This window comes from Diadema setosum, chromosome 3 (genome assembly GCF_964275005.1).
Source record: "Diadema setosum chromosome 3, eeDiaSeto1, whole genome shotgun sequence".
Classification (NCBI taxonomy): Eukaryota; Metazoa; Echinodermata; class Echinoidea; order Diadematoida; family Diadematidae; genus Diadema; species Diadema setosum.
Window position 1 is genome coordinate 11,292,205 of NC_092687.1, and position 72,089 is coordinate 11,364,293.

The window sequence follows — 72,089 nt, forward strand, 5'->3', positions numbered from 1 at the left end:
ACGTAATATAACATAATAAGCATATCATGAAAGTCCTTATTCGTCTTGTCCAAACACATCGATATGAAATGTATTCAAACAGCCCTTCAGCGGTTGTTTATAGACTTTTTTTCTCAGAGTGAACGCTCAAGTTGATTTTTTTTTTCAAATGTTTGATCAGCGTTCTTTCCCTATGAACTTTAAGTCGGTGAAGTCGAAATCAGTTTAAGTTCATCAAACTTTTGTCGATAATAGATCCTGTTGTTAGTGTATATGAGGGTCAGAATTCAAAGGAATATACAAACTGTTCTACAATATCAATATCAGCGTGAATAATGTGCATATTATTGGACTATTCAAAAACACCTGTTGTACACAGTTGTCAGGGTACAGGAATTTCATCGTATAGGTTAATTCCCAATTTTTCCATAAAGAAACATTGGAACATTATGATATTTCATTATATTTATATCTTTTGCATTTCATCTAGGCTTGATTTTGGGATTCAAGGGGACAATCAAATGGAAATACGTAAATGGAACTTGAATTGTGCAAACAACGATGACACACCAAGATAAGTGATTGGATTGAGCTAATATTTATATTGTTTATCAGGTCAACCGTCGCTCGTCTGAAAATATAGGTAACATGTAAGCATCAGGACCAATGACTAATGGTACATTTCATAGGAAAGTGAGGCATATTCCTTATTGTATTGTTTTATCTTGGTTTCTTGCAGTGTAAACCTTTAGCTGAGGGAAACCTGAAATTTCACTCTGCTTTCGGAGATTCAACCGTTGAGCGTACGGTAGCAAAAATTGAGATGACATGAATCAATTTCACATTAACTCTTTAAATGTCACGTCCGCACGCCGCATATTCTGCTCAAACGCAAAAAAGCAGCCCAAACCGATCTATAAATCACCAAATGCCACAGTGCAATGAAAGCGTTTCTAGCGATTCTATTCCTGTCACATATAGCTTTTATTTATGTGGTGATTGGCTATCAATCGGTGTTCCCTACTGAGATTGCTAGTAAATTCTATGTTTCTGGCACTGTTTTGCGCGCAAAAGTAAAGCCTCTATACAATAATGTTGCTACTATGTTCATTCGAAAGAAAAACGGTCATAGATTTGTCATCCGATTTACATCAAGGCAAAGCTTGGCATTTTCTTTACATCTTTGCTCATTACCTGTCCAGGGTAATCAAAATCAATTTAAGTAACATATATCTGAAAAGCAAAATATTTTCCTAAAGCATGACTACTACGTTGCTGTCTCAGAATAATGTGGCATACGGGGATTTACATCATGGCACGTAATGAGTTAAAAACTTATTTACACCGAAGGTAGTCTCATTTCAGTGATATTTCTCTTTTTTTTTCTTGTTTTTATCCCGAAAAGCCGACTACCCCCGGGGACGATTTGGTTATGTAATGAGACAATACGGGAGGGGGGGGGGGGGGACGTGTTAATTTTATTCACATTTCGAAACATGTTTCAGGACAGCGTTCGTACAAATTAGGATCTGTCCTATGAAGTAACGTTGAATTTTTTCAAAGCTGTACATGCTTTTTCCCCCTCAGTTATCTGGATTTCATGTGGGTTTTTTTTTTTTTTTACTATTTTTTTTTGGGGGGGGGGGGGGGTTAAAGTTTATTTATCAGCTTCAGTTTCCATCATCTCATGCAATCATTTATTTGTCCTCTTTTTTATTTCTATTGATTATATTTTCTTCCGTTACCAACTTTACATTGCTTCATTAATTCTTTGTCCTTTAAATCATTCCTGTGCTTTCTGTTATTTTCCTTGCATTTTTTTCTGCGTCCAGTGAGTATTATTTTGTCCTGGGGGAGTTCCTCTTTGCTATGAATCTCTTCAAATTTCAATTCGTCTTAAACGGTTGTATATCGAAGGGTCTTTCCACAAGGCTCTCATAATTTCTTCAATTTGACTCCAATCTATATATTGTCTTGACATGTTGTAAATTATAACGGGTACTTTATGACTCCTTTTCTTTCTCTGTAATCATAACTTACTCCAAATCGAGAGTTGAACTTTGGATGATGAACACATAGGCTCAATGACTTTGCATATTCAAGTTTCTGGAGAGATATACATATGAAGTGTTTGTTCGCAAAAACCGATAAGTCCATTTTTGAAGATTTTGAAGTACGGTATCTGTCATACAGTACAAAATAATACCTTTTAAGCGATATATTGGTCACTACATTTAAAGGTACATTTTTTGAAGTTATGGTCAAAAGAATCAAAAATTTTCTTATTATTCTCTTTATCTTTCTTGAATTTTAATCGCAAATATCTCCATTTGGCAAATATGGACTTATCGGTTTTTGCAAACAAACTCTTCATATTCTATGCCAGAAGTTATTGTGAATTGACTGGCGGGGACAAGTCTGGACCGGGGAGATGAGCGATGGAAGTTCCAGATTGACGAATGAGCTGGTTTGCGTTGATCACGTAGACTGTTTGACCCTGATGAGGCATGCCGCCGTTTCCGGGAATAGACTGGATGGGAGTCGCCTCACCGTTAGCTGTTCCCTGCTGGCCGACCATGTACACCTGAGGTATGCCCTGTGTGTATAACCCAACTAGGGAAAGGATGAGGACAAAGAAAGAAACAATAAAACAATGAGACATACATATCGAAGTTCCTGTTCATAAAAGCTTATTATTTCACAAGTACTATACACCTGGTACATTTAATATTTCCAATGAAAGCAACAAGTAAAGATTTGTATAAGAATATGTAGAGTGTGACTTAATGGGCTACGTTTTAAAGTTAGTCCACCTTCAGATAAATAAAAAAAAAATGTATGAAAAAGAAATGGTCTCGAAATTATGTTTGAAATTATCTCACGTATTATTATTAATTGTATTGTTTACCATTTTTTTCAACTTAAAATAGTGGGGTAAACTCGTTTGGTGATAAAACTCTTCATGTATAAGCACCTACTCGTTCGTGCATGCAATACATATGGAAACATATCTATCATAAATGAAACCGGATGTCTGCATTGGTGTTCGTGTGTTAACCAAATATTCTAACGTGCAAGCTGAATGCATCTACCCCCTACGATCCACACACCTTCAAGAAGAGCAACACAGTCACTTAATTTATGATTGCGTTTTTTTTTTGTCACTGTAATTGAATGTTATAATGGAATCCATGATGACAGTTGTTTTTGTCTCTTAGTGCATGTGTCTTGATAAATAGTCTTTATGCATAATGATTTCTATTGAATTTATTTATCACTGCAGTAGAGAAAAGGAATTTTTTTCCTACATTTCAAATATGGAAATGTTACTTAAAAATAACAGCATGTCCTTTCTTCTTCAAGAGGAAATTCGTGCACTACGTTTCGTAAAATATTTGAAGAAAAAATGTTTTTTAAGATATTTCATCATGGAAGCCTGCAAAATCGTTGGAGTTTTAAGTTCTGAATAATACCGTGTATTACGTTTCCCTTTGAATTAGAAGAAGACAAGTACACTTCTATGAAAAGATATTTTCGAAACTTCCATTGCTTGAGTACCATAATCATGACATATGTAATGATACCAAAGAGGTACTAGGCGACCTTAGTAGGCCTTTATCCTTGATCATACCTTGTGGGAAATCTTGTCCGTTGGTTGCAAACATTGCCTACAGAGTATAACAACATGGAAAATATGGAAGTAATGAAATGTTAACAACGTTTAGGTGACAATTAGCATGATTTACAATTAATATTCTTTGAAGTTTTTCAAGAATCCTCTTACGAAGTTAGACATACATGTATTAAAGTTAGATGCCGTTATCACATCGTCTCCTCTTATTTCCCAATCCACCTTCTGGGTATTTGTTGCCAAAGGTCGATATGACTTGAATAGAGAAACTCTAATAAAGATTAAACCAAGAATGATTTTTAGTATGATAAATATGGTGTAACTCAGGCTCCCATCGCGTAATTATGTATTGCTCTTTGATAACGGTGTAAATGGGAGATATAATTGATTATACCCCAAAAAAAAAAAAAAAACACACACACACAGAACAAAACAACATAAGTTATTGTTACACTTGGTGACTATATGTATTAGTGACTGTTTATTCTCTTATTTCAATTTTGAGCATTCTCATTTTACGTTTTATTAATAAGCCTAATGATTTGATATTGCTGATAATCTACGAGTGTCTCATCCCTGACATTCACCGTATCACGTGTAACACATAAAGTCGTATTCATATTAAGATGTTACATAAATCTCGGGCGGAGAGGTGCAAGTAATTTTGAAGTGTTCTTAAATCTGCAGCAGTGGTATGAGAAATCGCCTTACCGCGGTTGGAGGAGGGGGCGAGCAGGCGCAACAGATACAGCAGCAACTCGCACACCGCTTGCTGGTTGCATCATGTGTTGACTTGTGTGCATGTATGCCGCCGATGACAATAGATGCAATATCCACCACGACAAGGAAGAAAGCCGTTGCGAGAATGATCGAGTCGACTGCTCGCCTAGCCGCCTGTCAAGGAGCGGAAATTATCAATTTATTGAACTTCTTGATTCAGCTATCAAAATTTAGTGAAGTAGCCCTAGTGGGTGATGTGAAAAAGCCCGTAGTATCAAGTTTGGAAATACTTTGATAGACCTCTTTTCAAGTAGTAGTACTCGTACATAATCACTTTGCGTGTGCGTGTATGTCTGTATATTTTTAGTTTGACAAGATTTGTAACTCATTGTTTTTTGTGTTTTTTTTTGAAATCATTTTTAATTCATTGCTTCTTTCTTTCTCTTCCAATAGGATGTGCAACAAATGAAGCATTTAAGATTAACGTTTATATTGCAAAACATGAAACGGTTTGATGGGACTGTACAGTATACTGGTTGAGGTGAGGTTTCAGGTTTATAACTTTTTTTTTCCGTGAGATAATGGGAAACCTCTTATAAAATGTGAAAGAGCATATAATAACAAGAAGGATTCGATGTTTATTTGATAAAAATTGGTCTTGAATGGCTGAGATATAAAAAAAGCATTCCAAATAAAAGTGACAGGCCACGACTTTTATTAGGAGCTCTTTGTTTTATTTTGTTTTTAGATATCTCAGCAATTTCAAAACCGATTTTCATCAAATAAACGTTTGATTCCTCTGAGAATTATATGCTCTTTCACACTTCAGCTTAATCCTCACCTCAACCAGTACTGTATGGTCTCTTTATAACTCAGTAAAAATAACTTGTCATATTAGTATATTCATTATGTATACATATTTCAGTCTGCATTACAAAACCACAATGAATTTACAAGACATGAATTTATAGTTAGATTTTTCTGAAAGAGCAGACTCAAAGCTTTAAAATGATGTATTTAAGCCTTGATATGATATATAAAAGGACTTTCTTATCTAAATAAATCTAACATTGATATAGCAAAATCTGAAGAATGTACAAATTCGGTACATTTAATAGAACAAACACAAAATGCAAATTTCTGCATCAACAACGGATCAATTATAAGAATATTAAACTCTAAAATTTTCCACAGTTTACAAGCACAGCTCTATTCATGATTTGAAAACATTTTCAAAACAGTATCATTATATATATATATATATATATATATATATATATACAACACTTGAGAAAGGGCGGCGAGACGCTCGAAAATTTGTGTGCAGAAATAAACCGTTGGTGAATACAGCATGAACTTTGTTCCAGTTTTGTTATTGATAATATACATATATACTAGTATTCAAAATCAGAATGGAGAGAAAATAGTGTGAAACGTGCTTTAACAAGGGGGAAAGGGAAATATGTTAGAAAAAATAGAAACACCATCATTTGCAATTAATTCTATGATCATAAACTTCATACAATTGCAGAAGAAAATTTGTTTTTTTTTTTATAAACAAAAAGCACAAAAAACTAGACATTAAGAAAGAGCAATTGGAATTGAAAAAAAGGGAAATATATTTTTTTCATATATATATATATATATATATATATATATATATATATATATATACATATATATATATATATATATATATATATATATATATATAATTGTTTCGAAATTTAAGGAGCACTACATCACTCCAGCACTCCTCCTTGGCTCGTGTTCACTTTCAGGTCAAGTCTACACTGAGCAACTATAGCAATATAATGATTGGCTTACCATGGGATTCCTACAGCCGTACAGATGTTTGTATGCTGACGGTTGACATTTGTCTTTAAGATACTGATTGCCCTCCCCTTCGATGGCTAGAGAGTAGATGAATAACAGAGCAAGTGACATCGCTACTCCACCCGAAGAGAAGATGATAGAGGCTATGACCTTAAGAAGAACAAATGAAGGCATCATTCCAATTGATGGCTTCTCTGCGTCGAGTTGTTTTTATTAATTTATTTCATTTTTTCAATCCAAAGTTTATTTCATTATATATATATATATATATATATATATATATATATGAAGAGCTTGTTTGCAAAAACCGATAAGTCCTTTTTTGAAGATTTTGAAGTACGGTTTCTGTCAAAAAGTACAAAATGATACCTTTTAAATGATATATGTCACTACATATAAAGGTAAATTTTTTAAGTTATGGTCAAAAGAAGCAAACATTTTCTAATTATTCTCTTTATTTTTCTTGACCTTTATTCGCAAATATCTCTATTTGGCAAATATGGACTTATCGGTTTTTGCGAATAAACTCTTCATATATATATATATATATACATATATATATATATATATGAAGAGTTTGTTTGCAAAAACCGATAAGTCCATTTTTGAAGATTTTGAAGTACGGTCTCTGTCGTAAAGTACAAAATAATGCCTTTTAAATGATGTATTAGTCACTAAATATAAAGGTACATTTTTGAAGTTATGGTCAAAAGAAGCAAAAATTTTCTTATTATACTCTTTATTTTTCTCGACCTTTAATCGCAAATATCTCCATTTGGCAAATATGGACTTATCGGTTTTTGCAAACAAACTCTTCATATATATATATATATATATATATATATGCATTTTACATTGCAATTGCAACTGATTGATAAATTGCCTTGCATCGACGCCAAAAAAAGAAGAAGAAATACATGGGTCAATGTTTCAGTGGTAGCCATGACAAAGGGAATCAGAGGCTTATATATACGTTGCTTACCAGAGCAGACTTTGAACCTATGGCAACCATCTGATCACCGGATAAGTGTTTTATCAGCTATCTGAACCATCGAGCTCCCACCAGTGTTGGTTGAGACCTTAAATCATGCTGCTGGTACTTATGTACCAGCCGCATGGTAATAATTTGGATTGACTAGAATCATTTGCGTCGATGTAGGGTCAATTGTCAATCCGTAACAATAAATGAAGAGATCCTTTCAAAAGGGTGATAAAACCGCTTGGATTTTTATTTCAAAAGTATTTTCATGGAACGGCTTTTTGTTCCGTCTGAATACCTTATATGCGCCCCTGTACCACAAAACCAACCAAAAGTCGCCAGACATGAATTTTCGGTTAAGGGCAGATTCTGAAAGAGTAGAGTCGAAGCTTTAAAATGATATATACTCAATTCAAATGGACTTCCATAACATATGTAAATACAGGACAGAAAGCACACACTCTGGAAAAGTATGTACTGAGAAAAGAGGCTCTGAAGTACGGGTATATTCAAGCGCTTAATTTTTTACCAAGCCGTGCTAGCTGCAAGATGAAAGGAACAAAACATAGGATGTCAACCACTGGAGCAACAACAGTGAAGGGATTATCAGATTAAGCTGAAATTGAGCATGTTCTATCAACACATTCTGTCCATGATTAATGCCAGCTTAAAAAGCAGTAGCATTATCCTTTCAAAGGTTATTAGACTTGAAAGTGAAGAGTGCATAAAGGATTTCAAGAAATGAAAAGGGGCTTCTAATACATACCTGATCATTCTATACTCTCCCCAAGTAGAAAAACTGCTAAAAACACACTTTCTCATTCGTGTTACGATCCCAAACTAAAGAATAATGTACAAGAAAGATAGCTTTTTCAAAAAATATGAAAAACTCAAGATTGACATAGTACTCTCCCCAAAAGAGGGGTTGTAGAAAAACTGCTAAAAACACACTTTCCCATTCGTGTTACGATCCCAAACTATAGAATAATGTACAAGAAAGATAGCTTTTTCAAAAAATATGAAAAACTCAAGATTGACATAGTACTCTCCCCAAAAGAGGGGTTGTAGAAAAACTGCTAAAAACACACTTTCCCATTCGTGTTACGATCCCAAACTAAAGAATAATGTACAAGAAAGATAGCTTTTTCAAAAAATATGAAAAACTCAAGATTGACATAGTACTCTCCCCAAAAGAGGGGTTGTAGAAAAACTGCTAAAAACACACTTTCCTATTCGTGTTACGATCCCAAACTATAGAATAATGTACAAGAAAGATAGCTTTTTCAAAAAATATGAACAACTCAAGATTGACATAGTACCCTCCCCAAAAGAGGGGTTGTAGAAAAACTGCTAAAAACACACTTTCCCATTCGTGTTACGATCCCAAACTATAGAATAATGTACAAGAAAGATAGCTTTTTCAAAAAATATGAAAAACTCAAGATTGACATAGTACTCTCCCCAAAAGAGGGGTTGTAGAAAAACTGCTAAAAACACACTTTCCCATTCGTGTTACGATCCCAAACTAAAGAATAATGTACAAGAAAGATAGCTTTTTCAAAAAATATGAAAAACTCAAGATTGACATAGTACTCTCCCCAAAAGAGGGGTTGTAGAAAAACTGCTAAAAACACACTTTCCCATTCGTGTTACGATCCCAAACTATAGAATAATGTACAAGAAAGATAGCTCTTTCAAAAAATATGAAAAACTCAAGATTGACATAGTAGACCCATTTCACCTCACGTGCAATCAAGGGGTGTGACTTTTTGTTTGTTTTGTGATGCACGGTCACATATACAATGGGATCAACTTTCGTTGATGGTTTCGTAGATTAAATAATGGATGGAAACACACATTTCCACTGGCACATCATTTGCCTGGATTAAGACATTCAGAAAGATTTTTGGATTCAAAATGGTTAAATGTACGTTATATATTAAATACATATTATTCCCTGAGTCATACCGGAGATCGCGCCATACGATACGAAGAAACGACAGCTAGAATCCCGCCAGGTCCATAAACCTATTGCAGAGGAGATGAAAGTCAGAAATAAAAACAATAATTTTGCATTTTCCTCGGAATATGTATTCTCTTCTCTATTTTTGCAAGTATTAGTAGAATATCAGATTTATACATACAGGTTGAATGAAAGAAGAACATTTGTGGATGGGACGGTTCTGTTCACAAATCAAGTCCTGAGGTCATTTTGAGACAGAAATCAAATCAATTTTGTCCACATCAAATTGGCTATCCTGAATATCACCTCACTTTGAAGCAAATTAAATGACTTAAATGAATTCATCAAATATGATATCAAATGTGACAAACACAGAGCTTTTGGAAAAAAGACCTCCCGCTTTAGAAGAAACTAGGAGTGACAAATGAAATCAGATTGAACTGTATACAAAAACGACAAGAGTTCTTAGACCTGACATGTTAAGATGTTAACACATCTTTATTTTTTTCTCTCTCTCTTCTGACAAATATTTCATGTAATCTTTTCATATCATACTGGAGTTGCGTCTGAATGGGTCTCCCATTTTTAACTGAAGTGCATATTTCGTGAGAACGATGTATTAAAGGTGAAGGGGTACTCATCAAAACTTACCACAACTGCAGACCAGATTGGCGTGGCATAGTAGGAATAGTATGCTTGGATAACAATAGCTGCAATCCCACATGCAAGCAAAACCACAGTACCACAAAGCTGAAGAATTCCTGCAACCTATTAAGACAAAGATGATACCCTGGCGTCCAAAATGTGGTCAAACGGGCTATCATTAAAAAACACACACACACACTTTAAACAAAGAACAACCCAGACATGTAATACACAAACTGTATTCTATATATATATATATATATATATATATATACATGTATATATGTGACCGTGCACCTCAAAACGAACATAAAGTCGCACACACTGATTTTGCGTGAGGACTGAAAATAAGTGAAATGGGTTAACCTAGCCGAACTTGACTTTTTCATATTTTCTGAAAGAGCGGGTCTTCCATTACATTATGGTAAAATTTGGTATCATAAAACGGGCAGGAAAGTGTGTTTTTTTTTAGCAGTTTGTCTCGAACATTTTTGGTAGAATAGTGTGATTAGGTGTGTCTTTAGAATCCCTTTTTCATTTCTGAAAAACCTTGTCCACACTCTTCACTTTCAACTCTAATAACTTTGGAAAAAATAGTGCTACTGCTTTGAAAGTTGGCATTAATTATGGACAGAATGTGTTAATGAGGCATGCTTAATTTCAGTTTAATCTAATAATCCCTTCATTATTGTTACTCTAGGGGTTTACTTCCTGTTTTTGTCCCATTCATCGCACAGCCAGCATGCTTTGGTAAAGATTAAGCGCTGGAATAGACACTGTATACTTCAGAGCCTCTTTTCTCAGTTCACACTTTTCCTGAGTTTGTGCTTTCTTACCAATATTTAGATAGGTTAGGAGAGTCCATTTGGTTTGGGTTATACATCACTTTAAAGCTTAAAGTCTGCTCTTTCAGAATATGGTCTTAACTAAAAATTCATGTCTGGCGACTTTTTGTTTGTTTCGAGGTGCAGAGTCACATATATGAACAGTTTGTTTGCAAAAACCGATAAGTCCATATTTGTCAAATGGAGATATTTGCGATTAAAGGTCAAGAAAAATAAAGAGAATAATAAGAAAATTTTTGCTTCTTTTGACCATAACTTCAAAAATTTACCTTTTCGTGTAGTGACCAATGTATCATTTAAAAGGTATTATTTTGTACTTTATGACAGAGACCGTACTTCAAAATCTTCAAAAATGGACTTATCGGTTTTTGCAAACAAACTCTTCATATATATATCCATATTTCTTCACTATCTAACATCAACCAACCCCTGGGTCATTCTTCTTCAAATGAGATATTTGCGATTAGCGCAGACAAAACATGAATGTAAGAAACTTAGGAAAAAATAAGGGATATTTTTTAATCATAACTGTAGGGATTACGACTGAGTTATTACTGGAAAAGAATTTATTTTGCTTTATCAGGCGATGGATTTACCCTGAAATGTATATATGTGTATATAAGTAGTTTAATAATGCTATATGTGACCGTGCATCACAAAACACACAAAAAGTCGCACGCACTGATTTTATGTTTGGACTACAAGTAGATGAAATTGGTCAACCTAACCAATCTTGGGTTTTTTATATTTTCTGAAAGAGCAAGTCCTCTTCTACATTATACTAGAGTTTGGGATCATGAAACGAACAGGAATTTGTGTCTTTAGCAGTGTTTTTCTCGAACACTTTTTGGTAGAATAGTGTGATTAGGTGTTTCTCATAGAGCCCTCTTTTCATTTCTTAAAAAAAAAATCTGTCCATACTCTTCACATTTAACTCCAATAACTTTGGAAAGATAACTTTACTGCTTTGAAAGTTGGCATTAATCATCTTCAGAATGTGTTGATAAAGCATGCTTAATTTCAGCTTAACTTGATAATCCCTTCATTGTTGTTGCTCCGGTGGTTAACATCTTGTTTGTTTGTTTTTCTTTTATTCATCACACAGCTAGCTCGGTTTGGTAAAGATTAAGCGCTTGAATAGACCCTGTACTTCAAAGCCTCTTCCCTCAGTTCACACCTTCCAGAGTGTGTGCTTTCCTTCCAGTATTTTAGGAGAGGTTGGGAGAGTCCATTTGAATTGAGTTATATATCATTTTAAAGCTTAAAGTCTGCTCTTCCAGAATCTGCTCTTAACTAAAAGTCCATGTCTGGCGACTTTTTGTTGGTTTTGTGATGCAGGGTCACACATATGGTTTCCTTAATCTGAGCATATGTCATCTTTTCTTGGCTATCTCACTTCGTTCAAAGTGATGTTCCTTTGTAGCCTAAAACTGGAAAGCAAAATTAACCTCTATTTGTATGACTGAATGATTTTAAACGGTTCCCTACGGGAACCCGTAGGCGGGTGTATGCGATCTATGGGGATTTCAGAATTCATTGTGGGGCGAGTTATTAGCTTGAAGTAAAAGATAATTTTCTAATCATTATAACATTATACACATTACGCATTTTGTACAGAAAAACAAGGTATTGTGAGTTTGCGACCAAAATGTATAACTATACGCCGTTGAAATTTTCCCCTGGACAAAGAAGTTCGCCAGATTGAATGATATAAATATAATTTAAGAACAGCAAACTATGCGCTGATATTCACACAAGAATGAGTGGGTTATCAATGAGAATAAATGCACGGCATAAAAGCTTACGCACCCGCAGTCTTTTCATATTACGTCGAATCTTCTCTTCGTCTTGGCCGGTACGTGCGGCAGTCGGCGTTTGTTCCTGCTGATGGGTTGCCATGGTTTCTGGGACACCCTGTCATGTTAAAGAACAATGATAGTGTGGTCAAAGATTCAAAAAAGATAAATCAAAGGTAAAATTGTGTTTTAGGTCCTGCACAATAAGAGATGTGCATCTTATTTTGCGTATTCATCTCTTCTTTTGGAGGAGGCGCAGTGGATACTGCAAAATACGGAGAGGCGGGATTACTAAATGATAAATGCATGTTCACAAGTTCGTATAGTATGAATACGTAATACCACTGTATCAGTTTCTCATAGAATGTGACTAAAGATGCAATGATTTTATTCGCCAAAACAGTGTACCAATGCATTGAAAGAAGACCAGAACTTACCAAAAGTGATGTCGAGTTTGTGGTTTCAAGTTTCACTTGTCTGCTGAAACCAATTCTGCTGTAACGACATCGTTTTTAAATAACGAGGATAATCTAGTGTTTTGTATACACAAACGTGCAACGACGGAGGGTGTGGAAGCATATAATTAACATTGACGTCTGCTGATTATTTGTCATGAAGAATGTTCGCACTTTGCACCTGTGACGCGATCAACTCTAAAGGGTAACGAGGCTGTTCATTATCTTGGTCAAAGATAAAACACTTGGACGTGAAATATGCATACACACACCTCGTGTCCGAGGGCAACTCGGTATTAAAGGGTCAGTCAAGACAATTTCCATTATGTATAATTCACATCATGTGTAAATCGACAGCTCCATGTATAGACTTGTGGAATTCATTGTAGTCTTTGAGCAGAGAAACCAATATTTTAAAGAACCTTAAACAAATCAATAACACTAAGCAGTGTCGATGGCATAGAAGGGTATAACGTGTATAAATTTTGCTTTCCTTCTTCTTATGTTCTGCTTCCTCGATCCCCACGTCATGCATTCTTCTGGTGAGGCTTCCATATCATCGTCCTAGGCTTGTCCATTGCAATTACAAATTTTGAAAACATTCTTATTCTTCATCCCAATCACTATAAATTCAAAATCTCCGTACTCATTGTAACTAATGTATGATATGCTTGTTCAAATATAAGAGTCTGCAAATCATCCGGAGGTCTCCTTTAATGACGAATGGAAGTGTATGAAACTGGCATGTTAATTTCAGTGACGTTAGAGACTGTTTGTATTATCGTCCCTGTTGTGTGTTTAAAACAGTACTGCTTTTAAATGTGTATCAAATCTACTTTACATAAGAAGTAAACAATCACAGAAATAGGAAGGGGATATTGCAAGAATTCTCGGGTCAGAAATCGTAGGGAAGTTAAAACGTTTACACTCCGCCATTTTGCTCCATTCTGCGCGTAAGTATAAAAAGCAAAAATGACATATTGTCTGTGTGCCTGTGTGTGTGTGTGTGTGTGTGTGTGTGTGTGTGCGTGTGTGTGTATGTGTGTATTGAATCGATTTATGATGTGAAAATTGGGTTCATCAAAGGTCAATACAGTTCATCCGACTCATTAATGAAGTTATACGTGAACGGCAAAGGTGAAAAAATGAACACGCGTCAATCGCGATATACAGTGCAAATATACGATCAAACACACGTCTTTTATTCGTTATAGCTCGTTAGCGTGGACGGTGACCCCTTTTTTATCTTATGTATTCCGAATGCTGATGAGTTACTTAAGTGTTGTAATATGTTTCCGAATGTGAAAAGAAAAAAATATGATTAGAATGAAGGTTGATTTTTTTTTCCAAAGTGACGTATAAACAGATTCCAAATTAATCTGATTGTATTTATATTATCCTAGACCCATCTGCATCCAGATTTTAGTGTATTACAGCGCATATATCTTTCCATCAATAGTTACAACTTTCCATTTAAAGACGTCATCACTGTAAAGAAAGAATAGTAAAGTTTCACTGTTTAAACTCCGTGGCCGGACTTGTTTTTGCAAATTGACAATACATTTTAACTAGAAACTGTACCATGCTGTAACAGAAATTTAAAATCAATTCAAAATTTCTAGCCTCAGTAACCATTTATACCGTGATGGTCGTTCATTTAACTTATTAACATGCATCATCCTGTTCTTGGTACCAGGAGAAACCTTGCCCTACATGGCAGCAAAATCTACCAATTAAATGTAGTGATCAAGTGCGTACTTTTAGTAGTGTCTATCTTACCTTTTCCACCATCACCATGTTTATTTTTCATTATCGTCATTACTATCATCAACATTACCATCATCACCATCATTATTTTTGACACGGTTGATTTAGCAATTTCATAACACATCCTTACACAGAGTGTTCTACTCAGTTATATGGTTGTGTGTTGATTTCTGATTTGTCAGCATCCCAGATGGTGGCTTCGCTGTAGCCAGTCAGGATACTGGATAAATAAAATGTGGATATTAGTCCCCTTTGCAAGAAAAGTGTAACTTGAATTCCAAACCAATTTTCAACAAACTTCCTGGATTTGTTAAGATTATGATGATGATGATGATTAATATTGTTATAATTATTATTGTTATTATTATTATTATTATTATTATTATTATAATTATTATTATTATTATCATCATCATCATCATCATTAGTTGGACTATAGTCAGTTTGATGCACATTATGAATGTCTATTTGAGATACTCAGATATTCTTTCTTTCATTCTCTTTGCGGATGATTCAGATTTATTTTTTTCGCATAATAATCCTTTTACCCTTGTAAAAACATTAAATTTTGAATTAGAAAAAGTTGCTCAATGGATAAAAGCTAATAAATTATCTCTTAATCTTCAAAAAACAAAATATATACTTTTCAGCAACTCCATTGAGGCACTACCTGTTGATATTATCTTTGATGGCACACCACTGGAAAATGTTTCTTATGTCAAATTTCTGGGAATAACAGTTGATAATAAGCTTTCATGGAAATTTCATATTGATAGTATGTAAGATCATTTCACGAAATGTTGGTATAATCAACAAGATTAAATTTTGTCTTCCTTTGTCGTCACTGCGTATTATATGTCACACTGCATATTTGTCTCATACTGATCCTTTATTTTTTTTGAAAATGAAATATTTAAAATTAAAGATTTGTATTTGTTTAGTTTAGGACAATTTGTGTATAATTACAATAAAAATAATCTTCCATTTATATTTGAATCAATGTTTTCAAAAAAATCAATCCGTTCATAATTATCCTACAAGGCAATCAAATGAATTTCATTTGCCATTTTTTAGGACTTTACTGGCTCAGCAAACCTTCCAAAGTATTGGAACTCACTTCCCAACGACATAGTAACAGCACAAACTTTGAATTCTTTTAAGAACAAATTAAAATTCTTTCTATTGAAATCTTATGATATACAACCAAATTAGGTTCGGTTTTATTTTCTCAATCAAGTCATTTTTTTACAAGTATCAAGATATCACACAGAAATCATCTTTCAAAGAAATAATCTGCTTAACATAAGTTTTCCACAGATATTTCTTTTATTGTACCAGACAACAGGGAGTCTATTCTCTTTCTCTTTTTTATATCCGTTCCTATGCATTCATACCGGTATATGCACCCAAATCAATCGCAATATCAAACCAATGAGGGTTTTATCGTTTTATCATTGCATTTACATCATGAAGTACAGTATGCTTGTGTCCACGATGGCGTGTGTTGCACCATAGTCTCATTTCTCCTTTTTTTCTTCTTTCTCATTTTTTTTCTTTTTTTCCTTCCTAAGTTAATTTCATGTCAGTTGACATTAGTTTCTTTGATTTTTTTTGTACGTATTTCCGAGGGTCCCATACCCTACAAGCTTTGCTTTTTAGTGGGACACTCCGTTTTCATTCTAATCTTTGTATTATGTATATATATGTATATACCTTAGAAAGGAATTTCTGTTGTTACTCTTGACCACTTGTACGTTTTCTTTGCAATTGTTACAAATATGTTCTGTAAACGTATTGTAAATGATTTTTCCTGTTTATTCAATGGAAATGGAAATAAAATTGAAATTGAAATTGAACATGTGAAAGCTACCAAAATACGATAGAAATGGGTTTAGGCCCTTTGCAAGTGAACTCTTCATATATTAAATATATACATGTATGGATATATATATATATATATATATATATATATATATTCAATGTATGAAGAGCTTACTTAATATTCCTGTCTTCCATTCCATATTATATAATTAGTAGATATATATATATATATATATATATATATATATATATATTTATTCATATATACTTACATTCATACCTATTAACAATATGAAAGAGAATGTAAGGCAGATACAATCTTACAGTATTAGATAAACGCGCACACAATAATGAATGAATACACCACATTATGAAACTTTCATATTTCATAATTCCCCTTTTACAGGTAAATTTTAATGAATTGATAACCGTCACTCTTAACCTTTCATCTTACAACATGATTTCTACTTCCACTTCGATAGTGTATCTCTATCAAACAATATATTCCTACTTCTTTCCTGTCACCTAAATTTCTTCAGTTATTATGATGGATTAAGTTTAGATATCCACTCCCAAATTATCAATCGTGGAAGTGGTCGAACAGTCATGTGCAGTGCATTACTAAGTATCAACGTAGGACTCGTTTCCATGTTTTTTTTTTTTCTCATTGAACGATTGTTATTCCAGACTAACTGGTAGCAACCTACAGAAGCAGCGACGTCAAATGCATCACCATGGACTTGACTAATTCCATTTACATCGTATTAGTATTGCTATGATTATAACAGTTTTATTCTGTAGAGAAAAACATAGGTCTTGATTGAGAATATAATTACATATCAAATAAAACTTTGTAATGCGCTTGAAACTGCTATTTCAGGCACACTACATCCTGATCTCTTCAGTTTGCAATGTGGTTATATTTTGTGAAATTAAAGGACTACAACCGGTAGGATATTTGAAACTAATGGAAGGTGCAGACAGGTGAAGTGACAATAGACAACAATATTTTACAAACAAAGTCGAAAGCATCATACTACGCGGTAGTTCCAGTTATTTAGCATTCTTCGCGTGTGCATATCGACAACAAATCCACTCTTATGTTTATTTACGACTAACTCATAGGTAGAATGTACATAACATACAGATTAAATCTTGAAATTCGACTGGTAAAAACAAGTCAATCTTGCAAAAAGATCCTTATTATTTCCTGATGTACAGTTTGCATATTGCAATACTTGGCTTCATTTTATCTAGACTAATATCTCTTCATTGTTGATCATGTATGATTAGCACTTTCCTTCTTCGTGTGATATGAAGTACTGGACTAAAATTTTCTAAACTAATAACTTTTTATCGTTGATCAAGTATGATAAACACTTTCCTCTTTCGTGTAACATGATGTACTGGACTAAACTTGTCTGGACTAATATATCTTTATCGTTGATCATTTATGATTAGCACTTTCCTCCTTCGTGTGATATGAAGTACTAAACTAAACTTTTCTAGACTAATATCTCTTTTTCGTTGATCATGGATTGTATGATTAGTACTCTCCTTCTTCGTGTGATATGAAGTACTGGACTAAACTTGTCTGGACTAATATCTCTGTATCGTTGTCACGAAGGATTAACACTCTCCTTCTTGTGACAAAACATCACGTACTTTTTTTATTCTTCAGGCGTTGACATTCTGAACCATGCTACCTGGCTACTATACCCTCACCGTCAACGTCATCGTTACCGTCTGCCTGTGGAGGACAAGATGATTGTAATCAGTCACATATAATACACCATGGTTTAAAAATGAAACGTGGTTTGTAAGTTAATATCTAAACATCAATTCAGGGGAGAAATGATGGTAAAGGGCGCCCTACACCTTACAGATGGTGTTACATCACACACACACACACACAAGCACATACACGATGCTTTATTTGACACAACCTCATGTTTGCTTTATAGCAGACGACACTCATCGCACACCGACGGGTAAACACACTTAACCATGTGACTTTAATAAATGACGACACTTCATTCAGTGTTTCACAGCAGTGGAGGCAGTGGAAGCAAGTTCGAAAAAAAAAGAGTGGGAATGGAGAAGACTTTCCCTTTTCCAATCTTCTCGTGTCACACAGAAAAGAGATAACATACTGATGAAAACTATTTGCGTCTACTCGCTATATCTTTGAGATGCCTGCTGACATACTACTCTCTATCTCTTTCGAATCAAACATACAGTGCATTCCCGTTATAACGAACATGTAGTAAAAACCTGGCCCACTTATGACTGCATAGTGTATTGTCTTCTCTGTCGCAAGGTGGTCCTGGTTGTACAGCATGTACTGTGTGGCATGGCATAATTCATCAACTTCAGGCACTAGATCTTTTTAACATATTATTTTCATCATCTTGTTATGTCGATTGACGAGTACGTACTGGTATCCAGTAGCCTATCCTTTTCCACGTGATGACGGTGACGCAGGTGACGATGGAGAGGATGAAGATGACGACGAGAAGAACGTACGTGGTTGACCACTGTTGCAGGGCGATGTGGAGAAGAGTTACTCTTCCTCCTCCTACTGACGAAATATTGACATGATAAATTTCATTTCATTTCATTTCATTTCATTTCATTTCATTTATTTGTTCCCATATTCACATAATACAAAACAATTGTAAAATAGCATACTGTAATCCATTGGTACAAGGAGGTGAAGTGTCATGAACCACTGATACAAATGCAAACAATAATAAAAAAAAAAGTATATATATATATAGTACATGACGTATTGTGCAGCTGCACCTACATGTACAGATACATATAAGTACACGTGATTTGCATAATTGATCACTATGAATCGACAGTAAGCTTTAATAGCCCTCAATAGTAAGGAAAATGGGGGATATAGAACTCGCACAAAAAGCAGAGCTTGTACAATTGGCAAGTTCCCTGACAAAAAACAAAAACAAAAACACGAAAAGAAAACCCCGAAAAATATCAAACATAGCATTATGATTTCAAACACAAATACAATAATTATTTCAATGTGTGCTCAGAGAGACGTTGAACAAAAAGATGCCACAAAACTATAAAAATTATGAGGGTGACCGTTTTAATACCTTTGTTTCCCAGAACGCTATTCTGAAGTGTACGGGATGGTTTTCCTGTATGAATTTATTAGTACCTTATTTTGTGCATAACGAACGCAATATTTATCCCCTACACCGCAAAACAATGATCAGCTTAGTCATGTCGTGTTTGTTTTTTTGTTTTTTTGTTTTTTTTTTTTTAATCTGATGCATACCTTTTCCATAGATTTTTGTTCTTCGACAACCAAGAGTTTCAAATATGATAGTCCAACTTGAGAAAAATCTAATTAATGCTGATACAGGTGGGCTGAAGTTCTCATCACCACGTAAATGGAGGCTATATCATAATTATTTTCAGCATTGGAAACAGATCTATTTGAGCGGTCTACTGAAGTAAAGGAAGTTGAAATAAACTGGTGATGTAGAATAGATCGCAGATATCCCTTGTTCATTTTGATGTTATCAATGTTTAATTTGCTGCGCTCTATGTTCCAAGTTTTATCTATCAAAATAGTTTATAACTAGTATTGTTATCATTGTAATAATAATTATCATTATTATCATTGTCATTAGTTCAATTGATATTTTTACTTTTATTTAGGTATTGCTGTCATTATCGTTTTTTTTTTTTCAGAAGTAGCAAGCGCATTTGCATGTACATTATAAATGCCGACTATCTGGAAATATTATGTAATCGTGTTTTATCTGATACTTTGAAAGAAGGTGTGGGTCATCGGTATATAGTTAACTCTAACATTGTTAATCAAACACAAAAAACATCTATGCCGATTCTACTTAACGCAGCGTTGTAAGCAACTGTAAAATTAATCGTACAAGTAATCGTATTATATACCGCATTAATGCATTTCCATCGTAATAACGATTGTTAAACGGATAGTATAGAATTGGAGGAGATGAGATTTGGCATTTAACTTTCTACGAGATACCAAGAAACCATTACATATGAAATAGTACAGAGCATACAATTCTAAGAGGAATTCAAATTTTATTAGATGAAAATTGATTTTGGAATGGCTGAGACATCGAAGAAACTATTAAAACAAAGTCACCACGAGAAAAGTGGGTCTCACCTTTTATTACGATCTCTCTGTTTTGGATGTCTCAGCCATTTCAAAACCAGTTTTCATCAAATAAACCTTAATTCCTCTTGGAATTACATGCTACTTTATATTTCAGAGAATTGCTGAGGCGCAGCTCGAAGTCGACAGCGTACGGTTGTCGACCGCGATATCGTAAGTGTGGAGATGGGGGAAAGGCTGATCGGCGAGATCGACTTGTCAGGTAATAACAAGGGTCACAGTGTTCCCCTCCCCCTCGCTCTCTCTGGTTCGAATTTTGAGGATATTACTCTATGCTATTTGGGGATCCACTTCTGTATTAGAAACACGTTAGCAAAACATAAATAAATAAATAGATGTGGGAGTATACGACTGCAGAGTGCCATGATATTATACAAGTTTGAATGAAATATCTGAAATAATACATACGCATGTGAACAAACCCTCAAATGTAATTTCCGCACATTTTTCAGTGGGACGAAAATTTAATCTATAGATAAGATATAGTCAAGTCAACCGTGTTTGTTTTGTTTTTGTTTTTGTTTGTTTTATGTACGTTCCTTTTTTCTTTTGTTTTCAACAACTTATTTATTCAGACTGTCTTCACCCCAAGAACAGATGAAGTGGCATTGGACCTAAACAGTCTTAAGAATTAGGGAGAGGGGAGTGGAGATATCTTACCTAATAGTCCAGGACAATATCTCTCGTTCTTCATCGTTTCTCCGAAATCATTCAAACCAGTACAGACAACATCGATACATGTCGTCGGTGGTGGGTCAAGTGTCACATTTGAAGAAGCTGAGAACGATACCAGGCTATCTTCGACTACGATCTTGTACGTATGTATCGGAGGGAAGGGTTGGTCGTCCGGATCAATGTGACATGTTACAATAAGACTTTGTTCCCCGTTGTCCGTCTCGTCAGGCTTAAATGTCACTGATATGATGTGATTTAGAGGAGGATCTGTAAAGGCCGAGCACAAGAAACGAGGAAAAAAAAATAAATACATTATTCTAAACATGGGGAACTGTCTTAAAACCATTCAAAATTATGGATCTTTCTTTTTGTGATTGTAACAATTTGGAGTTCTTTCCCTAGAGTATAGTTAAGGTGAGAACTGTTTTTGAAGATAACCTTGCCATAGTCATTATTCCAACACTGTCAAACATCCGTATCAATGCCTTGCTCAATTGGATGAAAGTGATGGAGAAAACAGTTTATCAAGTGATTAGTGTGCAAAGTGAGATTCGATCTCAGATTGTTTTGTTGTATAGGCAAGAGTTTTATCTACTATACCATAGTACTCCTTCCTTCTCTCCATGTTACTATTTGAATAACATTGGTAAAGAGGATCCTTCGGCAGTCCTCACTAACTACCTTTCGGACAGTACCAGAGCGAGGCCATAATGGAATCACCACCGTTTGTCGCAGAGCACGTCAGGTTGATGCACTCATTAGGTCTTGGCGAAAGTGTTGTTGAAGTGAGGTTTGATAACGAAAGAGTGGCATTCCCAGCCTCGATAGTGTAGGTGTGGAGGTACAGGAACGGCTGATCGGTGTAGTTCACGTGACAGGAAATAACGAGATTCACTACATTATCATTTCCTCTCAGCTCCACGGCTTCGATGGATAAGGTGTCCGGCAAGGGAATCTGACCTGTTGTAGGGGTGATGACCTTGATACCAGGATCAAGATGATCAAGTACTTGAGAGACAAGAAACACGGGGAAGAAATTGAGGTGACATTTTAAACTTCTCTGTATTATTTCAATAAAAAAATACTGGTCATGATTAGGTAACGAATCAGATAGCACACTTTATTACAACTTTCGCAATTGCGTATCACACATGAAACTATTGAAGAAGATTCAGAGTGTCAGATTTTTAGGAGAGAGAAAAAAGGTTACATCTCAGGAAGACGTGAAAAGTCTTACCTGCGGGGCAAAAGCTCTCTTTCTTCATCGTTTGCCCGTAGTCATTCAAACCAGAGCAGACAACATTGATGCATGTCGCAGGTGGCGTCTCGAGGGTCACGCTTGGAGAAGCTGATGTCGATACCAGCTTATCGTCAATTACGACCCTGTACGTGTGTATCGGCTGAAAGGGTTGGTCATCTGGATCTACATGGCACGTAACAATAAAGCCAGCCTCGCCGTCTTTCTCCTTGTGAGATTCAAATGTAACTGATATGATGCCATCTTCAGGCGGATCTGTGAAAGTCGGGTGTGACGAAGCAAAAAGTGAGTACTTTTAATATGTGAAATCAGCAAACTCTCTGAGAAGAGGCCGCTTTATACAAATGGGTCTAATAAGGGGTGTTGATGTTTATGTCTCGTTCAAGATAAGGGCAATGAAACGGAATGGGAAATCAATGACATGTAAATTTGATGGAAGTTTCAAATACCGTTGGGGAAGGTACAGTTTATTTGAAGATAATAACCTTTGCCACGTTTTCCATGTGAATCTTTCACTTTTAAAGGGTGTCAAACCTTATTCGAATTTGTCCTTGACTATTGCCTAAATGAGCGGTATTACTTACCTTCCACGCTAAACTTGTTCTTGATTCCCGGGTTATTTACTTTTGAGGAAGCAAGAAAAGCCATCATGCTTTTTGTGTTACCTACAGCATTGTCATGTACACAATTTACTTTACAGATATTTCTTGAAAGAACAAATATAGTCGTTTACCCTTTGATTCCAGAATGTTATCCAACTGGTTACATAAGATTCAAGGTAAAGTCCGTTGTTCAAGAGTAAATAATGTCCGGATAGATATATAATGTTATTCTTAACTATAGTATGTTTCACGAAGCGTCCGCTTCTGATCACCTCTTGGGCAGTGCCAGAGTGAGGCCGAGGTCGAACCAACTCCGTTCGTCGCGGAGCATGTAAGGTTAAAACAGTTGTTCGGGCGTGGCGAGAGGATGGCTGAGCCGGAGCTTGAAGAGGAGAGAGTAGTATTACCAGTGCCGATGGTGTAGGTGTGGAGGTACGGGAACGGCTGATCGGTGTAGTTCACGTGACACGAGATGACGAGATTTACTACGTTATCTTTTCCTTTCAGCTCCACTGCATCGATGGATAAGATGTTCGGAAGTGGAGCCTGATTTGGTTTAGGGGTAGGTACTGCGATGTTATGATTAGGTTTATCCGCCGCGAAGTGTCAAGAGGAGAAATAAATGGAGGTAGAGTTTTGAGCTCCGATGTAACATTTGAAAAAAAAAAAATATGGGTTGTAGTTCCGTCACGGATTAATAGAGGGCATTTCTTCAAATACTCGGAAAAGTTGATGAAATGAAATCATAAAAGGAGATTCAGATTATATGAGTTTAGGAAGGAGAACAATTAGCAAATATCGGGAAGGCGTGAAAAGTTATACCTATTAGTCTGGGGCAGTAGCTCTCATTCCTCGTCGTTTCCCCGTAGTCATTCAAAGCAGTGCAGACAACAGCGATGCATGTCGCAGGTGGGGTGTCAAGGATCACATTTGGAAAAGCTGATGTTGACACTAGATTATCGTCGATTACGATCCTGTACGTGTGTATCGGTTGAAAGGGTTGATCTTCTGGGTCTACTTGACACGTGACAACAAAGCTATCCTCTCCGTCTTCCTCTTCGTGAGACTCAAATGTAACTGATATGATGTCATCTTGAGGCGGATCTGTGAGGTGCGGTTGTGACATTATAGTAATGAGTGAATACTCCTCTGTGAAATCAGTGACATTTCTGTGAAGAATCCGTTCTATTGGAATGGGTAAAATGAAAAATGAACTTGTCTCATTCAAGATTAATTCAATGATATAGAAGTGGGAAATCAATGAAAGGGAAATTTCATGCAGGCATCATGGTGAATTTATAGTTGTTGTTGGTTTTCTTTTTTATGCCATTAACCCGTGTCATGTTTTCCATGTGAAGCGTTCACTTTTGGAGGGAGTAACCCCTTTTACAACTTGTCCTTGAGTATGCCTAGAAGGGTGGCATTACTTAGATTCAATGCTAACCTTGTTCTTGAAACCCGAGATTTTTTACTTTTGTGTAATCAAGACAAACCAAGATGCACTTTGAAATTTTCAGTTAAGGGCAGATTCTGAAAGAGCAGACTTTAAGCTTTAAATGATGTATAACTCAGTTCAAATGTACTCCCCTAACCTACCTAAATACTGGAAAGAAAGCACACACTCTGGAAAAGTGTGAACTGAGAAAAAGAGGCTCTAAAGTACACGGTCTATTCAAGCACTTAACCTTTACCAAGCCGTGCTAGCTGTGCCATGAAAGGGACAAAACACAGGATGTAAACCACCGGAACAACAACAATGAAGGGATTATCAGATTAAGCTGAAATTAAGCATGTTCTATAAGCACATTGTGCCAATGATTAATGCTACCTTTCAAAGCAGTAGAGTCATCCTTTCAGGAGTTATTAGACTTGAAAGTGAAGAGAGTGCAAACGATTTCAAGACATGAAAAGCGGCCTCTAAGTCATACCTGATCATTCTACTCTTCACCCAAAAAGGGTTGTAGAAAAACTGCTAAAAACACATTTTCCCATTCATGTTAAGATACCAAGCTGAAGAATAATGTAGAAGGATAGCTCTTTCAGAAAATACGAAAAACTCAAGATTTACTTGGTTGAACCATTTCACCTTTTTTGATTCTTCACGTAAAATCAAGGGTTTTTTTGTTTTAGGCCATGGGGTGAAGCGGAAAAAGAGGCTTAGAAAATGGGTTTCGTTCCAGCAACACTGGCACTACTTTTTGAATGCGGAAATGTGATGTTTTGTACATCCTAAATATACAGTAAGAAGTTCTCCTCGAAATATCCTGCAGTTTTTGCGAAAATCCATATTTTATAAACTGCGACCAGCAGCCCAATACACATATCGAAATGGGGCTGCGGATTGTAGCATTTAGGATCATGACAGGCTAGTATTGCGGACAAACGTCAACCTTAAATCGAACAAAATTTTTTTCAATTTGAAGACTTACAAGTAAGGTTGAAGTATTGACAACAGGGTTCGTGCAAGGTTTGGTTCTACAAATAGTCATTTTCTGTTCAAATTGATGACTTAATATGACTAGGTCGAGAGGAATCTGGGAGAGCTACGCTGAATTGATGGTCAGCGCAGGCGCACACATCACTGCGCACAAATTTCGAATCCATTGACTGGATATGATGTCTGTGTGCGCATGCGCTGGCCGTCAATTCAGTGTAGCTCTCCCAGTTTCCTCTCGACCGAGTCACATTTAGTCATCAATATGAACAGAAAGGAACTATTTGCAGAAGCAAACCTTGCACAAACTCTGTTATCAATACTTCAAATTTATTAATAAGTCTTCAAATTGAAGATTTTTTCCCGATTTTAAGTTGATATTTGTCCGCAATAAAATATCCGTCATGATCCTGTATGCTACAGTTCACAGCCCCATGACGCTATGCGTATGGAGCTGCTGGCCGCAGTTATGCGTATGGGGCTGCTAGCCGCTGTACAGTTCCCATAGTGTTTCTAAGCAGTACACATTTGTAAAGCACTGCTTTTAGCCGTATAGTACCTAGAAAAAAAAAAGTGAAGTTTTGGTTTAATAGTTGCATTATATTTCATGTTTCAGCTTTTCCTGATGTGTATCAGAGGTCAAGGCAAATGCCTTATATTCTGTTCAAAGACATGTTATTAATCAAATGACTAATCATTCAAGGCAAAAAAAAAAAATCAGAGCGTTTGTTTGTGTGTGTGTCCGCGTGCATGTGGGAGAATCTTATTGTACACACACACACACTCACACCCTCACATGCACACACACATACGCACACACATAGTTATGAAGATACCCAAGTGTATTACAATATTATTCTACATGCCTTGGCCATTTATCACATCAGCATCATAAAAAAGATCATCATAAACATGAACACACACAATGATATAATACATGTATTGATCAGTGCATTATACATACACAGGTGCATAAAAACGCTGACATATTATATACACTCACACGCACACATACAAACTCATTTACACACAGGAGACATTACTATTAAACAGATCATATTGTTTATCAGTAAACATGTTTTTCTTTTCTTCTTCTTAAGAAGCTTTAATATATTTAGATCACATAGCAATCACATTGTTCATGAAATATTACAGTACTTTAGAAAATTTAATCTTCATAAGATTTCCTGAAGTTTTCATTGCTATCATTAGGTTGGTGGGACACTACCTCCTTTCATGTAAGATAGCTCATAATGATAACCAGTCAAATTTTCTAGTTTTAATAAATTTTCTGGAACATTCCATGGTCCAAATATCCTTGAAAGGGTGTAAAAGTTTTGAAAAATGCCAATATATAAAATAAAGGCAATATTATAGTTTACCCATTCATGAGTGAAAACTGTTGGATTCTGTATTGGAGGCAATGTGTACCTGAAAATCTTGGAGAGAGTAAAACAGGTTTGGCAATAAAAATTATGATAACATTGCAATTAACTTCCAATATCAGAGGATCTGTGCAAACCTGACTCAACTTATGCACAATTTTCATTTGGCTGGTATTAGTTTTAGCAAACTGATTTTGTACTCACACCTACATTGTACTGACCTTTCTACAAGAACATTCTGTTTCAGTATTAATAATAGTTACATATCTTTTTCCCCCAGAGTGGGAGAAACAAATTTTAATCGTAGTCATTCAGTTTTATGAAAAAAAAACACACTTAGGAAAACATCTTTGTTCTTAGAATAATTCAACCCTAATCAAATCATAATACATGTAGTGGGCAGAAATGTTTGCTAAAGGGCGAACAATCACATACTGAGGCAAGGAGTCAAAACATGTTGCATAAACATTGGCATTCAAAATACAGGAAGCAATCTGTATTACAAAGACATTTTATCATGCACAACTTTGGTAAGATGTCAATTTTTGAACATTAATCACATTGACCAAAGCATTGGTGCATATACAGTACATTCTGTTGTTTCTGAACTTTGCACTGAAGTTCTTTGTGTATGTGTGTGAATGATTCAGTGGTGTATATATATTGCTCCATTTTATCAAGGACAACTTATAGTAACATGACAATGTTTTCATGCTTCAATATTAATCATATTGACCTATTTCCCTTGGCAAGTAATGAGCAGGTTGACTCTGTTGCAAATGATGCATTTTACAGGCAACACAGCAGAACCTGAAGAGCTTCCAGAAGAAAATCTTGATCTTGATGTGAGCGTCTTAGGGGAGGAAACAGATGCTCCTGCTGACGGACCAGGCTCGTCCTTCAGCTTTCGTTTCCTAGCGAGATTCAGGCGTTTGCTATCTTTAAACCTCTTGTAGCACGTTTCATGGAATCCTATTTAATACAATGGAGAAATGAACAGCAATGATTAGCCGTTGGATTTTGTTAGGGGGAAAAAAAGGCTAAACGCTAGGGGGAGGGGTTGAACATTACACTCAATATATCATTAAATGTACGGTAGATTATTGACTGCCAATATTTGAATCTTGTAATTACCAATAGGCCCTAGTACTATGCCAGGTAATTTAACACCTCATGATCATTGTCATCATCAACTACTTCAACTTGTACTTGCAGTGCAATTACTGATTTTAAATGACATCTACAGCTTTCAGCACCTGATCACATGCAATATCAATTATCATAATTATGAATACAACTGCCTTATCATCAGTAATACTAGTAATCCTTGGCCTTTCACTATCACCGCCACCCAGTGCCACTGCTTTATAATTTGGCACAACATAATGGTAATCATATGTTTTAGGGAGTTTAATTGTTGAAATTATGTCATTATTGTCATTGTTGGTTTTTTAGACCTATTTATATCAAATATTAATAAGTTAATTTAATGAGATGCTAAGTTAGTAAATGTGTGTTTTGAGGGGGGATTCGCCGATTTCGGGGTGAGAGAGACAGGATGGATTTTTAATATTAATACTCCATGGCCATGATTATGAAAATATAAATTTACATGTAGTTTAGACCTTTTTCAATCCAGTCCTGTCCTGTGTGTCAAGATTTTTACAAAACAATATCACCGATCAGCTACATCATTCAACCTAACCTGGGCTGTACATAGAACAACATGTAAAATTCATCTAGGCTACATTATAACGGCGCTATGCCATGCCAAGGTGAAATTCAAGATAATTTATCTAAAATGTAACAGACACGCTAACGGCTAAGCTACAACATTAGAGCGTCCATTATAACATACACAAGCAACGTTCATAACATAGCTAACGTTGTACTTGTACCTGTACTCTGTAGTCATTACACATAAGTATGAGACTGCACTGCAGTGTCGACTGCTACGACTGTACGCACGTAAACTAACCTGTAAATTATCCTATATACATGTAGGTTGCAACAGTCCCCCTGAGCAGCTGAATCACTTCGTTCTGGTCTGCGATTTCACGGTCTCCCCCACTCAATTTGATCCACTCTTTGGCACACAAAATAGGTTTCGTCTATCTTAATTTTCGGCAGAGCAGACGACGTAGACGCGTCGACAGGCTCACAGGGGGCGGCCATTTTGACTCGTAAACAATAATTCTCGATTCGGATTGGATAACATACATCACATGATCGTTCGCGAATGAATATCGTACACGGCAGAGTGTACATATTCAGCTCCTCAGTGACAAAAAAGTTCACTGTTTCCCCCTAAATTACCAAAATACTGCAGGAGGGTTTGTGTCGAACTTTTTCCTGTAGCCGTTTTGGTTATTTGTTTACACGTAGCTGTGGAGAAATTTTAGTGCCGCAGTTGTCGGAACGAAACAAGCGAAAAAACCAGCTCACCCCATGGTCTATTTGTTTTGTGGTGCACGGTCACAAATAATCATTCAAGCTAAAATCTTTTGTTCAAGAGTAAATATGTGCTGAAAGTTACTTCTTTTTATTCTCGAATATATTCATGAAACGTTTGTTTCTGATCACCTCTTGGGCAATGCCAGAGTGAGGTCGAGGTCGAACCAACTCCGTTCGTTGCGGAGCACGTGAGGTTGATGCAGTCGTTGGGGCGTGGCGAGAGGATGGTGGAGGAGCAGCTTGATGAGGAGAGAGTGGTATTCCCAGTCCTGATGTTGTAGGTGTGGAGGTACGGGAACGGCTGGTCGGTGAAGTTTAGGTGACACGAGATGAGGAGACTTATTACGCTATCTTTTCCTCTCAGCTCCACAGCATCGAGGGATAGGATGTCTGGAAGTGGATCCTGAGTGGGCTTAGGGGTCGGCACTGTGATGCCAGGTTATGAATCATCAGTCGGGAAGAGTGAAAAAAAAAAACAGTTGAAGAGAACTACGGTAGAATTTAAACTACCAGATATCATTTTAAGGAATTGTGTTCATTTGACAAATCACGTATTTAATGGGGACATTTCTTCTTTTGAATCTCGTCAGGAAACACTGAAGACAATTTTATTCATCAGATATTCATGAAAGAGGACAGTAAAAACAAACAAAAAAACACACATCTGTAGTAGGAAATCAGACTTCATACCTATTGGTCTGGGGCAATAGCTCTCATTCTTCATCGTTTCCCCGTAGTCATTCAAAGCAGTGCAGACAACATTGACGCAAGTCACGGGCAGGGTGTCAAGGGTCACGTTTGGAAAAGCTGATGTCGATACCAGCCTATCGTCGATTGCGATCCTGTACGTGTGTATCGGTTGAAAGGGTTGATCTTCTGGGTTTACTTGACACGTGACAACAAAGCTATCCTCACCGTCTTCCTCCACGTGAGACTCAAATGTAACTGATATGATTCCATCTTGAGGCGGATCTTTGAGGTGCAGTTGTGACATAGTAATGAATGAATACTCCTCTGTGAAATCAGCGATCTCTCTGTAAAAAAGCCACTTTATACGAACGGGTCTAAAGAAAATTATCATTTTTTTTCTCGTATATTTTTTCTCATCTATTTGTCTCGTTCAAGATTAGTGCAATTCAATAAAAATCTAATGCAAGCAACAAACATCGCGGGTAAAGAAACAGTTTATCTGATAATCTTAACCTGTGTCATGCATTCCATGTGAAGCTTTCACTATTGCAGGGTGTCAAACCTCATTACAACTTGTCATTGAGTATCGCCCAGAAGGGTGGTGTGACTTAGATCAAATACTAACCTTGTTCTTGATACCCGGGTGTAAGCAAGAAAAACCTTAATGCATTTTCAATTACCCAAAACATTGTCATGTGGCATATTTACTTTACAGATAATTCTTGAAAGAAAGATAACATGTTCCCTTTGGTTCCAGAATGTTATCCAATTGGTTCCATAGAATTCAAACTAAATTCTGTCGTTCAATAGTAAATATGTGCTGAAAGTCATAATTTTATCATTGACAATAATACAAAGCGTCCGTTACTGATCACCTCTTGGGCAGTGCCAGAGTGAGGCCGAGGTCGAACCAACTCCGTTCGTCGCGGAGCACGTGAGGTTGATGCAGTCGTTTGGGCGTTGTGCGAGGATGGCTGAGCCGGAGCTTGATGAGGAGAGAGTAGTATTCCCAGCTTCAATGGTGTAGGTGTGGAGGTACGGAAACGGCTGATCGGTGAAGTTCACGTGACACGAGATGACGAGATTCACTACGTTATCTTTTCCTGTCAGCTCCACAGCATCGATGGATAGGATGTATGGTAGTGGAACGTGAGTTTGTTTACCGGTTGGTACTGGGATGCCAGGTTATGAACCATCAGTCGTAAAGAGTGAAAAAAAAAAACAGTAGATGAAAGGTAAGGTAGAATATTATCTACCGTGTATCACTTTTAGGAATTGTGTTCATTATCGCATCACGAATTCAATGAGGCCATTTCTTCTTTTAAATCTCGTCAGGAATAATTGAAGACTATTTTAATCATCAGATTTTCAGGAGAGAGAACAGTAAAAACACATCTGTAGTAGAAGATGGGACTTCATACCTATTAGTTTGGGGCAGTAGCTCTTATTCTTCATCGTTTCCCCGTAGTCATTTAAACCAATGCAGACAACATTGATGCACGTCGCAGGTAACGTGTTCAAGGTTACGTTTGGAGAAGCTGATGTTGACACTAGCTTATCGTCGATGACGATCCTGTACGTGTGTATCGGTTGAAAGGGTTGATTTTCTAGGTCTACTTGACACGTGACAACAAAGCTATCCTCTCCGTCTTCCTCCACGTGAGACTCAAATGTAACTGATATGATGTCATCTTGAGGTGGATCTGTGAGGTGCGGTTGTGATATAATAATGAGTGCATATTCCTCTGAAAAATTATCGAACTCTTTATGGATAAGCCGCTTTATAGGAATGGGTCCAAGGAAATTGAACATCTTTTTCTTTACTGTATATGTCTCGCTCAAGATAAGTGCAATAAAATAGAAAAGGGAAATCAATGAAATGGAAATATGATACAAGCATCAAACATCGCCGATAAAGGTACAATTAATTTGATGATATTATACTCTGCTATACTTCCCATGTGTAGCTGTCACTTTTGGAGGGTGCTAAAATCATATTACAATATGTTCTTCCCCAAGTATTGCCTATAGAATTGTTTTATTACTTAGTTTCAATGCTAACCATGTTCTTGATACGTGGGTTATTACATTTGTGTAATCACGAAATACCATACTGCATTTTGAATCAACTAATGCATTGCCATGTACCCTATTTACTTTAGAGATAATTCTTGAAAGAAAATTACATTTTGTAATGCCCTTTGATTCCAGAATGACATCCAACTGGCTACATAAGATTTAAGCTAAATTCTGGTGTTTAAGAGTAAATTTGTGCTGAGAGTTAAATTTGAATTCTTGACTATATTTACGAAGCGTCCGTATTACCCCTATTGAACAGAGATTTGCTCTCATCGGTCTCTGATCGGAAGCAAAGTTTGTTGCCAATGTGTATCGGATAGCAGTCGGTTGAAGCCGAGTTGGTTGGTCGGCTATTAGGTGAGAGTGTCAGACATGTCCCGCGCGATCCTCATCAGACTATCTTGATTCATCGGATCCCCGCCCGACATAATTATGTCTGATTCTGACCTTATAGTCGACCAACACAAGTCGGATCCATCGGACTGCGATTCGATATACTACGGTGGGTGGCCGGAAGAAATAAACTTTGCTTCCGATGAGTGACCGATGAGAGAAACTCTCTATGAAATGGGGGTATCATTTCACCTCTTGGGCAGTGCCAGAGTGAGGCCGAGGTCGAGCCAACTCCGTTCGCCGCAGAGCATGTTATGTTGATGCAGTCGTCAGGGCGTGGCGAGAGGATGGCTGAGGCGCAGCTTGATGAGGAGAGAGTAGTATTCCCAGTCCCGATGGTGTAGGTGTGGAGGTACGGGAACAGCTGATCGGTGAAGTTTAGGTGACACGAGATGAGGAGACTCACTCCGTTATCTTTTCCTCTCAGCTCCACAGCATTGACGGATAGGATGTGTGGTAGTGGAGCGTGAGTGGGCTTAGGGGTTGGTACTGCAAAAACACGATATGGACTACCACTCGTAAAGCGTGAAAAAAGTGGAAGAATCTAGAAATATCCCGTGTCATTTTAAAGGAATTTTGTTTATTATCACGTCACGAATTAAAGGAGGCTGTTTCTTCTTTTTAATCTCGTCAGGAGTCATTAAAGAACACTTAAATCATCAGATTTTCAGGAAAGAGAACAATAAAACACATATGTAGTAGAAGATGGGACTTCATACCTATTAGTCTGGGGCAGTAGCTCTCATTCTTCATCGTTTCCCCGTAGTCATTCAATGCAGTGCAGACAACATTGATGCAAGTCACGGGCGAGGTGTCAAAGGTCACGGTTGGAGAAGCTGATGTTGATACGAGATTATTGTCGATTACGATCCTGTACGTGTGTATCGGTTGAAAGGGTTGATCTTCTGAGTCTACTTGACACGTGACAACAAAGCTATCCTCACCGTCTTCCTCCTCGTGAGACGCAAATGTAACTGATATGATGTCATCTTGAGGTGGATCTGTGAGGTGCGGTTGTGACATAGTAATGAGTGAATACTCCTCTGTGAAAACAGTGAACTCTATGTGAATAAGACACTTTATACGAATGTTTCCAATAAAAGTGAATATCTTTCTTCTTTGCTGTATATGTCTCGTACAAGGTAAGGGCAATAAAATCGAAATGGGAAATCAGTGATATGCAAATTTGATGCAAGTTTGAAACATCGCTGGTAAAGTACAGTTTATTTAGTAATAATAATGCCGTGTTTTCCATGTGAAGCTTTCACTTTTGGAGGTTGTCAAACCTTATTACAATTTGTCCTTGACTACTGCCTAGAAGGGTGGTATTACCAATTCTTACTTCTGTGTATGCAAGGAAAACCATAATGCACTTTGAATTGCCTCAAACATTGCCATGTACCCGATTAAGTTTACAGACAATTCTTGAAAGAAAAATTAGATTCACCCTTAGTTTCGAGAACGTTATCCAACTGGTTACATAAGATTCAAGACAATTCTGCTGTTCAAGAGTAATTATGTGCTGAAAGTTATATTTTCTTTCTTGACTACATTTACGGAGCGTCCGTAACTAATTACCTCTTGGGCAGTGCCAGAGTGAGGCCGAGGTCGAACCAACTCCGTTCGTCGCTGAGCACGTGAGGTTAATGCAGTCGTTAGGGCGTTGTGCAAGGATGGCGGAGGCGCAGCTTGATGAGGAGAGAGTGGTATTCCCAGCCTCAATAACGTAGGTGTGGAGGTATGGAAACGGCTGATCGGTGAAGTTCAGGTGACACGAGATGACGAGATTTACTACGTTATCTTTTCCTCTCAGCTCCACAGCATCGATAGATAGGATGTTTGGAAGTGGAGCGTGAGTGGGCTGAGGAGTGGGTGCTGTAATGACACGATATGGATTACTAGTCGTAAAGCGTAATAAAAAGTGGAAGAATTTAGAGGTATCCTATATCATTTTATGGAATTTTGTTCATTATCACGTCAGGAATCAAATGAGGCCGTTTCTTCTTTTTAATCCCGTCAGGAATCATTGAAGAACAGTTCAATCATCAGATTTTCAGGAAAGAGAACAATAAAACACATATGTAGTAGAAGATGGGACTTCATACCTATTAGTCTGGGACAGTAGCTTCCATTCTTGGTTGCTTCCCCGTAGTCATTAAAAGCAGTGCAGACGACATTGATGCATGTCACCGGTGGGATGTCAAAGGTCACGCTTGGAGAAGCTGATGTCGATACCAGTTTATCGTCGATTACGATCATATACGTGTGTATTGGTTGAAAGGGTTGATCTTCTGGGTCTACTTGACACGTGACAACAAAGCTATCCTCACCGTCTTCCTCCACGTGAGACTCAAATGTAACTGATATGATGTCATTTTGAGGCGGATCTATGAGGTGAAGTGGTGGCATAATAATGAGTGAATACTCCTCTGTGAAATCAGCGAACTCGTTTGTTTGATTATTTTGAACGTGTGTCAATTAAGTTGTCCTTGTGAAGTCTTTTTTTTAAGGCTGTACGACCGTGCTACAATTTTTATCTCTTCCTATTTTTTTTCAAAAGCCATTCCGCAAAAAAATCAGGTTGAAGGTGTATACCTGTGGCACCTTGAGTATTCCCCCCCCCCCAAGGAAAAACGCAGTATCTAACATTTTTGGCGATTTTCACTTTTTTGCATAAATATAGTCAGTGGGCAATCCTTCTTCATATGACATATTCAGATTTTTGAAAAAATGTTTGGAAAACTACTTTTCCGTAACTGCCAAACGCAGTATCTACACTTAACTTGCACTTTCCCCAAGGAAAAACGCAGTATCTACATCATGAATATTTCCCCAAGGAAAAACGCAGTATCTACAAAGCTAGTCTTAATTACCAGACACTGTTATTTATATATGTGAATACTTTGCCGGTTGTTCTGTAATTTGAACGTAAATTACTTTCTTTAGATATACTTGCTCAATAATAAGACATAATGTTCAAAATATCTAACCGAAACAATACTGATAGTAAATATTTTGATGAGATCGTGATCCTAATATAAAACACAGTGTGTGATTAAGACTAACCGAGTTCACATTGAACAATACAGCACAACACTGACAGCTTGCATATTAGCTGCACTGAGCATGCAGTCAGCACAGGGCCCGGCCGGCTAGTCAGCATTTACAGTGTGAGTGTGTACTTGTCTTGGATTAAAACAAAATGTTGTCGCGGGGAAAATTACTCGTGAGCCTAGCCCTCAAGAAAAATTTATCTGCAGATAATGAGTAAGTAATTCAAAACTATTTCAATATTGAAAGAATAAAGCTGATCGTTTGTCACACGAAGCGAGGTAAACACAAATGCATGTTTGTCACACGAAGCGAGGTAACGTTAGAGTTCTAAACACAAATGCATGTTTACCTTGCTTCGTGTGATTAACGATCAGCTTTTCTTTCATATTCTACCTCGATGATGAACATCTTTCGTACTATTTCAATATTAACTTGTTGTGAAGTAACTTTGATAGGCCTAGACCCTTGTCAAAATTCCTCAGGCTCCAAATCTGAAAGTTTCGTCGAAAGGCAATAGACCTAGGTGCCTAGATCTATTAATTTTGTGTTGTATCGGATAAACGTCGCGTTTTATACTAACATGTTAGACCCTATACATCTAGGCCTAAGTCCAAGTCTAAGACTTGTCTAGACAGTAACGTTTGAGTCTTGCGTCTCTTTTCTAACGTTAGACTTAACGTTAATCATAACTTTCAGGGTCCATATTCCGAAAGTCTAAAGAAAGATGTAGTGTAGGACTAAAATAGGCCTACTCTACGGCAGGCCTGTTTATAAAACTATAAGAAAGAAGTCTAAGACTAAAACTTAACCACTCAGAATCCTCAAAATCTAACACCGCTAGTGAAGTCTACTCGACCATACCGTAGGAACCTACTGTCTTAAAATTACATAGACAGCGATCTAGTTGAAAATAGATTATGTGAAAAATAGGTAGGGGCCTAGACCGGTAATCTAAGGGCTTAGACTAAACCTTCTGCGGTTCTAACTTTAGGCCTAGGTCCTAGGCTATTTTTTTTTTTTCTGTGAGTATCGTGCATAGCCTGGGGCTGTAGACTCGTGTAGCCTGCTACGTAGCCAGCCTAGAATAAACGATATAAAAACTAGACCTAGTCTAGATCGATCTAGGTCCAGACATCCGATTTAGATTTATTTTGGTCTAGACAGACTCTAGCCTAGACTGTACAGATCTAGATCTAGTATTCTAGATGCTAACGTTAGTTAGCGGCCAGGCCATATCACATTACAGCCCTGGCAAGCTTCATATTCATAAACGCGTAACGTTTACAGCAAGATCGGTCTGGGAATGTAAGCAAAACGTTCCAAGAACGATCTGTTATTTGTTAATGCTATTGTTATGAAGCCTCCTCTGTAATCAGGGCATAAATGGGGGATGGAGGATGCATCCCCCAGGGCCAGAGGTTGAGGATGGTGCATCATGAATACTTGTACAATGATGTATAGAACTGTCTACATGCATACATAATTATGGCAGTCATTCCGCTGTAGATACTGCGTTTTTCCTTGGGGAAATACGTTCCATTGTAGATACTGCGTTTTTCCTTGGGGAAATCAGTCAATTGCATGGGGTTTCCCCGAAGTATCTACATTTTCATTAATAACTTCAAAAACAAAACAAAATCACAAAATGATATTTTCCAGGAAAATTGGTAGCTATATAGACTAAAATTCCACAATGAAGGAATTTTTCAAAAGAGTATATTTTCCAGGGGCTTTGGCAAAAACATAAAATGGTGAATATCTCGGTTGTTGAGAAATGGAGCTGGATGTAGATACTGCGTTTTTCCTTGGGGGGGCAGTATTGTCTAGAGGGGTAGTACTACCTAGAATTTATATCTTGAATCTTCATACCTGGATTATTTACTTTTACATCCCTGTCTTTGAATTACCAACGCATCGCATCGATACTTACCTAACTGCCTTTGCACATGATTCTTGAAGTGAAACATAAATGTACTCTTTGTTCCCAGTATGTTATCACACGGGTTACAAAAGATATTTTCGTCCAAAAATCTTACCTCTCCTTTCTTTTTCAGAACATCATACTACAAAGGTCCAGGTTTCACGTGTATGTCTGTGGGAACATGAGTAAAAGCTGTATTCCTTGCCCGGAATTCCGAACAACTTTGATCTTGATTCACGGGTTATTTTTTTTTTTTAATTTCGTGTAAGCACTGTTCTTCAATACAGCCCTGCTCTCTGTATTACTAAAGTGTTTATACGGGCCCTACATGTACGGGATTCTTGATGGAATACAAAATAGGTTTAAACTTTGATCACAGAATGTTATCCAACAGGGTGATATAAAATATTTCAGACCAAATCTGCCGTCAAAGAGCAGCCCAAATCTGTAATACTGCGATTGTTGACGACATTAATGAATGTTGTGTCAGATAGTTAACTGATTACCTTTTGGGCAATGCCAGAGTGAGGCCGAGGTCCAACCAACCCCATTCGTCGCAATGCATGTAAGGTTGATGCAGTCGTTAGGGCGTGGCGAAAGGATGGCTGAGGCACAGCTTGATGAGGAGAGCGTGGTATTTCCAGCCTCAATGGTGTAGGTGTGGAGGTACGGGAAAGGCTGATCGGTGTAGTTCACATTACACGAGATGACGAGATTCACTAAGTTATCTTTTCCTCTCAACTCCACAGCATCGATGGACAGGATGTTTCGAAGTGGAGCCTGAGTTGATTTAGGGGTGGGTACTGCCACGTCAGGATGGATTACCAGTTGTGAAGAGTGAACCAAAAAAAAAAAAAAAAAGCAGGGGAAGAAAAGTGGAGTAGAATTTGGAACTACTGTATGTAATTCAAAGGAATTCTTCTTTTTAATCTCATCAGGAATCATTGAAGACGATTTTGATCATCAGATATTCGGGTAAGCGAATAATAAAAGCACATCTTCAGTAGGAAAAGAGACTTCATACCTATTGGTCTGGGGCAGTAGCTCACATTCTTCACTGTTTCCCCGTAATCATTCAATCCAGTGCAGACAACATTGATGCATGTCGTAGGTCGCAGGTCAACGGTCACGTTTGGAGAAGCTGATGTTGACACTAGATTATCGTCGATTACGATCCTGTACGTGTGTATCGGTTGAAAGGGTTGATCTTCTGAGTCTACTTGACACGTGACAACAAAGCTATCCTCACCGTCTTCCTCCTCGTAAGACGCAAATGTAACTGATATGATGTCATCTTGAGGCGGATCTGTGAGGTGCGGTTGTGACATTATAGTAATGAGTGAATACTCCTCTGTGAAATCAGTGAAATTTCTGTGAAGAATCCGTTCTATTGGAATGGGTAAAATGAAAAATGAACTTGTCTCATTCAAGATTAATTCAATGATATAGAAGTGGGAAATCAATGAAAGGGAAATTTCATACAGGCATCAAACATCCCTGGTGAATTTATAGTTGTTGTTGTAGGTTTTCTTTTTTATGCCATTAACCCGTGTCATGTTTTCCATGTGAAGCGTTCACTTTTGGAGGAAGTAACCCCTTTTACAACTTGTCCTTGAGTATGCCTAGAAGGGTGGCATTACTTAGATTCAATGCTAACCTTGTTCTTGAAACCCGAGATTTTTTACTTTTGTGTAGGCCTAATCAAGACAAACCAAGATGCACTTTGAAATTTTCAGTTAAAAGAAAACTGTACTGACATTTTCTAATTGTCTGATAATTCTAATCTACATTTTTTGATGCCTACTACTGGAAAGAGAGGATTGTAAAACCCAGGATAAGCCTGTAATGATTTTTTGAAAAAAAAAAAATGAAAACGAGTAAGCCATGGAACGATCCACACAATTTGGCCTACGTCACAACTCCGACACTAGCAAGACGAACTACATAATGCCAATTTACTGATGAAATCTCACACGAAGTACTGCAAAAGCTGTTATTTAGTATTATTGCAATATAGAGCTGTAATAAACATGTTAAAAAATATCTATTAAACTTTAAAAGCAATCTCTTCAACAGCTTTTTATTTAGATAAAACTTGTGGGGAAATTCCAGATATGCAAAATGAAATTGGCATCGTTATCCGAACGTGCTGCCCATAGAAGACTGTGTGTAAGTATCGTTACGCATTGATGATCATGATCGAACGATGGTTCGCCAGTTAAAATTATAAGACGGCTAAGTAATTTCCAGCTTGCTGATTGGTCAAAGCGTACCACGTGATCATTCGCGAAAAGTGTCTATCCCTGCACGCCCGTGAGATTTTCGCGCACCCAAATTGTCTAATTCACGGTTTTGGCGCATGCGCAGTGTCTCAAAAGTCGAGATTTCGATTTGTACCAGCTTATGCTCAATGGGGTCACGTAAAATGAAAAATGAACTTTTCGTAAACTAAACATTGCTTACATTTAGAAATATTCCATTAAAATTCCATGGTTAAATGTGATTTCAGTCATGCACTAGTGGCATAATATAAAAAGAGACTCAATGTTGTCTTTAACCGAAATTGACTCGTGTCCACGACAGTCTGCCGTACACAGGCACAACACACAAAATCACCTTATAACTTAACTAGCTAGCCGTCCTGATCCACCAGATCATGTTGAAAAAGAAATTGAATTTATGACACAAAATCATCGATCGCAAGGGACGTACCGACGATTTTTCAGTGGAAACTCAGTAAAAATAACCTTTTGCAGTAAAATTCTTCATTTAACCAGATAGTTTCAAGGCCACCAACTTGTGCTATCAACAATTAACTCCTGCTGAAATAAGAGTTTTTATGGCTCCTCGTTTTTACTGATTTTGATCTAGTCTATCTCACGTCACGATCTATACGATCTCGATTACTGATTGGCTTAAGTTTCGTCGCTGTAGCCTGCCTTTGTGCGTCTGTTTCGAAATCACAACTCATTCGGAAACCTTGAGATATGGCGTCTGTGAATCAAACAATGGAGGAGGACTTTTCCATCTCCTTCCAAATTATGACAGATGAAGAGATTGACCAACTGGTAAACGACATGGACAGCAAAGGGACAAAGAAGGTATTGAAATTTGCTAAATGTAAACTCATGGACTTTGCCAAATTCACTGGAACTAATTTGGAAGAAATCGCCAAGGATACCAAAGATTTGGACAAGTTTTTGACCAAATTCTACTCTGGAATAAGGAAGGACAATGGAGAATCATACAAAACAAGGTCGCTACAAAACATTAGGTTCGGTGTTCAGAGATACTTTGTCGAGAACTGTGGAATAGATATTGGTGATAGCAGCAAGTTTCCTCAAGCAAACCGCGTTTTCAAAGCGATGAAAGTGAAGGCAAAGAAAGAAGGTAAAGGATCCGTTGTACACAAACCCGTGATTTCGTCAGACGACATGAGCAAGATACAAGAGTCACTAGACCTCTCCACCCCCAGAGGCCTCCAGGATAAGGTTTTCTTGGACGTTCTCACCTTTTACTGTAATCGAGGACGGGAGAATATTCGCGGGATGAAAGCTGAAGACTTTACCATCAAAGCAGATGATTCCGGACGGAAATACGTACAAATGAGAGACTTTCTAACAAAAAACAACCGCGAAAATGTCATCCGAGAAGCCGATGCTGGCTTGATGTTTGAAATGCCAGAACTGGGTGAAAGGTGTCCGGTAGCCACATTTGAGAAATATGTAGCGAAGTTGAACCCCCAAAACCCTTGGATGTGGCAAAGGCCAAAAGATGTTTCGAAGAAGGAGCTGGCACAAGATACCCCATGGTTCGACAATGCCCCATTAGGCATTAACACGATTGGCAACAAACTGAAAAATCTGTCACAAAAGGCCGGATGCAAGCTAACGTACACCAATCACTGTCTAAGGGCAACCAGCATCACAACACTCGATGCCTGTGGATACGAGGCTCGCGATATCCAGAGTGTCAGCGGGCACAAATCGGCAGATTCGCTAAAGCACTATTCCAAAACAAGCCAAACGAAACTGAAAAAAATGTCTGAATCGTTGGCCACTTGCCTATACTCGGATGTCATCAAGGACAATAAGAACCAGGAGCTCATTCCGGGCGACCAGGAATCTAACGTTACATGTTGTAGCAAGGCCATCTCGGAATGCCCCTCCACATCCAGTGCCATAGAAACGACAACAACGAGTAACTTTAGTCAAGAAACTGTAGCATATGGCTATGACTACGACTCCGAGGATAACATCGTTCTAACCCAAAACCAAACTATTAGTACACAGTCGACATCGTCGATCACGGTCAGGAGGGACACCAGTCACGTTCGTTCGGGGAGTGGTTCAAACGTTTTCCACTTCCACGGATGTAACGTGACTATCAACAACTAGACACTAGATCTAGGCAGTATAAGCTGTCAGATCTGCTGTAAATAGCTGTAAACATGTTGAATTCTTCAGAGTTGGAACATTTTCAATTTCATGTGTTGGATTTGAAACTTTGGAATAGAGAATCTATCACAGATTCGGCACAAGCTGGGATAATCTCGGACTCGGAGAAAGCCTACTCTGGACCATTTTCCAACGGTAAGTACAATTTCAAAATCTTTGATATTTGATTTATTTCATTATTTCTTTCTCATATAAGGTATATTCACCTCGCGTTTGAAATTACTTAGCCATCTTATAAAAGGAATAACGCATTTTCCCGTCGTTGTTTAGCGAGTATGCAGTGCACTCGAGGTTTCTTCTTCGCATGCACACTCCACACTCGCCTCCGGCTCGTGTGGAGTGCGCATGCTCAGAAGAAACCTCTCGTGCACTGCATACTCGCTAAACAACTCCGCGGAATGCGTTATTCCTATACTATCTAACGTAGATGAGGGCTGAGTGAATCTAAATCCAAATGTAGATAGACTCTCTTCAACGGCACGCACGAATTACGCTTAGCAAGATGAAAACGGTACCCAGTACACATAGACTCTGAAATACTAGAACTGGGACTTGGACTACTGAGCAGTCAAGGAGTAGGTTCTACGTGGCAGTCCAAGTTTTGATGAGTAGGCCCTACACCCACTCACCGTCGACATTGCAGCTGTAGGCCCTATGTGCACAGCGCTAATAAGGCACAGCATAATGTTACATACCCCTGCTGCCAGAACTTGAAGAAAGTCCAGACGAAAGTCCAGACTCCAGATCTAGATCAGGACCCTTGTCCTGCAGGCACTGTTGTTCCTGTGCTGGATTTTTCAGGTAAGGTATCTGCTTTTTGGATTTCCTATGTTTTGTAATCGAGATAAATCTCATAGTGGTGTTATTTACACCACGGACTAATGTTAGATGGGGGTTGGACAACTCGACCGCGGGATAAGTCGTCCCTGGACAACTCGTCCCTACCCCTGGACAGCTCGACCGGGTCGAGTTGTCCAGGGGCGGGTTTGCGATTGGACAACTCGACCCAACTTTATTTGTGCCTGATTTTTACAGAATGAAACACATTTTTGTCATAATATTGACTAGGTTAGTGGAATGATGTATGAAAAAAATGTTTTATCGCATTTTAAGGCAATTCCTTTTTATTTTCTGATGCTGCGAAGCAATATTTGACGGTATCTTCTCTGCTCTGAGAGTCTCGGTGACGGAGCTTTTTCTTGTGACGAAAGTTTGCATGGTAAGGTGAAATTTGTTGAGAAATTTCCATTAAATGCTTAACACCAGCAATAAAATATGGTATTTTACATAGGTACATGTGTTTTCTATCCTTGGTGACATTTTCATGGGCAGAGGAATCGTTTTAGTATGAAAAATGAAACAAATGTCTACAGTATGTCGAATCGTCTTCGTACTTGTTCGGTTTCCATATCGCGGGACGCGCGCTACGCTGCTAGCTGCTGAGAGGCTCGGCTGGGCGTGGTGCTCGCCCACTGGCCACCGGACTCCCTCTCTCACGTGCACCGATACCAGCACAACTTGTGACGACAACCTGTTTGGTAAGGTGAAATTTGTTGAGAAATTTCCTTTAGATGCGAATAACCAGCAATGAAATATAGTATTTCATATAAGTACATGTATTTTCTATCCTTGGTGACATTTTTATGGGCAGATGAATCATTTCAGTAAGAAAAATGAAACAAATCCTATGTCGAATCGTCTTCGTTCGGTTTCCACACCGCGGCACGCTGCTCTCGAGAGTGGCGCACGCAACCACCGATACCGGCCCGGGGGCCCCCCCGGGCTGTAGTCCTGGCAGTCGTGCAGCTCGATGGGTGGAGCGAGCTGTGTCGCTGCGTAGCTACGAAGTCGACCGTGATCTTTTCGGGCATCCATCTTTTCTTCGACATTTGAACTAAATTCCAGTCAATGAAACTATTTCATACCTTTCTTTTAACTTTGAACGATGTTATACTGACTAAATGGTTTGAAAAGTGTCTGAAATTTCACCGGCACTCTATTGATTCGTAAAAGTCATCAACAACATGACAACCAGTCTTATCATGCAAGCCCAAATTCTCCGCACTACCACTGCCATACGCTACCCACAAGCTATGGAGAACCTGAATCCATATTGAAACAGTACTGTGGGGACCAGTACTGTACTGTCAACAAATAATGGGGGGGGGGGAAGGATGGTGACAACAAAGGAAATAACATTTTTCACTCTTTTCTTTTACTTTTTTGGGGGGTGGTTTGTTTATTTCTGTTTTTGCCAAAAAAAAAAAAGGAGAGTTGTTCTGCATGTCCTGCATTCATTAAAAAAAAAAAAGGAGAAAAAGAAAAGAAAAGGGTGTACATGAGGTACTGGCTGTCTTAGCTTGTCTGAAAACTTCAAATATATGTGTATTAATCCTCTATTTTTTTTTCTATGCACTTCTCTCTCGGTCTTTGCAGAAGATATTATTTTTTGGGGAAAAATGCCTGTTACTTACACTTAAACACTTGTAAGTTATATTTACCAGTAATTTCTGACAGTGCTTCTCTGAAGTTGATGATCGATGATCTGAACTAATCCTTTTTAAGAAAAAAAAAAAAGGGAATGAAGGGGGGGGGGCATCCAAGGCCTGCGTAGAACATCATTCTAATACCCTGGACAGTTGTGTCAGAAAAACAGAAATGTATAATTCTTAATTTCATTTTGTTACCTATATGTATGGTACAGGTTACATTGCCTCTCTCTGTCAAACTCAAAGGTATTATATTTTTCTTAAAATAGAATTATGGTCATAATAAAAATATTTCTGTATGGTATGGTACTTAGAATTATCTCTGTCTTTGCTAAAGATATAATCTGCAAAAACTGTTTGATGTTACAGACACTTCACTACACATTAGTTATGGTGTAACATTATCCTGAAGCCATGTTAAAGTCCATCAAACCATACAGTTCTCTCTAAACCTTAGTTTCATCACAGAAAACAATGTCACACCTTTCTTCATAACATATTTCTGGTCTGGACATGACTAATTTTCATCACATTTTATTTATCAGGGCATAAACAAAGGTGCATTTTTAATACCATTTTGTCTTATTTTATGTCCCAGTTTGATGTGAGCTCATCAATCTACTTATCTGGTATCTAGATAGAACAACCTCAAATTTTGCTGAATAGCACTTCAAAGAAGGGAGTATAAACAAAAAATAGAAATGTCACTGTCAAGATGATTTATACCCCCTCTTAGAATACTGGTATTTTCCATTAAAGCCTATTTGACCTAAAAAAAAAAAAAAAAAAAAAAAAAAATCTGTATATATAATGTATTTATCATAATTACTATTTCTACTGACTGAATGTGCACAAATTTGAAAAGAATTTCATGACCCTGTATGGCATTCCTGATTTTGAGGCCATCAAAAATGTGCTGTTACCATGACACCACACTTTACTCTTTAAAAATGTATCTTGCACTTTGAATATCAAGTTTTTTTTTTATGTGTTCCATATTTGTGGTAATTTCTAATTGAAAAAAAAAAATGGCATCAAGTCTTATTTGCTAGTCCATTACCCCATTTAAAGGGCCATAATTTGCTGTTGCCATGGCAACACACTTTCTCCCCAGTGCCGATTAAAATGTTATAATGTAAACAGGACTCCATAGCTGGGATCGTATACAGCTGGGATATTCGGTTGCAGGGGCAAGGTGTCTAGCAGTGCATAAAGCCCCCCCCCCCCCCCCCGAATGCAAGTTTGCATATATTAAGGGCATACACAGCTTTACATTTAGCTCAACATGTGTGCTATTAAACTTTTGTCTAAACACTTAAAAACTGGAGAAGTGCGATCTGCAAGTCCTTCTGTAATTTCCTGGGCCACCATGTAGGGCCTACATTTATCATGGAAACCACCTTTGAATACATTTGTATACTAATATATCTTGCACAACTTTATATTGAGTCATTTTTTGTTTGATTCTCTTGAAAACCAGCATAGTTTGAGAATTCTACACTTTTGAATGATGTACAAAAATGTTGTTACAGTGGCAAGACATCTTTCGACACTCACACTAAAGTGTCTTGCACAACTACACATTGAAATATAGGCCTACTGATTGTATACATACAACTGAATTGCCAATTGAGAGAATATATTTCAATCCACAACATTAGATGCATGATTTTCATAAATTTTGCAATTATCAAGGCAATGCATCAATCAGTAAGGAGGAAAAGGTGTCGTGCACATCTGCATGTGATTTAGCGGTTACACCTGCCAAGATTTAGGTTTACAATGTACTACTAAAAAAATGAGGGTAGTTTGAGCCACAAGACTTTGCAATGGACTGACCGACGGACCATCCTTTACAAAGTCTTGTGGATCAAATTACTCTAATTTTTTTTTTTAGTACCAGCTTCAGAATTGGGTGCTGTTTATTCCGAAAGTTCGCTATTCCGAAGGTTGGTTAATCTGAAACACGCAAATTCCCTATACCTAGAGGTTCTTTAATCCGAAAATGAAAAAGGGTTTGTTAATCCAAATATTTGTGGCATTATTCCGAAGGTTCGTTATTCCTGAGATTCGTTAATCCGAAAATGAAATTTGGAATAAAGAACCTTTGGAATAACGAATCTGAGGACTAAAGAGCCTTCCGAATAACGAACCTTTGGAATAACAAGCTGTAACCTTCAGAATGATTCCTCTTGCTTCAGGTAGTATTTCTGCTCAAAATGAAACCTCAAAATGAAGTATTACTGTATATATACTGAAGGTAATTACCTTGTATTCAGGTACTCCTGCCTCCATCCAGTTTCCTTCTCTTTGGGAGGTTTTCTCCGAGTCATAATACAACAGGCCATTACCATGTCAAGGAAACCTAGTGTCTTACATTCTTTTATCGAGGCCAACAATGGTGGCAAAATTCTTGAAAATTACTGGTGTCCTGTGATCCTTTATTTTTGCTATGCCATTATCATAGCAACCAATTCAGGACACTGCAAAGATGTGTCATGGACTTTTTCATATCACAGTCATCATGTGTACCAAAGTTTTGAGATATTTGCTTAAAAACTATGAAAACAGGTTAAAATACATTCATAATTATTTTTTTAAAAGAACATAGCTTTACATTATTATGGCTTCATTAGCCTTCACCATACCTTCAAGAAACTGCATTATCTTGATAAAGACACAAACACAAATAAGAGTGTAATGCTTGTCACATTTTCAACTAATACATTGCTATTGTCTTGTACAACTTGATTGGAACAAATTGTTGCAACAACACAAGCAAACACCTTTCAGAATGAGGTGGTCACTATAGTTTGATAGAAATTATGGAATATAAAGCAAAAGGGGAGAAGTCTGATCTGCCCAGATAGTCAGGATCCATGAAATGAAATTAAATGTGGTTCTATGCATATTCATGCCAGCATCAACCTAAAATGCATTTTCTCTGCCAGGGATTTTGTGTATTTCCTCCCTTTTCATATTAAATACATTTTTTTTAATCATTTTTATTTCTATTATCAATATCATTATCATTATCATTATTAGGCCCCTATTATCATTATTATTATTACTATTATTATGACTATTATTATTGCCATTGATATGATTGAGAATTTGCATTGGTTGGTTGACACTCACTTTCATTTTGTTGCCTCCCCTTGGTACACCTTATTAAGGCTCACTGCTTGCTCAGCCCCCCCCATGCTTTTCACTCTTTTCCTTTTTTTATCCCTCTGTTGTTCTTTATCTTGTTTGATATTGCCTCCCTATTCATCCTGTTCCTTCAAAGGTTTCCCCCTTTGGTCCTCGGATCTGGATCATCACTGACCCTCCTCAGCCTTTTGTCTCTCCACCTCCCACTCTAATCCCCCTCCCTAAACCTGTTGGGCTCCTTGCCCATGACTTCCTACCCTCCCCTTTTGTTTTCCTTGTTCTGTGTCCCTAGCCAGTGTCTGACTATTCTTTATGTGTGAAGTCCTATTATATGATTGCTTTCCCTGCCTGTTTGTTATTTTGTCTCTGACAAAGATTCTGCTAGGATCGAAAGCTCAGTCCCCTTTTGACTCAATTTTACTCCACTGGCTGTCCACAATTGGATAAGCAGTTTTCATTTTTTTTTTTTTTTTTTTTTTTTTAACACTTAAAAAACAATGTGTGTACATATAGGAGTATGTTGTTGAACCAGGAAAACATTTCATTTATGATACCTATAGGACAAACACACAAGCTTTTTTTATAACATGAGCAATTTCACATTTCTAACCCATAGGGCCTATATGGTTGTTTGTTTTCACAGACAATTGCTAACATAACACAATCTGATGAGAATCAAGTGCAGTGGTCTATATTATACATGTATGTATAGTTTGATAACATTGTTGAAGATAAATTACGAAGATGGGACAAAATGTTCAATATAGGTAGTTGGAATTCAACAAGTGAAATTAAAAAACTATCAGTACTCTTAGAAACCTAACTATAAGAAGGCTGAAAATAGATGGTAAATTTTTGGTCAAGTTATGATGTCACAGTATCTTTTTTTTTTTTCATTTGTGCATGCACATGTGTGTGTATGCCACATAATGTCTTTTAGCAGCAAAGAAATATCATGTGATCATTTAAATCATCAGAATATAACAGTCATGTTGCCCCCCCCCCCCAAAAAAAAAAAAAAAAATGTCATACATGACGGACTCATTGTCTTTACTATCTTTATTCCTCATTTAAGTTCATATTGCATACACACTCACACACACACAAAAGGAGGGAAATGGCTGAACAATGGGAACATTACAGAAAAAAAAAAAAACAAAAAATCCTCAATCATGTATACCGGTAATGTAAAGATTGCAAATGAATATGATTTGACTACCTGACATCCAAAAGGAGATACATTTGTAGTTATAACTCACAGAATTGGTATTCAAAAACTATTTTAATCTGTAACTGGGGGATTTGAAGGGGAGATAGAGTTACAAGAGAGAGATCCTGGAAAGAGAGATGAGGTGGTGGTGGCGGGAAGGTTGATACAATTTATTATGTTACCTATCACAAAAAAAAAAAATGTCCAACTGTAGCCCAGTTGTTCAGTTTGCTCTTATAGCACCTCCCTGCTAGTAGTCCTTTGGAATGTTGTGGGTTGTTCGATGGAGGTGCACACTGATTTTGATTTTTCAGTAGGCGTACTCATCGCATTTATACACTGTATCTTTTCTTCTTGGATATTTTTGTATTTGTATTTTGGTATTTTGGTATTATTTTGGTCTAAATATTAATTTTCCCGGTAAACTGTGCGCTCAGAAACATCCGTATTAAGCGCCTTATAAATGTACTGTGTTGCTATTATTATTATTATTAAAACTGAAGATCAAAGTCATTGAAAAAAAAGTGGAGGAAATGTCTCTGATTGTACGAGCCCTTTTGCATTAATTTGTCTGTGTTATGCATTTGTTTATCTACCCTGACCCTAATGGTTTGCAGTGACGATTTGCTGCGTAAAGGGATCGAGTCATCATCAATTTAATCAGTGTCACCTAAAAAATTTGGTGAATTCACCTTTACGCCATGATCATCGGTTGCCAGTTTGTTACTGTCAGCTCCATAGAAACACTTTCTTGCAATAAAATGAATGGGGTTAGCACAGTTTTGTATGCTATGTTACCGTACAGAAATATCTAATTATGACCATAATTAGAATTGTGTTGGCCATTGCTGATGAGACCAAAAAAAAAAAAAAAAGCACCAGGAATCCATGGGGGGGGGGGGAGGTCCCTTTTTGATGCACTGCTAACCACCTTGCACCTGCAACTGAATATCCCAGCTGTGGAGTCCTGTTTGCATTAGCCAGAAGAAGAGAAAGACACATTTCCATCAGTGGGAGAAACTGCATTGCCATGGCATCAACAAATTATAATATCTAGATACCAGATAAGTAGATTGATGAACTCACATCAAACTGGGACATAAAATAAGACAAGATGGAATTAAAATGCACCTTTGTTTATGCCCTGATAAATAAAAGGCCGTGGATACCCCCCCCCTTTCATTCCCCTTTTTTTCTTAAAAAGGATTACATGTAGTTCAGATCATATCATCAACTTCAGAGAAGCACTGTCAGAAATTACTGGTAAATATAACTTACAAGTGTTTAATGTGTAAGTAACAGGCATTTTTTCTCCCAAAAATAATATCTTTTGCAAAGACCGAGAGAGAAGTGCATAGAAAAAAAAATAGAGGATTAATACACATACATTTGAAGTTTTCAGACAAGCTATAAAGACAGCCAGTACCTCATGTACACCCTTTTCTTTTCTTTTTCTTTTTTTTTATGAATGCAGGACATGCAGAGCAACTCTCCTTTTTTTTTTTTTTTTTTTTTGCAAAAACAGAAATAAACAAACCACAAAAAAAAGTAAAAGAGAAGGAGTGACAAATTTCATTTCCTTTGTTGTCACCATCCTTTTTCCCCCCATTATTTGTTGACAGTACAGTACTGGTCCCCACAGTACTGTCTCCATAGCTTGTGGGTAGCGTATGGCAGTGGTAGTGCGGAGAATTTGGGCTTGCATGAGAAGACTGGTTGTCATGTTGTTGATGACTTATTTACGAATCAATACAGTGCCGGTGAAATTTCAGACACTTTTCAAACCATTTAGTCAGTATAACATCGTTCAAAGTTAAAAGAAAGGTATGAAATAGTTTCATTGACTGGAATTTAGTTCAAATGTCGAAGAAAAGATCACGGTCGACTTCGTAGCTACGCAGCGACACAGCTCGCTCCACCCATCGAGCTGCACGACTGCCAGCCCTACAGCCCGGGGGGCCCGCGGGGCCCGCGGGCCGGTATCGGTGGTTGCGTGCGCCACTCTCGAGAGCAGCGTGCCGCGGTGTGGAAACCGAACGAAGACGATTCGACATAGGATTTGTTTCATTTTTCTTAACTGAAATGATTCATTTGCCCATAAAAATGTCACCAAGGATAGAAAATACATGTACTTATATGAAATACTATATTTCATTGCTGGTTATTCGCATCTAAAGGAAATTTCTCAACAAATTTCACCTTACCAAACAGGTTGTCGTCACAAGTTGTGCTGGTATCGGTGCACGTGAGAGAGGGAGTCCGGTGGCCAGTGGGCGAGCGCCACGCCCAGCCGAGCCTCTCAGCAGCTAGCAGCGTAGCGCGCGTCCCGCGATATGGAAACCGAACAAGTACGAAGACGATTCGACATACTGTAGACATTTGTTTCATTTTTCATACTAAAACGATTCCTCTGCCCATGAAAATGTCACCAAGGATAGAAAACACATGTACCTATGTAAAATACCATATTTTATTGCTGGTGTTAAGCATTTAATGGAAATTTCTCAACAAATTTCACCTTACCATGCAAACTTTCGTCACAAGAAAAAGCTCCGTCACCGAGACTCTCAGAGCAGAGAAGATACCGTCAAATATTGCTTCGCAGCATCAGAAAATAAAAAGGAATTGCCTTAAAATGCGATAAAACATTTTTTTCATACATCATTCCACTAACCTATGTCAATATTATGACAAAAATGTGTTTCATTCTGTAAAAATCAGGCACAAATAAAGTTGGGTCGAGTTGTCCAATCGCAAACCCGCCCCTGGACAACTCGACCCGGTCGAGCTGTCCAGGGGTAGGGACGAGTTGTCCAGGGACGACTTATCCCGCGGTCGAGTTGTCCAGGAACCTGTTAGATCTAACAGTATGTTTCAGTAGGCCTACTAGGACCCATATCTCGAAGAGTGGCCTGACCACGTAGATTCTAACACAGTGTCGCCGCTTCGTGATCCCAGCGCTGGTGTAGGTATAGTGATAGCGTACTTCCGTATCCATGTAGATATCTCAAAATTCACCTTGCCAAATGGCACCAAACTCACAGGAAATATTTTATTATTCATATCCAACAGCTCACGTTAATTGGAAACAAATCACATGTCGGGAAGCGTAAGTGTAGATGTCGACTTTCCTGTCGGCGTCGCTAAAATAATCTGCTCTACGATTAAACACGAGTGATTGCGGCCAGGCCCTACCTACCTGTTGCGCACGCACAGACTGAAGTTAGCCATTTAATATCATGAGACAAATCTTTCAAGTAATCGGGGGCAATAAATAAATTTACAAATTATTTGTGGTAAGTTGAATGAAAAATGTAGTTCCTATCTCACACAAGTCGCAGAAAATCATTAAACTTTTGAGTTTAGTTCTCGCGTAAATTCCCCGTTCGCAAAGTACTAGTCGGCTAACTTCAGTTCTAGATTGTGCATCTTGCGTTCGCCAAGATCTCTCTCGAAGAGTGAGTTTTTTTTTTTTTTTTTTTTTTTTTTTTTTTTTTTTTAAGTGACGACTTGAAAGTCGACGTCAATATTGATACTTCTCGATTACTGATTTCGTTCAAATATAAACGAATACTTTGAAATATGCTATGAAGTATATCCTGTAAGTTTGGTGCGATTTGGTTAAGTGAAATTTGAGATATCTACATGGATAGAACAGTACACAAGCGCCGCCTGCTAGCTAAATTAGGCCTAAGCGTCGTCTGCTACTCGATACGAATTAACGCACGCGTATTCGAGCACTTGTAATCAGTAATAGTGAGAGCACCTGTAACATCATAACATCCGGGCTCGTCAGCTCATTAGCATAATTCTCACCTAAAAAGTTCCATTTTTAACATTAAATTACGGACTTAATCGTTATGAAATTTTGATTCTGTTTACACCGCTGGGTCTTTTAGAATTAAACTAACAACATATTAAAAAAAATTAAAAACCGGTACAATGCCCTTTTAAGGGTAGATTCTGAAAGAGTACACTTTAAGCTTTAAATGATGTATAACTCAATTCAAATGTACTCCCCTAACCTACCTAAATACTGGAAAGAAAGCACACCCTCTGGAAAAGTGTGAACTGAGAAAAAGAGGCTCTGAAGTACACGGTCTATTCAAGCACTTAACCTTTACCAAGCCGTGCTAGCTGTGCCATGAAAGGGACAAAACACAGGATGTAAACCACCGGAGCAACAACAATGAAGGGATTATCAGATTAAGCTGAAATTAAGCATGATCTGTAAGCACATTGTGCCAATGATAAATGCTACCTTTCAAAGCAGTAGAGTCATCCTTTCAGGAGTTATTAGACTTGAAAGTGAAGAGAGTGCAAACGATTTCAAGACATGAAAAGCGGCCTCTAAGTCATACCTGATCATTCTACTCTTCACCCAAAAAGGGTTGTAGAAAAACTGCTGAAAACACATTTTCCCATTCATTTAAGATACCAAACTGAAGAATAATGTAGAAGAAGGATAGCTCTTTCAGAAAATACGAAAAACTCAAGATTTACTCGGTTAAACCATTTCACCTTTTTTGATTCTTCACGTAAAATCAAGGGGTTTTTTGTTGGTTTTGTGGTGCCCGGTCACAAATAGTCATTCAAGCCAAAATCTTTTGTTCAAGAGTAAATATGTGCTGAAAGTTACTTCTTTTTATTCTGGAATATATTCATGAAACGTTTGTTTCTGATCACCTCTTGGGCAATGCCAGAGTGAGGTCGAGGTCGAACCAACTCCGTTCGTTGCGGAGCACGTTACGTTGATGCAGTTGTTGGGGCGTGGCGAGAGGATGGTGGAGGCGCAGCTTGATGAGGAGAGAGTGGTATTCCCAGTCCTGATGTTGTAGGTGTGGAGGTACGGGAACGGCTGGTCGGTGAAGTTTAGGTGACACGAGATGAGGAGACTTATTACGCTATCTTTTCCTCTCAGCTCCACAGCATCGAGGGATAGGATGTCTGGAAGTGGAGCCTGAGTGGGCTTAGGGGTCGGCACTGTGATGCCAGGTTATGAATCATCAGTCGGGAAGAGTGAAAAAAAAAAAACAGTTGAAGAAAACTGCGGTAGAATTTTAACTACCAGGTATCATTTTAAGGAATTGTGTTCATTTGACAAATCACGTATTCAATGGGGACATTTCTTCTTTTGAATCTCGTCAGGAAACACTGAAGACAATTTTATTCATCAGATATTCATGAAAGAGGACAGTAAAAAAAAAAAAACACACAAAAAACACACATCTGTAGTAGGAAATCAGACTTCATACCTATTGGTCTGGGGCAATAGCTCTCATTCTTCATCGTTTCCCCGTAGTCATTCAAAGCAGTGCAGACAACATTGACGCAAGTCACGGGCAGGGTGTCAAGGGTCACGTTTGGAAAAGCTGATGTCGATACCACCCTATCGTCGATTACGATCCTGTACGTGTGTATCGGTTGAAAGGGTTGATCTTCTGGGTCTACTTGACATGTGACAACAAAGCTATCCTCTCCGTCTTCCTCTTCGTGAGACTCAAATGTAACTGATATGATGCCATCTTGAGGCGGATCTGTGAAGTGCAGTTGTACCATAGTAATGAGCGAATACTCCTCTGTGAAAACAGCGAACTCTATGTGAAGAAGCCGCTTTTCACAAATGGGTCCAATAAAAGTGAACATCTTTTTCTTTGGTGTATATGTCTCGTTCAAGATAAGGGCAATGAATCAAAATAGGAAATCAATGACATGCAAATTTGATGAAATTTTCAAACATCGCTGGGGAAGGTATAGTTTATTTGAAGATATTAATTTTGCCATGTTTTCCATGTGAAGCATTTACTTTCGAAGGATGTCAAACTTTATTCCAATTTGTCCTTGAGTATTGCCTAGAAGAGTGGTAATAGAATCAATGCTAACCTGTTCTTGATACCCGGCTTATTTACTTTTGTTTAGGCAAGAAAGAAAATGACAAATTATCCACTTTGAATAAACTACAGCGATGCCATGAACCAATGATTTACTTATTTACAGATAACTCATGTAAGAAAAATTAGATTTACCCTTTGATTCCAGAATGATATCCAAATGGATACATAAGATTCAAACGAAATTCTGCGGTTCAAGAGTGAATATCTGTTGAGAGTTATAATTTCATTCTTGACTATATTTACGAAGCGTCCGGTATACCCCCACTGAACAGAGATTTGCTCTCGTCGGTCACTTATCGGAAGCAAAGTTCGTTGCTTTCGGCCACCCACCGATGTGTATCGGGTTGCAGTCTGATAAATGCGGTTTGGTTGGTTGACTAACAGGGTGAGAATCAGGCATGTCGCGTGTAATCTTCATCAGACGATATTTCCACATCGGATCATGGCCCCACATGTCTGACTCTGACCTTATAGTCGACCAACACAAGTCGGATTCATCAGACAACGATTCGATACATTCCAGTGTGTGGTTGGATCAGATAAACTTTGCTTCCGTGAGTGACCGATGAGAGAAGCTCTCTGTCGAATTGGGATATCATTGATCACCTCTTGGGCAGTGCCAAAGTGAGGCCGAGGTCGAGCCAACTCCGTTCGTAGCCGAGCATGTGAGGTTGATGCAGTAGTTAGGGCGTGGCGAAAGGATGGCTGAGGCGCAGCTTGATGAGGAGAGAGTGGTATTCTCAGCCTCAATGGTGTAGGTGTGGAGGTAAGGGAACGGCTGATCGGTGAAGTTTAGGTGACACGAGATGAGGAGATTCATTACGTTATCTTTTCCTCTCAGCTCCACAGCATCGATGGATAGGATGTTTGGAAGTGGAGCCTGAGTGGGCTTAGGGGTGGGTACTGCATTGGCAGGAGTGGGTTAACCAGTTTGGAGGAGGCAAAAACAGTGGAAACATAGTAAGGCAGAATTTTGAGCTACCTTGTATTATTTTAAGGAACTTTGTTCATTATCACGTCACGAATTCACTAAGGCGATTTCTCCTTTTTAATCTCGTCAGGAATCATCGAAGACGATTTTAATGAGCAGATATTCAGGAAGGAGAACATTAAAAGCACATCTGTAGTAGCAAATGGGACTTCATACCTACAAGTCTGGGGCAATAGCTCTCATTCTTCATCGTTTCCCCGTAGTCATTCAAAGCAGTGCAGACGACATTGATGCATGTAACGGGTGGGGTGTCAAAGGTCACGCTTGGAGAAGCTGATGTCGATACTAGATTATCGTCGATTACGATTCTGTACGTGTGTATCGGTTGAAAGGGTTGATCTTCTGGATCTACTTGACACGTGACAACAAAGATATCCTCACCGTCCTCCTCCACGTGAGACTCAAATGTGACTGATATGATGTCATCTTGAGGCGGATCTGTGAGGTGCGGTTGTGACACAGTAATGAGTGAATACTCATCTGTGAAATCAGCAAACTCCCTGAAAATAAGCCACTTTATAGGAATGGGTCCAGTAAAAGTGAACATATTTTTCTTTGCTGTATACGTCTCGTTCAAGATAAGCGTAATAAAATAGAAATGGGAAATCAAAGATATAGACAAATTTGATGAAGGCGCCAAGTATCGCTGGTATTAAAAGGCACAGCTTTGATGATATTAACCTTTGCCATGCTTTCCATGTGTACCTTTCATTCTTGGAGGGTTTTCATACCATATCAAAATTTGTCATTGAATGTTGCCTAGAAGAGTGGTATTACTTAGATTCAATTCTAACCTTGTTCTTGATATGTGGGTTATTTACTTTTGTGTAAGCAAGAAAACATGCTGCACTGTGAATTCACTAAAGCATTGCCTTTTGCCCTATTCACTTTCCAGATAATTCTTGAAAGAAAAAAATACATTTCACCTTTGATTCCGGAAAGTTGTCCAACTGATGATATAGCATTCAACCAAATTCTGATGTTCAAGAGTAAGCATGTGCTAAAGGGGACAATATGTGCCCCTGCATCACAAAACCAACAAAAAGTCACCAGACATTGATTTTTATTTAAGGGCAGATTCTTAAAGAGCAGATTCAATTTAATTCAATTCAATTCAAATGATTTTATTTCCATATAAAGTAATACAAAGTAATATACATAACGCTTACATGAGTACATAACATCAAAAGGAACTTTCAATCACGGAATTTTAAACAAAACATGATCAACTCTGGTTTGGATTAATAAACACGTAAGCAATACAATCTTAATTTATAATTTTACATGTAAAAGAGGAATTCACAAAAAAGATTCTAAGCTTTAAAATTATGTATAACTCAATTCAAATGGACTCCCCTAACCTATGTAAATACTAGAAAGAAAGCACACACTCTGGAAAAGTGTGAACTCCAAAAAGAGGCTCTGAAGTAACGGGTCCATTTAGACGCTTTGAATCCTTACCAAACCATGCTAGCTTCGTAATGAAAGCGGCGATAAAATGCAGGATGTAAACCACCAGAGCAAAAACGATGAAGGGATTATCAGATTAGGCTGAAATTGAATATGCTCTATCGACATATTCTGTCTATGATCTAAACAATGCCAACTTTCAAAGCAGTAGCATTATCCTTTCAAAATATATTGAAGTCGGAAGTGAAGAGTTTGCAAAGGATTTTCAAGAAATGAAAATGGGCCTCTAAGACATACTTGATCCCACTACTCTCTGGAAAAAAAAAAAGCTGTAAAAAAAAAACTGATGAAAACACACTTTTCCATTCATTTTATGATCCAAAACTTAGAAATAATGTAGAGGAAGAACAACTCCTTCCGAAAAAAAAAAAAAATCAAGATTGACTGGGTTGACCCATTTCAACTTTTTTTAGTCCTCACATAAATCACGGGTGCGACTTTCTGTTGGTTTTGTGATGCAGGGTCATAATTTGCTTTGCAACATAATTACAGTTGAAGAAGACAAAAATGATTGTTGTATTTTCACAAACAATTCATAATTTTATCCACAACATCGAGCAAGATTTTGTGGCTTTTCTCTCATCCAAGAGAGAGAGAGAGAGAGAGAGACATACATACAGAGAGACGGACAGACAGACAGACAGACAGAGACAAAGAGGTACGTGATTTATCAAAATGTTGAAAAGAAATGAAAGGAAAAGAAAATAAGAGCAAGATATGATAGGCCTGCAGTTTATTACCATGTAAACTTCATTTTATTTTCATGCACTTTCATTTCGACTTCGTGGATCTTGAGCTATTGCAGAAAGAGTGTTATTTATTAAAATGTCGTAGTTGGCAAAGTTTCGACCTCTCATATAGTGACTTTAATCCTTGTCTAAATGCAGACATATTTAAATTCTATCATACCTATCTAGGTGCACCTGTGGTGTCAGCTTCATTTTATGTCGTCGCTCTAAGACTTTTTTTCTTGAAAAGTCCGCTGACATTCAATTGTTGACCAATGTAGCCAACATACGAGCTTGACTAGCATCATTTTGTTCCTTTTTTCATCATTTATTAAAGTTGACTATTGTTAGTGCTGCGCTCTCATGCTAGAGAGTTTTGTCCTTCCCAACAAAAATCGAGAACAAACTGAACAAGTTCCCTTCACTTTTAATGTGGTAAGTGGTGTAAATTCAGGGAAAATAAATCGAGATGAAAGATCCTGTATGGCTGATATCACCCCGCCCTTACCCTGGAGGCCTATGCAATGGAGACGACGTAGCTTGCCCAGGGCATAACTCTGTGAACAGGAAACTTGAACCAGGCACACTGTGATTCGTCGTACGCATGGCAGATTGTCATTAAAGCGCTTAAATCGATGCGCATGGCACATTATGCTGTTCACGTACCTCCCTGCGCATAGCAGAATTTTGGTAACCCTATGCGCACTCCTGCACCGTAACGACAGTTTGCCATGCGCACTCCCACACCGTTACGACAATTTGCTATACGCACTCCCACACCCTAACGACAACCTGTCATGCGCAGGGAAGCGCTGTAACAACAAATTATCTGTCATGCGCACGACGAATCTATGGTGTGTGGTTCTTTCCTGTTAGCCACATCATTTTGCAATACCAGAAAGCAAGATTGTTGTTGCTTTTTCTCTCTCTCCTTTCTTGCTAATTCCGATATTCTGATATACATGAAGCTGTACAAAGCCGAATTAGGTCTAGTTTAAGCCACAACAGGCGATATTAAATTCTAGCTTTTCCGAAAAATCAACAAGAGCCACGATTTACTAGTTTTTTTCCTCGCACTTTGATAACACGTGTACAACTTATTTCGGTCCATCATCCTTTACATGAATTCAATTTTAAAGTTGACTTCATTTTCCTTTTAAGATTTTTGAAAGATGCCTACAAATAAGTCACTCACCTTCAAGTTGAAGTGTTGCTGATCGCAGAAGCCCGTACACGTGGCACTGGAGAATGTCGCCATTGTTGGCGGAAGTGGGGGTAAACGTTAACTCGCTCGTCATGTCATAGTAAGTAAACCGGTCAACGCCGTAAGTGAACCCGTGGGTGAAGGTCGCAGTCTCGTAGTAAGCATCCACGGCACGTTGGTTTCCTGTGCAACGAATCAAAGTTCACTTACGGTGTAAACACAGTGCCAACTCGGAATGAAAGAAAGCCAAATATGAAAATAAATATCGTATTATGTCAATCCCCCTGTTGTTACTACCAAATTGATAAAAGTCCTTGTTTATCTCATGATTTCACTGCAGGCCTAATTACGTCCTGAGTGTAATAACAACAACAACAACAAAAAAAAGCCCAGTACCATTGACCACCTCTGTACCTTTAATATGCTATATGATTCATTAATTTTGAGCCAAATGTGAGAAATATGAACATGAAAAAGTATTTTCTATTTTGTTTTCTTTTTGCCGAGTATATATATACAGTCGACAGATTGATTATAGGAAAAGTAATGACGATGAAACAGCACTGATACTAGTCATCAAAATGGCAAAGTTTGTATATTTCATTGCACGTTGAATCCATTTTTTTTTTGCAGGCAGGCAGGAATACTTGTTAAAGATAAACATTTATATTTATGTAGGTCCTATACATTACAGTGAACATGAAAATCAATTGTGATACACATAACAGGGATTATCGCAAAAGGCGTTGTATAAGAAGGATTTACACACTAACGTTATTTTTTCAAGGTCCTGTCCTTAAAAACTGTAACAACTCAAAAAGCCAGGTATCCATTGCTGGAAAAACAACGTACGTAAGTAGTCAGAATCGACAAACTGGACATTTTTTTTTCTTTTTTTTTTTTTTTTGGGGGGGGGACTCTCTAATATTCTTTCCTTTGTAGAGGTTCTCTTAACATTTACAATAAAAAAGTATTAAAAAAATCGTGTAATGAAATATAATATGATAATGGCTTGTATGCTGTCTTTGTATGTACTTTGAGTTCGTAGAATAATCATGTCACGTAATCCTCTATTCGCAGGAAACTGCAACATGGAATTACTCAAGATGAAATCAAAATCAAATGATATTCAAAAAATTAGAGTAAAAAAAAAAAAGCGAACCGAAAAAAAGAGTCTTGAAATCAAAATAAACTTACGTTCCCCTTTACATCGCACCCCAACATCGTGGCTATGGCCGCATGAAGCTGACCAGCGAGACGGATAGCAGCCCCACGGCCAACGGTAACACTCCAGGAGGGATTTTTCGTTTCCAGTCCGGCAATAAGTCCAAGTATCAAGCCAGATGGGACCGGAACCCTGACCAAAGTGGGCGTTGTGAAACACCGATAGAGCCGAGGCGTAACCCAGCTGTCTGCACACGGCATGTGCTTCACTCATGTCCCAGTACGTATCACACGCTGTTCCCCACTGCCCGTCACAGAATATCTCAACTCGGCCTTCATTATCATTTGCGCCTCCGACAAGTCGCACTGAAAGAGGAAATGGGCAGAGTTACATCGGCGAAACAGTGGCGTTTGTTGTTACCTTGCAAAAAATATCACCGCAAAACAGAACAAGAAACATGTATGAATGAATGAATGAATGAAGAGATTTATTGCAAAATGAGCTAATCGCCAGTTTAAAACATTTCAAAGTAAGTCCATCATCAGATAGAGCAAAATTAATCCTTTGCCGTTATACCTCACTTGTGACATAACAAGGAATATTCTGGAAGTTTTGATTAAAAATATCCTGTATTTTCTTATTTTGTTCTTTTTTTTTTTTAGCAGCTTGAATCACAAATATCTCAACTTAACAAGACTGGAATTACCTCGTTATGCGATAGAACTCTTCGAATATACAATGGTAATAAAAAAATAGTATAGAAATGAAAATAATCTATGATAGTGTATTAACGGTAACAATCGATCGCTTTAGTGTCTCCTAACTATAAATTCAATTCGACACTGGCGTAATACACGTCGAGCTGTCAATGCTGATACTTTGATGGGGAGTGTATTTTGTGCCTGAATGTTATTGAAAGAAGAATATTGCGTAAGCTGTTATCTTCCAGTACAGATGTTTTCGCGAATTAGGTCACACAGATTTTTGCGAGATGTTTTTTTTTTTTTTTTTTTTTTTTCTCGAGCTGACACCGTCGCTGTACGTACATTACTTATACATGACGTAATGTTTAATCACACTCGACAAATTACTGCTGACAAATATTGTATTGCAGATTGCAGACATGACAAGTTATTTGTAGTGCACATTTTTTTTTTTATTTGATTGATTTGATTTATTGTTCCATATCTCAAAACACAAATAACATGATATAATCGATTGAACATAAGACTGGACATAGCGTCGTAATTACAAAGAATACAAGAGAAGACAATTTTACACACATGAAATGTGGAGACCTACTAAAAAGCAAAGCTTGTGATGTATAGGTCCCTGTATATATGAAAATATTGGTCTTCTTTAATAAACAACCTACATAACGAAAATTATGAAAGGAAGGAAAGGGACGTATAAAAGAAAAGAGAGCAAAAAGAGCAAGAGAAAGAAATAAAAAATACGAGAGCATAGCGAAATAGTAAGTAGCCACCTGTATTGCGCTTACAAGATTCCTTGTCACCCGAGCAACATAGTTACGTAACTGTAAGAATGCGCCAAAATTCACATGATACAAAACTATTCATTAATTCAGGAATAGCCTCGACATAAATGACTCAGTAAAAAGACGAAAAGCAAACCTGGAATACCTAATAAACGACGAATCTGATAAAGAAGAGCAGGGAGGTGTTACAGAGATGGAGTGGCAACTCTTCGTAATTCATGCAAACGGATGTTTGGGTTCAAGGCGTTACAATGGGATGTCTAGCATTCCATTACGCTTTGAAGTCATGCTCGGCGCCGCTCTGGTTTGCAAGACGAAGTTGGGAGACGAAGAACGCATTTCACCTTTCGTTGAATTACAAGTTCTATATCACCGTAAAATTTTAAATGAAATAGAAATGTCTACTCCAATTGATTTAGAATAGTTTAGGAAAGAATTCAATATTATAAACATGTATTTCCAGTTTCTTCGTAATGCGCAAATCAAAATGAAATGAAAATTAGGCCCTCTTGAAAACCTAATATTTTTCTATAATGCGCATATTTGTGCATGTTAGTTTTTTAATCTTTTAATCTGGGATATTTTGATCTTTCTTTACAGTACTCCGCTAAAGCGTATTCCAGCGTGCTTTTAAACTATTTGCTGTTAAAATTGTTAGTTTTACACTGCATTTTGGTTCGCTGCTCCAATTCAAGTTACACAAATTCATTGTTGCCATCACATTTAAAGAGAGAGCGAATTGCAGTAGGGGCAAGTATTTCTAGATGTGAGAGCGCTAGTCCCGATTATTGATGTTCTCTTTTGTCAAAGCACATGGGTAACACCTGTAGTTGAACGCATAACTTCTCGGCGGCGCCGCGCATGACTTCAAAGGAGAGCAGTAGTTGTCTCTCCTTCTCTAGCACCTCCCTGAGAAGAGGGAGTTCGAATAAAATTGCATGTTGTATGATTAGACATAAGCCTGCACGAGGGATTTTTTTAGTTACGTTTAAAACAATTTAGTGACAGCGATTCAGTGATTTTAGAGTCAAGGCAATTCCAGAATGTTGGACCTGTATGTACTATTGTTTTAAGAGCAAATGCAGTTCTTACGGGAGAAAAGTGAAATGAATTTTCCTGTCGTGTAGGGTAGGAATGTATAACTTTATTTTTTACAAACATGGAAGTGAAAGCATAAGGTAATTCGTCTTTGGTTAACTGCTACATAAATATCCCTAGGGAGTAAGAATATATGTCAAAAATCTTTAAGACGTTATTACTTTTGAAAAGTGGGCTTGTCGGGGCTAAATAATTTGTACAATTGATAATCCTTATAGTTCGGTTTTGTATTCTGAAGATAGACTCCAGGCGTATTTTGGAACAATTCCCCCAGGCCAGTATGCTATAATGAAGATACGGAAGTAACAAAGTCGAATATAAGGTACGTAATATATATGTCGGGAAAACATGCTTTAGCGTCTGTATAACACCCAGATTTCTTGATAGTAACTTATACATAAATGATTTGTTTGTTCCTGCCAAGATAATTTACAATCAATTAAAAGGCCAAGAAATCTAACTGAATTTGAGTGTTGTAAGTTTACCTCTTTGATTGAAATTGAGCCAGGTAAACAAGTAATTGTACTACTTAACACCATAAAATTAGTTTTGTTTAGATTTAGGGATAATTTGTTACTTTGAATCCAATCATTAACGTGATTCAACTCAAAGTTAAGCATATCAAGTAGCTCAATAGGATTGTTGTGCGTCCAAAAAAAAAAAAAAAAGACTTGAATCGTCCGCAAACAAGCGGAAAGAAAGGAGTGCGGAAGACCTGGACAAATCATTTACGTACACAATAAAAAGAAGTGGTCCCAAAAGAGAGCCTTGTGGAACACCACGTGTTATATTTGCTGTGCTTGAATCAGAATCATTAATGTGTACAAATTGTGATCGATTTTTTAGGTAATCTCTGAACCACTCCAAGGCGCTGCCACGAATCCCGTAATGATAAAGTTTGTACAGTAATATTTCATGATCAATTGTGTCAAACGCCTTGGAGTGGTCCAGAAATACCTCAACAGTGTGAGAATTATCCTCGATAGCTTGTACAACTTTATCTATTAGCAACAAACGGCGTGAGTAGTCGAATGTTGTTTTTTTTTTTTTTTCCAAAAACCAAATTGAGTGTCTACTAAGATATTATCATTTAAAAACTTGATAGTTCGGGGGTAGACAACTTTTTCAAGTACTTTGGAGAATGATGGTAAAAGAGATATAAAGGTCTGTAATTGCCCAGGTCGTCCTGACTGCCCTTTTTAAACACAGGAATAATCTTGGCAAATTTCATTTTACTTGGAAAAACACCAGTCATAAAAGACAAATTAAATACATGAGTCAAAGGTGCGGCTACTTCATAAACAATTTGTTTAAGAAGAAACATTGAAATACCGTCGTAACCTGAGCTTTTTTTTAGCTTTAAAATTATTTACAATATCAATAACATCCAATTCATCTACGGGCAGGAAAAACGTAAAACTGGGATTGGGATTCACTAGATATGACAGTTTTTTTTTTCCGTTAGTGGAATATTTCTGGCTAAATTTGGCCCAATATTTACAAAATACGTGTTGATTGCTTCAGCAATACCATGAGAGTCATCAATTATCGTTCGATTTTGTGTTATTTTATCAATTCCTAGTTTCTTTCCGTCATTCTTTTTTAATACATCATTTATGACTTTCCAAGTGACTTGATATCATTTTTATGGATTTGGAATTGTGCAGAAAAATAATCCTTTTTAGCTTTACGTAGCACAGAAGTCAAAGAATTTCGGTAAGCTGAGTATTTGCGTGTTGCTTCTTCTGTGCCACTAGAGTTATATCTATAAAATAAATTGTTTTTACGATTAATAGATCTCAAAATTGGTTTGGTGATCCAAGGACTTCTTGTAATTTTTTTCTTAATTCGATTTGACCAAAGAAACTGGGAAATGAGCATAAGCGCAAAACAATTTCATTGAATATATCAAAAGCTATATCAGCATCATTCGTATTATAAACAACAGACCAGTCGGTATGATTGAGACTCAATTTAAAACTTTTTATACGCTGTTGTGATAGTACTCGAAATCCCTTTTAATTATAATCTGTTTTACTTTTTTTTCAAAAATATCATGTAACGTCACAAATAGGGAAGTGATCCGATCAGAAACAATGATTCCTTGATCGGCAACGTGAGATAAATTTGTAAATATGTTGTCAATTAGTGACGAAGTTGTATCAGAAACCCTTGATGATTTCGTGATACAAGGTATAAATGAATAGTACATCATTGTATCTAAAAATTGCTGACACTGGGGCTTTTCATTATAATGAAATAGATTAATATTAAAGTCTCCAATCAATATACAATGCTTGTTCATTAGAGAGGGAGAGTCAAGTATAGTTTGGAATACATCAACAAAATCGTTAAAATTACTATTTGGTGGCCTGTAAACCTCGCCAACTATAAGGTTTTTCGCATCAGGTATAACAATTTCTATAAAGACACATTTAATCATATCAGAGACTTGGCAAAAATTTTCCACAACATTAAACTTGAAAGCATCTTAAAAAAAAAAAAAACAAGGCCACACCGCCACCATGCTTACGTGTTCTATCCTTTGAAACTAGAGTGTAACCTTCAATACAGACAAGCGAATGAAGCGGATCATGCAACCAAGTTTCGCAAAGACCAATGACTGAAAAAGTGACTGATGAAAGATTTAAAAGTAATTTTAATTGATCAAAATTTTTACTTAAACTTCCCACATTATGATGCATTACAGAAAAATTGTTTCGTGATGTGAAGGTTTCACGGTGTGCCAGTTGTTGTGGTAAAACATATTCACTGGTTATATGAGGTACAGCTGCATCATTTTCATTAAGCCGGGCATTTGCTCATGTAAACGATGAATAACATCAGACTCAAAATCCACCTTATTTGTTTTGGGAGACGTAGTATAATTACTGGCAAGAACTACTTCTACGAAATCATCGTTTGACAGTGACTGCATTGGAAGACTATCCATTATGATGAATTATTGGGGCATCAACACAACGGATTGAAAAGGTGTAGAGAATTTCATCTCCATGACTACCACGCAATGCACAAATAGCAAAGTACACTACCAACAAGTATTCAGTATCCATGAGTAATATCAATGCTTGTTTACAATCAGAGTTACGTAATCGAATAATGATGTAAAGGAAAGTAGGTTGCTTGAGTGACTCGGGCTTGACATGAATGCATGAATTTTGATTGCGGCGCATGACAATCACATATTGTATTAGTAGTACTACAGGCACGAGTAATGATATCCGGTCATTTTCCAATGAGAAAAATTCATACATTATAAAGTAAATTGCTATCACTTAAAGAATAAAGGGTCTGGAATATTGTCATATCGTCACCCTGTGTACGAAGTAAAACTCCAGGTACAAACTCGAAATTTGTACGGCACAGGGATTCACAAAATGAAATAAGAAATGCTACCGACACGATATGAACGCACAAAACCATGGCCTTAAAGGCCATGTCACACCTTTCCTGGCAAGCTATACGGGCTTGTTGCGAGGAGGGTTTTCCAGCACGGAGGATTATTTTCCGCGTGCGTACAAGAATGTTTGCGAGTTTCGCACTTGTGTCTTACCTGGTAGACTCGTGCTACTTACATTCTACTCGCGTGTATTCCGTGTGACCTGCGTGAGAGCCTTGAAACTGATCCGTTTTCTGTTACGAGCGACGTACGGGTACTGAGAAGTACCTACGTTGAAGTTGCCTGCGAGGTGCTGCCGATAAGGGTCTCCTACTGGTGTTATGCCTGTACCTCTACGAGCGAAGCCCCTACTGGTGTTATGGCTGTACTTACTGCGAGTGAAGCCCCACGACTCACTCGGAACAAGTTTTGAGCATGCTCAAGGCATTGTCATACTGTATCTGGAGAAGTTTTGCGGCTTGACTTGCGGTGAAACAACTTTGCTACTCGGAGCTCTCCGCAGTTGGCCCGCACCTGATAGTACCTAGCGCGTATCTCGCCCGTAGTTGCCCGGAGGTGCCCACGCAAGTCCCATTTAACCGCAGCCAAGTTTTGAGCATGACCAAAACTTTTTCCGGGTGAGTCGCGGGGATGGCCGGAGAGGTCCACGCACAACGCCAGTATAAGGAGGTCCGTAGCGGCAGCACCTCGCAGGCAACTCCCACCTAGGTACCTCGCAGTCCCCGTATCCAGCCAAGATAATGACATTCTGTGGGTTTTCTGCTATTCCTTCAGAGGAATTCCTTCACTGAGTTGTCAGCACCCACGCGACTGGTACACAGGTCACACAGTAGGCCCGCAAGTAGAATTTAAGTAGAACGCGTTCAGCAAGTAAGACACATGCACTGACTCGCCCAAATCCTTGTGCGTTCTCAGAAATTTCCGGTATCCTCGTAAAATCCCCACATACAACAAGCCCGCGTAGCATGCCCGGAAAGGTGTGACAGGGCCTAAACATGGTTGCGGGTAAAAAGATTTGCGTGCACACCGTGGCGACTACGGGTGAGATACGTGCTAGGTACTGTCATGTGCGGCTCATCTACGGGGACCTCCAGGTAGTCAAAATTGTTCTTTGCAAGTCGCACGCAAGGCTTGCCCGGAAAGGTGTGACACGGCCTTAACAGGAACTGACTGAGCTTAAAAAAAAAAAAAAACAACAACAACAACAACAACAACAACAACAATAACAGAGGTTCAATCCACCTATATCGGGATATTATGCTGTTACATTTATTCATAAACTTCAACTACAGCAAACATCATGTGTTAATTTCTGCTATTTTAGGAGAATGAAATAACTGTGCCTACTTTACAATTTGTAAATTTACACTTTTTGCATGACAAATTAAATTTCGCGCAAGATAAACCAAATTTCGTGCTTGACAAATCAATGTCAATGCACTACGAAGCAATCCACTTGCATGACAAATGAGAAAGCAAAACTTTGTCAAATAAGACCCTTTTTAAACGACAAATTGTAACTTGTCATTATAAGACGAAATTCGTCACGGAAGTCCAAAATATTACAAATTATAATTCGTCACACAAATTTGTCAAATAAGACCACATGCACGACACATTGTTTAACAAGTTACAACGTTGTTAAATAAGACCATTTGTTAATCAAACTTTAATTTTCAATTGACGAAAAGATGTTTACAGTGTAAATGCATTATTCCCCTATAGCGCATAGCGACATTTTCGCGTGATTGAAGAACCTAGCATGGAATGGAATGCTCATGTGTAATACATCTACCTTTAGTGAACTTCATAAGCTGATGTATTATGTCCTAAAGAATATGTTATTTTTGCTCTATAACTCGTTGATATTATCGTACATCTCATATTGTTACATTGTTTCGGGGGGGGGGGGGGGAGTCACACTGACAGTGTATCGCTTCTACGAAAGAAAGCTATAAGTATATGCACCGACTCAGGTTATCGGGACCATTCAGATTCTTTGTTCGCAAAAATAAAAACACTCAAGATAAATGGCGTTGTTTTTTTCCGTTTTTTTTTTTTTTTTTTTTTTTTTGAGGGGGGGAGGGACAAAATTCACTCTTTATGTTTCACTAATACAACGGTCAGTTGCCGTCACCTTTTTCCTCATTATTGCAGTTGGACAAGGACATACATTCTTATCTCACTAAACAATCTGATAAATTTTATTTACATAACTCTAAAACGGTAATAGCTCTGAAATCTATCAGACACATTTTTTTTTCTTTGATTTGGGTGTCCCAAAAAAAGCGGAACGGTGGATTTTAAGTACCTTGCGTTCTAAAAGTGATATATTTTTGACATTATTAGAGACAGCATCTTCCTCAGAAGACAATGATTAAAAAATAAAAAAAAATAAAAATAGAAAGAATGATGACAAAAATAATTAGATTTGGTTCAGTACTTTTTATTCTATGCCAATTTCTGTAAATGCAGTCATTTTCAAATTTCGCCGGATGCACTGGCCTAAATAAACGGCGACACCCCGTTAGGAGTTAGCCAAATCTGAATTGAAAAACAAGTTAGTCCCATAATTGCTCTCTTCATCAGTTGCCGGGGAGCGGAAGGTGGAAAAAAAAATGGTTTCAGAATAGGGCATCCTTTTGCAAACAAGACCGATCACGGTATATATATATATATATATATATATATATATATATATGCATATGAAGAGTTTGTTCGCAAAAACCGATAAGTCCATATTTGCCAAATGGAGATATTTGGGATTAAAGGTTAAGAAAAATAAAGAGAGCAATAAGCAAATTTTTGCTTCTTCTGACCATAACTTAAAAAACGTACCTTCATATGTAGTGACCAATATATCATTTAAAATGTATTATTTTGTACTTTATGACAGAGACCGTACTTCAAACTTTCAAAAAAATGACTTATCGGTTTTTGCGAACAAGCTCTTCATATATACATATCTGAATACATAGAAAATATGAAAAAGTAGAGTGGTAATGCATTTTGACAGTCCAACAGTGCTATTTATTCAGACCAAATTTTCGACGATACATTCGTCTTCCTCAGGGTCGACAATGACAATTCTGAAAGTAAACAAGCTGACTCTGTCAAAATGTATTACCACTCTACTTTTTCATATTTTCTACACTGGTACCAACACGCGGACTACAAGTATCATCATACCTGAATACATATATATACTAATGACGTGAACTGTGATACTTTAGACGATTGAAAATTTGTGGCCTTACTCACCAGTCTTTCCATCACATGGCCTCGAACAATGGCTGCCTTGAAATCTGAAGAGGTGCGGCGCCGAACTACACGCTGCGCCATAAGGTGTCCGTTGAGATGCCAGCGAATTTCTGCCAAAGCAGTTTAACACCCGGAAATATCAGCTGTGCGAAAAAGTCCGGTATTTTTCGTTTCTATGACACTGTTTTTCCATGTATATTTACGTCAACCAGTTCGTGAATACGTCCTGTGTACTTTTAGCACGATAACTTTGTAGGATTTCTAAAGGTATAGCGGTATGGATGGAAAGAAAGAAAAGTGTGCCATATTTGGGTAGAGGTGCCCTTCCGTCGCATGGAAAGTTGGTATGTTATCATCCGGAAGAGGCTGTGAGATTGGCGGGGTGTGGATCAAATCCCGTTCGTTGGCATCACATAAATACCCAATTTGAAGAATGAGCAACCGACAATCATGTGGAAGTCACATTATGTGTGGCTGTGCAGCATTCTTATGTTGCATCTTTTCACGTCGTAAATCTTGTCCACTACGTCTCCACTAAAAAGAAACTCAGAATAAAGATTCAAGAAGAATACGATTTAGTTATAGTTTATCATCAATGTTCTTTCCAATCAAAACAATATGCCTAGCGTTTTTCATGAGTAAGGTCAAGACAACACCGAAAACTCTGCATTATTTTGTGAATTATATGAATTTGTCTATTCCATTTTATATCTGGATGATAAATAAAGTAAAGAAAGATCGTATTGTTTAGCGTTAATTTCATTAGTACCGTACTTGCGAGTTATCATCCAAACCAGTGTTGTTGTTTTGTTGTTGTTGTTTTTTACTTTTCTTTAAAGAAAGTTTTAAGTTTTAAGTTAGTCATGCAGTTGATGGATTTTTCTTCGGGATCTGCACTCTATACGCTTATATAATGAGGGAGTTTTTTTCCGTCTGGTCCTGTTTCTGTCTTGTTTTTGTTTTCCATCGTCCAACCCTCGTGTATCGTTATCTCCGTTGTGCTAGTCTTGCAAATTGCTTCCTGTCGTAGCCTGTCTTTTGCGTTTAACTATAGCCTCGTCGATGTCCCAGTGTCGCTTTATGTCCGTTTACACGTTAATGTTGTCATTATGTGTTTTTTCCTTTTCTGTCTGACTCTTTATGGGCTTCTATTTATATTTATATTTTGTCAATGTTTGTAAACATTTTTTCTCTCTATTTTGTTTTCTTTTTCTGCTGTTACAGCTATTTTCGCTGTTGTTGCTTCAGACATTTTCGTTACTGTTCTGATGCCGATAATTGTAACCAATATTTTCACTGATTCTTTCTCTCCCAAGGGGCCCACACTCTACAAGCTTCGTCTTTTCAGTGGGTCCCTCCGTTTTTCGCCTTGTGTACGTTGATATTCCACTTTATTTCAATTTACTTCAGGCGTTGTAATGTATCTTTACTGCAAATATACAAGTACTGTTTTACTCTGTTAAACTCACTTTGTTTGTTTTTTGATACGATTTTTATCACTGAAGAAAGAGTGATGTATGTTATGTTATATTTTTATTGTCGAAAAACGGAATAAACTTGAATTTGAATTTGAAAAAAAAATCGTGCTTGCCATTTGATGAGTCTCGTATCAAGAAAAGATGCACAAGTTATTTTCACTTATTAATAAAGGCGGAGTCGATGATATGGCGGAGGGTATAGTTTTCAAATTATTGCACTCAAATCGGAGTGCATTCTGTTACATTTCAGTGAGTATCCCAAGGAATGGGGATTTCCCTTCCTCATGTGACGTCACACGCCGGAAAGACATAGCGAATGTCTTGGTACAGTTCCAAGAGTAGACTGGAGCTCAGGTTGGCAGAAAATGGTACGAAAAATGTGACGTTTATTCTGAAATATCTCCAGCATTTCAAGGTAACAATTCGTTTTGTCATGCCTGACGGAATGCATTCGTGTTCATTAACATGTTTAAGTACCTTTGGCATTTTGAGAGCATCTGTTAATTTTATCTTCAAACTCTCTAACGGATACGTATATTGAAATAGTCGATTCACAGAACTATGTGTTCGCACACCATCTGTAATCTTAACGCCATTCAGATACCAGACAACATCGTCAGAACCCAAGACATCCCGGGCAGTACAGACAGCTGTTACTTCCTGGTTTGGTGATAGAAGACTTGGCAGGTCTAGTGACAAAGTAGCTCCGCCTGCGTGAATAAAATCAAACTGAAATGTGAAATACAGAGAGCAGGAGAAACTGTTCAATAAGATATCTTCGTATTAATATTAATTTCTTTCTTTAAAATCATCACACTATCCACAGAAATTGCTTTCATTTGCAAAGTTTAGTTATCAACTTTCATGTCTCCATTTCATATTCTTATATAATAGTGGACTTTAAACTGAGGTGTGTTTCTTTTTATATCTATCCACGATAAAAAAAAATAGCAAAGACTGAAATGCTTCTTTTTCCAGTTATATGTTATAGATTAAGC

The 72,089-nt window shown here is 37.6% G+C and overlaps 1 protein-coding gene and 1 pseudogene across 1 annotated transcript; one reads left to right on the forward strand and one right to left on the reverse strand.

The window, feature by feature from the left end:
- Positions 1–2,275: 2,275 nt before the first annotated feature.
- On the reverse strand, positions 2,276–14,646 carry LOC140246543 (uncharacterized). The gene is made up of 8 exons (XM_072325885.1): positions 14,629–14,646; positions 12,408–12,512; positions 9,760–9,876; positions 9,114–9,173; positions 6,158–6,316; positions 4,322–4,504; positions 3,611–3,647; positions 2,276–2,592 (listed from the first exon to the last, which is right to left on the reverse strand). Exons 1-8 carry the CDS (start codon positions 14,644–14,646, stop codon positions 2,369–2,371), a joined length of 903 nt encoding a protein of 300 aa, XP_072181986.1. The 3' UTR covers positions 2,276–2,368.
- A 26,362-nt stretch (positions 14,647–41,008) lies between these two features.
- On the forward strand, positions 41,009–41,759 carry LOC140226533 (uncharacterized; annotated as a pseudogene).
- The last annotated feature ends 30,330 nt before the right edge of the window (positions 41,760–72,089 follow it).

Coding starts and splice junctions, on each gene's coding strand:
- LOC140246543 (XM_072325885.1), bottom strand. Junction 4,505..6,157: donor ACGGCTGTAGGAATCCCATG/GTAAGCCAATCA, acceptor GCTCCTTGACAG/GCGGCTAGGCGAGCAGTCGA. Junction 3,648..4,321: donor CGCCCCCTCCTCCAACCGCG/GTAAGGCGATTT, acceptor TATACTCTGTAG/GCAATGTTTGCAACCAACGG.